The sequence below is a fragment of the Toxotes jaculatrix genome, chromosome 2 (genome assembly GCF_017976425.1).
Source record: "Toxotes jaculatrix isolate fToxJac2 chromosome 2, fToxJac2.pri, whole genome shotgun sequence".
NCBI classification, from domain to species: Eukaryota; Metazoa; Chordata; class Actinopteri; family Toxotidae; genus Toxotes; species Toxotes jaculatrix.
The window spans coordinates 18,888,461-18,960,249 of record NC_054395.1 but is presented as its reverse complement, the minus strand read 5'-3'; the positions used below and the strand labels follow the sequence as shown (position 1 = coordinate 18,960,249).

The 71,789-nt window shown below is 41.0% G+C and overlaps 4 protein-coding genes across 4 annotated transcripts; 2 read left to right on the top strand and 2 right to left on the bottom strand.

The window, feature by feature from the left end:
- Positions 1 to 9,392: 9,392 nt before the first annotated feature.
- LOC121191300 (thyrotropin subunit beta) lies at positions 9,393 to 10,252 on the top strand. Its single transcript, XM_041052498.1, has 2 exons — positions 9,393 to 9,554; positions 9,983 to 10,252. The coding sequence occupies exons 1-2, from the start codon at positions 9,393 to 9,395 to the stop codon at positions 10,250 to 10,252; spliced, it is 432 nt and encodes a 143-aa protein (XP_040908432.1).
- A 1,841-nt stretch (positions 10,253 to 12,093) lies between these two features.
- On the top strand, positions 12,094 to 14,691 carry LOC121189828 (mitochondrial glutamate carrier 1-like). The gene is made up of 9 exons (XM_041050300.1): positions 12,094 to 12,247; positions 12,703 to 12,828; positions 13,148 to 13,203; positions 13,298 to 13,388; positions 13,470 to 13,588; positions 13,693 to 13,888; positions 13,989 to 14,146; positions 14,257 to 14,332; positions 14,474 to 14,691. The coding sequence occupies exons 1-9, from the start codon at positions 12,225 to 12,227 to the stop codon at positions 14,631 to 14,633; spliced, it is 1,005 nt and encodes a 334-aa protein (XP_040906234.1). The 5' UTR covers positions 12,094 to 12,224; the 3' UTR covers positions 14,634 to 14,691.
- A 2,699-nt stretch (positions 14,692 to 17,390) lies between these two features.
- LOC121189914 (CD9 antigen-like) lies at positions 17,391 to 30,821 on the bottom strand. The gene is made up of 8 exons (XM_041050396.1): positions 30,618 to 30,821; positions 23,671 to 23,773; positions 21,045 to 21,142; positions 20,861 to 20,935; positions 20,664 to 20,747; positions 20,489 to 20,545; positions 20,260 to 20,343; positions 17,391 to 20,165 (listed from the first exon to the last, which is right to left on the bottom strand). The coding sequence occupies exons 1-8, from the start codon at positions 30,684 to 30,686 to the stop codon at positions 20,100 to 20,102; spliced, it is 636 nt and encodes a 211-aa protein (XP_040906330.1). The 5' UTR covers positions 30,687 to 30,821; the 3' UTR covers positions 17,391 to 20,099.
- Positions 30,822 to 35,502: 4,681 nt separating this feature from the next.
- On the bottom strand, positions 35,503 to 55,289 carry ngfa (nerve growth factor a (beta polypeptide)). Its single transcript, XM_041050311.1, has 3 exons — positions 55,168 to 55,289; positions 38,119 to 38,226; positions 35,503 to 36,761 (listed from the first exon to the last, which is right to left on the bottom strand). The coding sequence occupies exon 3, from the start codon at positions 36,748 to 36,750 to the stop codon at positions 35,860 to 35,862; it is 891 nt and encodes a 296-aa protein (XP_040906245.1). The 5' UTR covers positions 36,751 to 36,761; positions 38,119 to 38,226; positions 55,168 to 55,289; the 3' UTR covers positions 35,503 to 35,859.
- Positions 55,290 to 71,789: the final 16,500 nt, after the last annotated feature.

Genomic DNA, 71,789 nt, shown 5'->3' with positions numbered 1-71,789 from the left:
CATCTAGAAGGAGAGCTCAGAGCTCTGGCTCTCCTTCACTCACTTTGTCACATTCTGCTTCCCCTTTCTCTCTCGACTCTCACTGTTTTATCTCTATTCCTTTGCTTTCTCTGCTCTCCCTTTCTGCCACACTTGGCCTTAGTTCAGTGAATGTGTGTGTGTGTGTGCTTGTATGTGTGTGCACGTGTGTGATTTTTAGATTCATAACAGCTATAATAAACCTCACAGGCTTGAACAGTGGTCCAAAAACAATTGACGTAAGTTAATAATTATCATTGTGACTCGAGCGTGCGTCTTTGTGTCTGAATGTATACTCATCTTTATGAGCTCTCCTGGCACCCACTCACTTGTCCTAACTCTCTGATTTCAATGCTTGTAATTGTTGTGCATACACAGAGTAATGGTTTGGTACATGGATTTACATGCAAATTTTCTCCTTGCGGGCTTAATTTAGAATTAAATCCCTAACAGCCTGCAATCTAGCCTTCTAGTGTATATTTCAAATTTGGCATCAAGTAATATAATGCTATTATGGCTGTGACCATCTACTGCTTACACTCCCTTGTTTCTCATGTGTGAGAATGCACATACATACATACACACACACACACACACACACACACACACACACACACACACACACACACACACACACACACACACAGATGCACTCACTCACCATGTGTTTTGTTGGATTGTCTCCCACTTCCTTTTGTCGGAAGCTTGCACTCCCTTTCTCCCTCTGCCATTCTGCTCACCCCCTAGCCTTTCATCTGGCCTGCCCTCTTCTCCCTCATTCTGTCATTCATCAGCACCCCTCACATGGTCACTCTTCATTCTATTTTTTCTTCCCCTCTGCTATCTCTTCTTCATCCTTTCCTCCATTTTTTCTTCAGTCTGTCTCTCAATAAATCTCTCTTTTTCCCTTCTTCTATTTTTGTGGTCCTCCACTGGCCCTCCTTTTTGGGCTGCAGGCCAGTGTGGGTCAGAGGCAGGTTGTAATTACTTCACTCCTCCTCTGACAGCTACAGTGAAAGAAGGTAGGGAGGGAAAGGGAGAGAAAAACAGAGAAAAAGACTAAACACAAAAAGAAAAACCCACTGATTATTTATTCTTGTAATCATGGATAAAATAAACCCCCGGATCCATTTCTTTTTTGCTCACTAAAGGTCAAAAATTAATGTGAATCAGATGTGTATCTGTTATCTGTACAATCATGTTCACATTCATGCAGAATCCAATCAAGTGCGTTGTACCTCAGCAGAGTTCCAGCTAATTTCATCCACTGACAAGGTTCATGTGTGTACAGTCCGACATTGAGAGATAAATAATACAGTAATATAGAATGATTTCTCCCACATGCTTAATGTAGCATAAGAGAGTTGGCCTTAATTGGTGCAGCTATATTTGAGTTGTAATGTAGGGCGGGCAATGCCTCCTTGACTTCAGCACTGGGTTGGGACAAATTTGCATACCTTTAAAAATCAATAGCAGTCTGAAAAAATGTTCGCCTGCCATGAAGGAATTAGCATGAAAAGAAAAACGAACACAAAGGAAAGAACCACGACTTCAGTGGGCTGTTTCTCACTGAACATGTCTTTTGGATCAGACCTGGGTCACACCACAGTTTCCAATTTTTTTTTTCCTGACAGCGGCAGCTTAAATGGCAGGAGAACTCATTAGTTAAAGGTTGTGCAGACAGGAGTAAGGACTGTTTGAAGATCTTCAGCTAGATGCATCTCTGTGAACGCCGTTGTTAATTACCCAAACCAGTGAGGAGGAGACGTTGGCCGTCGGCCAGCTTCCAGATGCTATTCTTATCCTGGGTATCGATGATATTTCTTCAACTGTCTGGGGGTTACAACTTACTGAGAAAAGGGTCACCAATTATGGAGCGCCAATAACCTTTATTTCCTTCCCCTTTCCAGTAAATAGACAGTTTTGCATGCACATGCACTACAGGTGAGTCATCTTGCACTCGCACACACTCCTGATTTATGTGTGAATGACTTAGGTGAATCCAGACACATACATCAGTCCAGTAGATTTGTTTGTTTATTTTTTTTTAACGAAATGCTTGTTTGTTTGTTTGGATTGTGAGCAGAATGTATGAGTAGGCAAATGTGGGAACAGATGTGTGAATATGAGCTGTGCAACAAATTAAAATCACACAAGACAAAAAAAAGAACAGGAAAAAATAAAACAGTCTAATTTGAAATCAAATCAAAACAGAAAAATTCCTGGCCAAGCTAAGAGTAAAATCAGAAAAGTGGGGGGATATGCATGTCAGCACACACACATATGAAATAATAATTAAATCAAGCGAAATAACATAAAGTCCTCACACTCAGGAAGGAAGGGGATGGAGTGAGGCAGTGAGGTACTGTATGTGTTACTGGTAAGCCCTCTTCCTCAACTAGGTTAATTATTTTAAGCACTGTCAGATTGATTTTAAGGCCTTGTGGGGGTCTTGTGGGCCTGTGTGAGTGAAAGCTAAGGTTTGAACAGACCAAAAAAGGAGGTAGAATAAAAGTTAGGACAGGGAAGATCACAACGGAGAGGAGGGGTAGGAGGCAGGAGGGAGTGGAGAGGAGTAGAGGTGGTCCCCAGATTCCAGAGGTTATTAATAAGAGTGTGTCTTCAAGGACACCAATGATGATTTGGGTCAAACTATTTCCTCCTCCTCCTGAGGTGTACCAAGGTCAGTCGAAAAAATGGCCCCAGAAATATCTCCCGCTCCCATCTTGAAATAGGCTCTCTTTGTTGTTAGGGAGCTATAACCCTGGAAGACAGAACATTGTAAATTGTTTGATATCCTCATGAAACACTGACATGTGTATAATCACCTTTCTTTGCCATACTGGTAAGTGAAACAAATGTGTTAGCAACTGGTGTGAGAAGAATCCAATAAGAGACAAGACAGAACAAAAAAAAATTGCTATCTTATACTGTCCTTGGAGACGTTTAATTGTCTTGGAAAGCTCGGCAGTCTACCAGTCCAAAAGTGTTTTACAACAATCTTTTTTTCTTTCTCTGTCACATAAGTTGTACATCTGCTCTTTCTTTGCTATTTGTTGCTCTATGTGAAGAAGACCTTGCCTTGACCAGTTATAATATGACCAAAGAAGCAGGATATTCACTGCCGCCCACGGAGCTGTCTGCGTGTATGCTTTCACAAAGCTATGCAGTTTAATGGCGACTCAGCCTGAATTCCTTCATATGAATAAATACCTTGCCTGCGGGTTGAAGACCAAATTTCTTTCTACGCCAGCTGTGATCTGGCCGTGTTCATTTTACACCTGTCCTGCTGAGCCTTAGCTGCCAGTTAATGACATCTCCCAGGGCTCTAGGAGTGTAACAGAACATTTCTGCTCAAGTGATGAGTTATACTGTTTGCTTTATAGCTGCCTGTGGATGCATCCACACATCATCCACTTCACGTTTGAGAGCAAAACATGAGATTGTGTTTGTCTGCCATCTAGTGGTCGAAAGAAGTCACAGCAAGGAGCATGTGGGTGAATGATCCACTCATCTTATGAACTACTGACTATTAAAATTCAGCAGATTATGAGTGGAGTATATATAGAATATACATTTCTTTAAAAATTCAAGCGATATCATGTGATATTATTGTATATATTTGTTGTTCAATAATAATAATAATAATAATAATAATAATAATAATAATAATAATAATACAAATGATCCGTTTTTAACCATTGTTATTGAGAGAAAGGCTGACACTAGCAAAAAGAAGCACCTTCTTTGTAATCAATGTAGTCCCCATATTTAAAACAAACAAACAAACCAAAACCAAATGTATTATGCTTGTTTTATATTTTATATTTATTTTTCAATTGTATTTACATGCAAACTGCTCCCGCTGTAAAAGGAAGATTAGAAAGACACAATAAAAAAAAGGGATCCGTTTCCCAGCATGCCACGGGGGTCCACGACGCCGTTACGTTAAAAAGAATCAAAACACGAAGACAGAAAAGCGAGAAATTGTATCATGTACCACATTCACTCAGTTTTTGTGTCTCGGGGAACGCTTTTATATCTCACTGTCAAAATAGTATATTCGATATGTTCTTCCGCACCACTACAAAGACTGTGTGTGCTTAGATGCCGGTATTAATAAATCGTAGCCACCCCGTTTCCTTTCGTGGGCGGAAGCTCATTGTAGAGGTCACACGCTGAGTGCTCGTCACTCCACCAATCACCTCGGGGAAGGTCTGAGACAAGAGCCAATAGTTACCCTTGCAGGGTATCACCTGATTCGGGTGAGCGAGTGAACAGAAAGTATGGGCCCATGTGAGCAGTTGTCGCAGGAGAAGCTGGGTGGCGCAGTTTCTCAGCGCCACCGGCGGATGTGACGCTCACCGGCTTGGAATCGCTCGCGGCTGGCGAATGAGTGCGATGTATGAGGTGGGGCACAGCTCCAGAACCCAATTCAGACTACTCTCCCCCCACTTTTTAATCACAATCAACACTGAACAACAGAACTATTTTGCTTCTCAGACTGTACAAATGATCTCTAAAGCCTAAGTAGCACTGATGGATTGGTTTAAAGTGTGGTGGGGAATCCTCCCTCACTCTAGGTGAAGCTGCTGAGTGCAGCCTTGAGCTAGTCCCTCCCAACTCCTCCTAATCAGGATCAAGTTATATAAGACACTGTGATCTTTTATCTCTCTCTTTGCCTCCTGCTCTGTCCCTGCTGTGGCTGTCCAGGTGCTGCATTGCTTGTGAGGGGTTTTGATACTAGTTTTTAAACATCCTGTGGTTCACCTGCACTATTGCTGTTTTGCCCCTTAGTTTGCCCTTGTTTTGCCCCTGGTCTTTTTAGATGTAGCTTGCTCTTAGTTTGGTTTTGCCCTAGTTTGCCCCTACTTGTTTATATTAATCTTTTACATTTAGTTTTGGCCAGTAGGTTTAGTTGGACCTTTTGTTTTTGACTTCTGCCTTGAGTTTAGGTTTCTGTTCCTTTAGTCATCTTTCTTTGATTTCTTTTGTTTGAATTTGCTTCTGGCCAACTGGGTTACTTAGTGTTTTTGCTTTGCTGATTATTGTTATTGTTTATTGGGTTATATTATATTTTTTGCTTTACTATAATTGTTCATTTGCTTGTGATTTAATTTTGTTTTGAGATTCCTTTCTTTCTAGGCAGAGTGCTACTGTGGAGGGGCTAGGCACCTGTGGTGAGGGCCCTTCACTGAACTGCATGTGAGTTAACATACAGGGACACTGTAGACTGCACCATTTGCTGTGAGGTTGCTGTGAGTTTGATTTGCTGCACCAAGGGTGAGTAGTGGTAGCACTCCTGGCACTCCTTTTGTGTAGTCTGCCTCTCTGCATGCAGCCTCTGCCTAGTGTTTTAACTTGAATTTTAAAATCTTAAATATGTTGTTCTTTTAAATTGAATATCGAGGCCTTCCTCCCGTTTAGTATATAGATTATAGTAAGTACATTTTAACTACTTCATTCAGTTGCCAGTATTCTTTTCACCTTTTTTCTTTCTTTTCCAGCAGTTTTCCATCAGTTCCAGTCCTTGCTTGTTTTGTATCTCTTAACTCATGTCTCAGCCTCAGTAATGTACCTGTGTGTCTTGTACTTTTACTAAGTGTTTATGCTAGGAATTTCCTGGGGTGCAAGTCCCCATGCTGTTGGTGATTTCGATCCTCTAGTGTCCCTCGCCTGTCACGTCTAGCCCCTGAATCGGGTTTTGGCTTTCGTTCCTGCTTGTCATCCTAGTTTGTGTGCCCGTTTTACTTTGTTGTTCTAACCTCTGTCTCGTTTCAGAATTGCTTCCTGCCCTCCTGTGTTTCCCACCTGTTTGATTACCTGGCCCTGCCCTAATGTGTTGCACCTGTTTCCCATTGTCTCTCCACCCCCTCTTGTATTTAGTCGTCTTCCCCTTTGTTCTCTGCCAATTAGTCTTCGTCCTTGTGGCAAGTGTTCCAGCAGTTTTATCCTTGTGTGTTTTCTAGTGATTTTCGACCCAGTTTTTCCCCTTGTGTTTCTCGAGTTTGCCTAACGATTTGGATACCTTTGCCTTATTCTTCTGACCACCGTGTACCGACCCCTGCTTGTGAATAAACCTCCCTTTACTCACCTGAGCCAGCACTGAGTTGTTGCATTTGAGTCCCCGGTCCGAGCCCGGCCTGACATCGCCACAAAAGGAATAGCCTGACCCCTTCTCTGAGCTTTCCCATCAACAAGGTGTTTCAGTCTATCTTGATTTGCGCTCCATTTTGAGTAAAATCTAGAGACTGTTGTGTGTTTTCAGTTTCATAAACATTAAAACCAGCCTGTCTCACACCAAAAAGCATACCACATTCAAAGACACTGACATCACATTTTTTTTCACAGCTCTGATATTTAATTTTTGGTGTTTGAACATTAATTAAAGCTCTTATCCTGTATCTGGATGATTTTATGCACTGCTGTCCTGCCATGTTTGGCTGACGGGATACTTGTATGAATAAGCAAGTGTTCCTTATGAAGTGCTTGCAGTGAGCGTACGCACACTTCAACTGAAAACTGTTTTAAATAATAAACAGTCTGAAAAATGACTTGCTGACGCATTGTGACCTGTTGAACTGGTGGCATGACCGGGGCATGGCCCCCATAAAACAAAAGGTGTTTGTATTTCTGTCTGACCCAGTTCCAAGTCCTTATCGGAGCGTGTCGAGTTACCCGTATGGTCTGATCTGAAACATAGAGCCACAGAATTATAACATCACCTGCAGACATCACATATGATAAGACAGACAAGCGTTGAACAAAAGGGCCATCAAATGACCTGTCCTTCCAATTGGCCGATTACTAAAATTCTGGAACTTTACATTCGCATTGCTGGGGACCAGAGTTGACCACAGCACAACAGCCGTGTCAACATTCACTCTCATGTCCCATTATTCAAAACCAAAAACTCTTTCAAATCCTCTGCCATCTCTCAACCAAACCTTAGGATCTAAATTTTAAATATTTTATGATTTTTCTGTGTTTTTATAGTTTCACAGAATTGCTTTAACCTGTATGGTCTATATTTTTCACCCATCTTAACATTACTACTGTATTTAAATGTGTGCTTCTTGTTAAAGCCTGTGTCTCTGTTTCTGCTTCACAACCAGTTTTCCTTTGGGAACAAATTCAGTGAATTTTCATTTAAAGAATTTTTTCTTTAATTTTTCTTTGAATGTCCCATAAAGCATTATTACCTGGATACCTGCTCTACACAATGTTCTTCAGTGTGCCACTGAATGTGAAGATCCATTTTATAAAAAGCTATCTTGCCACATGGACCTCAAATGAATAATAATCCACCAGTCAGCTGGATCTGTGTCAGGACAGATAATTGGTGAACTGTCCGTGACCCACTTTGTTGTAATTATCTGATGGATTTGTTATACAACTGTGACCTGCCATGATAAATGTAGAGCAAAAACAGAATGACAGAAACAGGGGCCAGGTCATAATCAGAAAATAGTGGCAACATCTCAAACTAATCAGGTTATATAGACTAATTAAACTGTCCCCGTTCAGCCTAGTCTATATTTTAGTTAACAGCTATGTGACAGATGATTGCAGAGTTCGACTTCTACATGAAAAAAAAGTTTTTTGGTCATTTAAGAAGTTGCCTTCTTAAATGATTAGAATAATTCCAGTGTTTGCAAACAGTAAAGATGTAAACAAATCAACATCCAGCATCTGCAACTAGAGTGTAGACTCAGCATATGGAACACATTAACAAGTACTAGTACAACTATTACCACTGCCAATGACTTCACTTTAAAACTGTCAAACACACAACTCCTACGTGTCTTGTCAAAAGGAGCACAGCTAAAAATTATGGGCCATGTGCCTTTAACTTTAGTAGTGGTAGTAAAACTACTATAAACTGTTACAAATTCGATAAATAAAGATATTAAGTCTCTGGTCAAAGGAAGCTGTGTTAGTGAATCTGTGCTTAAGCATGTTTATTGACTATTTGTGACAGAAAAATCTGAGGGCACATTGTCACTCCCATTAGGAACAGATGGGACCAATGGGAGTATTACTGGCTTAGATAAGGAGGCCATAATCTTTTTACTCAGGTAGGACAGAAACATGTGAGTTCTGACCTAGCATCAGCCTGATGAGATCCCTAATGGCTGTTTAATTTAATGCTGAAACATTTATTATTAATTCAACTGAATTGAACTTTAATCTCATTTAGTTTTTGTGTCATTTCTTTAACTGTTTTTAATTATGATACTTTTAAACTTTTAGAACACCTCAATTCTTTTCAGCTGTTGTTTAAATTTACATAATTCAATGTCTTAGTGAAATTAAAGCACAGAGCAACTAAAATATTGGAAGTTTTATAAGCAAGGAATTGTTGAATCTTCTTGATGAACCAAATTTAATCTAAATTTTTGACTCATTCAGCAGCCGAACACACTCGTGGTGTACAATGGAAGTCAAATACTGTACAGACAGTTTTTTTTTTTTTTTTTTTACCTCCAACCTATGTACCAGTTGAGGTTGTTCACTGGACTTGAACAGCAGAAAGGCAAGTGTTTTAAAGGTTCTGACTCATAGAGTATATTTCACATTTATCTTTAGGTCCTCATGCTACTAAGTAAATGTTTTACAGTCTACATTTACCAAATTTGCCATCACTTATTTGACTTCAAGATGAAAGTTTTAAAAACAGAATCATTTCTGAGGAATTTTGGTGCACTTTGCAACTGAAATCAAAACGTGGCATGGTAGGCGGACTTCTCATGAATCATCAAGTGGAATCAATCACATGGACCACTTCTGTCCAGCCAAACACGTGTAAGGGTCGGGGCTGGTGTTGTATAACTTGTTGTTTGCAGTTTTTACACATATTGTCCGGCAGCATCCTCCACCTGCAGTGACATTATGTAACGCTAGTATGACCGACCCACATACTTGCTCTATCCCCGTGCATATGTGTGTTTTGAGACCATTTTTAACTCTAAACAATGTAGACAGCTGACATGTGATTTTTGGAATGATGTTGTAGACTGAAAACTACTGGGGCAGTCAGGGTGGATTAGGGTCTCCATAAAAGAGGATGGACACTGTTGATTGTTTCAGATATTTAAAAAGGGGAGAAACAGGGCAGAGTTGGGGAACTGTGAAGACACAGTGAGAGGAATTCACATTTGGATTATTGGATAATTCATATTTTTAAACTGAACCCTTTGCACTCAAATGTGTTTTGTCATTATTTGACACGACTGTAATTTCATGAACTACAGGGAGGTCGGTGTGCTTAGGTCTTCAGTTGTTGTCATCCATCTTTTTTAATATATATATTTTTTTAAATTGAAAGTGGCTGTCTCACTGGCTGAACATTTTTGTGTGTCTGCACTTTCAGCATGTCTTTGTTTGTGTTAAAATGCATGCTGCTGTGTGCACTGGTGGGTGGGACGGCGTGTGCCTGTATGTTGAAGAATCATACCTTGTGGATTGAGAGGCACGATTGTGCCCAGTGTGTGGCTATCAACACTACCATCTGCAGTGGCTACTGTTACACACAGGTGACAAACGCCACACACTCTCACGCATGCATTTTGTACATGATGCAAAAAATTAGACACACTTTGAAAAAGGTGTATGAATAAGTGGTATTGGTGAGGTGATGCACATTGTATGAATATTTTATGCAAGACCCGTATTGCTTGCACTCTATGTTGAAGGGAGGTGATGGCATGGATTTGTTTTGTTTCAGTATCTTAAATCTTGTGAAGCATGACCTTTAATGAGTTGTCGTTTCACTCTGAATTGTTTAATCTAGACATGAAAGATACATGGAGGTGAATAAACATTATTCTCACAGACATCCTTATGCTGTGAGTTAGATAAATGTGGTGGATGTAACCACCATGTAACCTACACTATTGTAACCCATCTCCTGTCACACACACCCACTTCACAACCTCTAACAGCCCTATTTCCCCTTTTTCAGGACACCAATGTGAAGGGACGGTTTGGGAGGACTTTTCTGGTCCAGCGTAGCTGTGTGCCTCTCTCCCTGGTGTACCGAGCTGCCTGCGTTCCTGGCTGTCCTCGGGATGTCAACCCAAAGCTGTATTATCCTGTGGCCCGCCGTTGCAGCTGTAGGCACTGTGACACACGCATACACCACTGTGTTGGCACCAGCCGAACCTCTTATGACCAGTGCTCCAAGACACTTGGTAGTGTGAAGAACCAGAGCCAGTCTGCTTTGGAAACCTGACAACATGTCCATACAAGCAATGCACATGCATAGAAAATTATACAGCTGTTAACCTGACAGACCAGCATTGTTTCTGCTTATGTTATTGTAGTGCATGTCAGCTCCTCAACTGTTCTTGTTCTATTTCTAATTTGTTATGCAAAATATTGCAATAAAACGCAGTGTTGAGCATGAACTGTAGCTTTATTGAATATGAATTGTTTTGCCTATGTAAATGACAATGAGTACATGGCATAAGTGAATGTATAATGTGTGCATTTCCATATCAAATAAAGTCACATTTCTGCAGTGGCTAACATCTTTAGTTTGGGAGGAAAATGATCTTGTTCATTTGTATGGATTCATAAGGGTTTCTGAACATATACTGTGCTGCACTTTTATGTGGTTGCTTGTGAACACATTGAGCACATATGCACATTCTATCCTAACAGGTGTAACTGCATTTAATGATTGCATTTAAGGTTTGAGTGACAGTCAGCTATAAGGATACCACTGGAACCTACTGAAACTGAATGCAGCCATTGCTTAATGTGGCCTGATTGATTACACCTGTGTTTGAGCAATTTATTAATTGAACTCCCGAGTTCATATAACCGGAAGGGCACACACACATACACATAAATTACTATCTACAATGAAGAGTTTACACGTGTTTGACAAGTCTGCAAGAAAAGGTTCCCTGCAATTTAACAATCTCGGGGTAAAGTTGCATCATGCTCCCCCAGGTTCATAGACTTGCTGAGACGAGTTGGTCCATCCCACTTTACTAAGAAAGTATTTCCATTGGCCAGGATGGCAGGTCTGAAACGCCAACGCTTCCTCGCTCCCTCCATTCATTGATTCAGTCCTGCAGCTGTACAGAGGAAGAGTCGGCGGATAAACTTTGCCGCACCAGCGTTAAATCTTTGTCTTCATTTCGAGGTGGGTGGTTCATGCTCGCATGTTTGGTTAGAATACCGCAGTGATATCAAGCTTGGTAGTTATTCTGGTCAGTGTACTGTAGCCAAGAAGTAGCCTGTTACAGAGCAGGACAAGTGTTCAAAATGCGCAAAGTTTGGATTAGAGCAGGGCTTATTCATTATTCACGTCAGGATATTTTCAGTTAACTTTCAAAATTAGCCAGAGACCCTGTATCCTGATTAGTTTCAGCTATACTGTCTAAAGGTTTTACCTGGTGTTACCTGAAGTGATAACTCCACAGTATTTAGGTAGGTGGCAGATAACAGGTAATGGTCCTCAATGCTCGGCCAAAGCATCCGTCTTTTTTTTTTTTTTTATCTAGACTCCCAAGAAGACCACAATTACACAGTCGCGTTATTAAACCCAATGGCCACTTGGGGCGCTGTTGAGCTGAATCTGACATTCTATTGGTAGAAACCAAAAGATGAAAGAAGTCACAAGTTGAGTTTTTTTTTTGTTATTCTATTGACGTGTTTTGGTTATAAATGTTTGTATGAATGACTCTGGATGTACAAAATATAATTAAATCCATATAGTTATATCTATATATGATGTGTAAAGCAGACATTGTACTACAGTACCTTCTGCACAGCCAGTATTGGCCCTGTCATCTAGATTGTCAGATTCTCTTCAACCAAATCATCCAACTGCTACAAATTTAATAAGATAGTAGATACATCATGAATTTGGTCGGAGATCCTGTTTGCAAATTAAACTAATTCCCTGACACAGTAGGCAGGTGTATCCAGGGAAGCTATTTGCATTGTGGTTAGATTTTTGGTAAGGTGATGACTGACCCTGGCTCCGTTTCTTGGCTGGCAGTGCAGGGGGTGGGGAGTAATGTTGAATTTATCCTTGTATCTGCAGGGCTGGACGTGCCTCTATATATATAACCCTGAGCTTCTTTTTACTCTTGCCTTGCTCAGTGTCTCTCAGGGACTCTCGGCCTGCTCTCCCTCTGCGGCCTCCTCCTTTGTGCTGACCAACTTTTGCTCTTAAACAACTAAGAACCATGGCCCAGCAACAGCAGATTAGGTATGAACCTGACTAAACACACCAGCACCATATATAGGCTGCTCTAATCGAAAAATAGAAATTAAGCATGCTATTATTGTTTCATTCCATTAATTTTATAAACAGTTCTAGTTTGCAGTTTGTCGTTTCTCTAAAGCTAACCATAGTGTAATGCCTCATACACTTAGGTGTATGTTGTCTGATTTACTGTTGCAAGTTATTTTTGGAGGACCAGATTCCCAGAGGCAGTCACTCTGTGCCCATTTCTGTTGCTATGCTCCTCAAATAGGGAACACACACACACACCCTTTTAAAAAGTATAATGAATTACCTTCCCACCGATGATCATGCTTCAGTTCAGTTTCAGCAGGTTTTGTCACTTCGCCTGAGAGTGCCCCACCTTACTCTACTTGCAAATGTAGTGAGAACAGGAATGATTGTTATGCGCATGTCTCTTTTGACTTTTCCTTCAACAGCCTCCCAGCCAAACTGATCAATGGAGGGATTGCAGGAATGGTAGGAGTCACCTGTGTGTTTCCAATTGACCTGGCCAAGACCCGCTTGCAAAACCAGCGCAGCGGGCAGCAACTCTACAAGAACATGTAAGGCCCACCGTCGGCAAAAGAAATATCAGTGATGTTTATGCGGTCCTCTGCCATTTCATGTGTAAAAACCTGATATTGTACATACCTTTAGAGCAAGCTGTTTCTCTGTGAACAGTGATAGATTTATTTAAGTATCAAGCTTGAGAAACTCTGCTGTTGTCCCCATGTTGGGAACAAGTTAGACTGTAGTTTCAGTATTTTGTTTTTTGTGAATACAAATAAAACATGTTTTCTGATATCAAAACACAATTTGACATTAAGGGATAAAATGTAACAACCTTCTCTGCATAGCTAATTCATTTCTTTTTTTCTTCAGGATGGATTGTCTAATAAAGACAGTTAAATCAGAAGGCTACTTTGGCATGTATAGAGGTGAGACTTGAATAATGATAAAGGAAAAAGACTACTTTTCTAGAGTTTGCATGAATTAAATTGGCAAAGATGATTATTAAGATGGTTATTGCAGGTGCTGCAGTAAATCTCACCCTGGTAACCCCAGAGAAGGCCATCAAACTGGCTGCTAATGACTTTTTCCGCCACCAGTTGAGCAGAGATGGGTGAGTTGTAGCACTGACAGAGACAAGAGTCTGGTGTTGTAGTGTCATTCTTGGTTTTTAACTTGGTGTCTGTGTCTTCAGTGGCAGGTTGACGGTGGTCAAGGAGATGTTGGCAGGATGCTGTGCAGGAATGTGTCAGGTCATTGTCACCACACCCATGGAGATGCTCAAGATCCAGCTGCAGGATGCTGGCAGGCTAGGTAATTACCAGAAAAGCATGGGAATAGATTACCAGCATCAAGTAATGCTTTGGGATGTTACGTTTTACACCCTGGTGAAACGCTGTGTCCTATAATTCCTGTAGCTGCCCAGCAGAGGGTGATGCCTAGTGTGGTAACGACTCTGAAGATGGGGGTGACCAGTGCTGTTCTGAGCCGTTCTTACAACACCAGCCCTGCACCTCAAGTCATACGAGTGTCCGCCACAGAGATCACCAGAGAGCTGCTGAGGACAAAAGGAGTCACAGGACTGTACAGGGGACTTGGGGCCACACTGATGAGGTGAGATGGGATTTAATCCTTGATCTTATTTGACCTGGTTTTCCATCTTTGGTTAGCTGTCTCTTAATGCAGTGAACATGCTTGTTTGTTGCCTTTCCAGGGACATCCCGTTCTCTGTTGTGTACTTCCCTCTTTTCGCGCATCTGCACCAACTCGGCCAGCATTCATCCGAAGACCCATCTGTGCCCTTCTATTGGTCCTTCATGTCCGGCTGCTTGGCTGGATCCATTGCTGCAGTGACCGTCAGTCCTTGTGATGGTGAGGGACTCAGACTCGGAACTGAACATCACCTTAATTTTAACTTAAATTTTAAGTTTAATTTTTATAAATTTTCAACTAAAATGAGCTTTGTTTATGTTTTTTTGCAGTGGTCAAGACAAGACTACAATCACTCAAAAAAGGAGCTAATGAGGAAACCTACAATGGAGTGATGGACTGTGTCAGGTAATCCTTTTATCATTGGATTCCCAGCAACTGTAACTGGGATGAACCCCAATGCTACAAGACACTGTGCCTTTCTCTCACCAGGGTTGGAATGAATGGCATATGTTTTATTTTAACCAAAAGTTCTTTCCTCCCTTGCAGGAAGATCCTGAGAAAGGAGGGGCCCGGAGCGTTCCTCAAAGGAGCCAGTTGCCGGGCCCTGGTTATTGCTCCACTCTTCGGCATTGCACAGGTTGTGTACTTTGTAGGAGTTGGAGAGTTCCTGCTGGGATACACCCCCTCCAACATCTACTCTGCATAAATAAGCTGTTTCCTAGTCTTTCTGCCGCCTCATTAAATTACAGGCAGCTATGGACCCAGCTCTCTGTTACTGTGTACCTCTTTATTGTTGGCGGTTTTCAGAGTAAAACGCTAAAGGGACCAGAAAGATGCCATTTTATTTCAAAATGGTTTCAAATTATGCCTTTAGCTTGACCATCTTTTATTTAAGAGATGGAGATTGAAATGTACCTGTCCAAATGGGGCCTCAGGGGAGCTTTCTGTGAGAAAGGAATTGCTTCGCTCAGTGAGGGACTTGATAGTCCAACGTTAATCACCATTTCACCCATATCAGACCTGACTCTACTCCTGTGGCACCAAACCTTTCCCCTTGTTTCCTTAGGTTTAGACCCTACCCCTAATTGCACCCCGTATCATTTACCCTTCACAGTAACCCTAACCTGCATATCCCTCCAACTGCTGCATCTTGACATTCACTGGGTGATTGCTGTTGCTTGGTGTTGCAAAAGAGACCGAAGTGTGCCAAGGAGCACCAGATCACATCGGCAGAATATTGAAACTTTACTTGAATAGCTTGAATCCTGTTTTAAAGGGTTACATGTGAAACTGGGCCATGGATGTCCATCCTGGTCCATGTACTGTACAGAGTGTATTTGTTTTTAAACATATATATATATATATATATATATATATATATGGTAAACGACTTCTTTCACAAAACGATTGCCACATGCTGTCATCTAAACAACCTGGTCTGAAGAAGACCTTACAGCTTATAACGAAACATTTGGACTGCCTCCTATCCTTTACTTTCTGTTACAAGGAGTGGTTGTCTGTGTTTCTAAATAGCTTACCCACTGCTCTTTCAATAGTTGGTCACAACACAATAGCTTAGCATAGAAGCTTTCTGGTGTTTGTTCTGGAAAAAAAAATTGTGGTTGAGGTGTCTGTGAATCTTTCTGTGGCAGTCTACACAACTCTTGATTATGTAAATTGCAACTCAAAATGGGGTTGTGCAGTTGACTGTGGAGAGCAGCTTTTTGTGTTGGAGGCAGTGTTGTTTGATGCTGGTAAACTAGAGTGATGATGGACAAAACTTTATTGTTGGGATCTGCAGTGCCTTTGGGACCAAGTTCTCTAGGGAGGAAAAAAAAAAAGCAAAAAACGTGCAACCTGACCTACATGTATCCACTTTCTCTTAGTTGACGGTGGTTGTTTGTCACTGGTCAGGTTTTCTTGTCAGTTAGAGACAGAGGAGCTCACACAAATGCATAGTTAGGCATTTAGAAGCAGAACAGGGTGCAGTGTTGGACTGCTCTCTCTCCTGGAAAATTTTGAGTCAACATACCTTTAAACAATTTTACCAATGTAAATATATGTCTTGTGTTTTTTTTTTTTTTTCCAATTTTCTCAAACTGTGTAAGCTGAATTCGAATTGAGAGTGATCTTAACATTTCAACACATTTAAAGAGTTTCAGTCAGTTGAGAAGATTTATTTTTAAGTTCATTTTAGAATTATGCTTGTAAATAAAGATTTCTAAAAGCTGAATAAATATTTATAAAAGCAGTGTTCGTTCATGTTATTTGTGGATTGTGTGTAGCCTGAGGTCTTACATATTATAGTCTGCAATCACAGAGGTGCAACTCAATCATTTATATGGGGCTGTTGGAAACAAGCAGTGGGTTGACTCAATGTGTTATAGTACTTTTTCTGATGCAAGCTTGAAAGGTGTTACCCCACTCCTCTACACATGCATCACTGACATGATTAAGTTTGTGCCAGTAAAAATGCTCATGCTGCAGTGCTGGGGTAACTCTACACTGGGTATTCCTTGAGCCTCTGCCGGCATCGCACAAATAACTATCCCCTCAGCTGAATATTCAGCTGTCCTTTACGCTCAAATGCAGAAAGGTGAAACTCTGACATGACACTCATGTGACTAAACCTGGAAACCTACTCAATCCCCAGGGAGATCAGATACAATCAGCTGGGAGGAGATATAAAAGAAATCACTTTACCTTGTGATAAGTCATGTGTTTCTAAAACAAAATGACCTTAAATGTTACATTTTTCATTTTGATTCATCACAAACTGCATTAAAACTGAAATCTGCTTAAACATATAAAGTCTCACCACCTCAGCACCATATTCTCCATACTGTAAATTTATGTACTACAGCCATTTAGTAACCTCTTGGCCTTCCTGGGGACCACTTGATTCCTAAATGTATACCTACAACTACAGTATACTCTGACTATGTTTTCTTCCAAAGAATTAAAAAAGTAGTGTTTCGAATGTTAGAACTGCACATTCTGCGATAACTCTCACCAGTTTTCTCGAAAGATCAGATCAAAGTATCAGCCTGTGCGCATCACATTTGGCCAGGAGTGGAGGTTATATTTCAGTACTGGAAAGGACTAGTAATGGACTTCCTGGTATATTTTCAGGGCTTGAAACCATGCAGCAAGCAGAGTATGTGACTGAGACTGTGTGTGTAATGGTGGACTCTGATGCTGACTGATATCATGATCTAGAGATGTCTTGCTTGCTAAGAGAATTATCTAGAATATAAATAATATATAAACCTGCTGCTTGGCAGAGGTCCCTGAAAGAAGACATCTGAGACACTGTCACATTATTTTAATAATGGACCAGTCTTTTCCTCTTGGGGTAGTTCCTACAAAAGCTTACCAGATTTCAATATGACATATAATAACTAAAACTGACAATGTCAGAACATTTAAACCTCTGTATTGAAAGAAGGAAACTGACACAGGAAACTGTAAAACTTTAAAAGCTTTATTAAACTTCAATCACCTATCTTCCTGAGAAGCCTGGAATGGTATTAAAATAAATTAACACACAATCAACTATGAAAGGCTCGACCGTGTACAAAGGTGTTTGTTAGGTGCACAGTACATTACGTCTCCAGATTTTCTCAAACAAATATAACAGAGGAGCAGGAACGGTAACAGCATTTTGGATTGAGTAGCACTGAACTGTTCCTTAAATGGATTTTAATTTCATGGAGCCTCTGAAGTGGCAGTCCAGTGACTCTGTTGTGTCATCTCAGTCCTCAGAGTAAACACTGCCTACTAGCAACCCAACAGCATGAAGTGGTAAGGGAGCCTTTGTTGTCTCCTCACATGTGTAACGTCACACTGAAATGTAAAAAAAAAATAAAACAAAGAAAAAAACAAACAAACAGCAAAAGTAATATGAACAAGTGCTTGTGTCCCATGTAGTTTGATCATCTGGACTTCAACAATATTATTGTTTTGAGTCCTCAGAATGGATTTTTATTAGTACCAAGAGGCTTTTGAAATAGTTGGAAGACAAACTGTTTTCACCACTTCAGCTCTCTTGGCTGAGAAGACACCGTCGAGTGTGACACTTTTAAACACACTAAAAACAATAATGGCAAGTCGAGCCATTTGTGCTACTCGTCCAATGTTTACAACAATTATTTGCAGTCCAATTCTACAAACATATGTACACTTTTGCTACGTTCAGACAGCCTGTTGTTCAAAAATAGCTCGTTATCAAAGAAAGGCACGTTAAGAAACTGTTTTGGCCGTGTGGATCTGCTTTGACTACGCTGTCATCACTACAACAACTGTACAACTACTGCAAGCCTCTATCTAGACACACAGCATGTTAAATAGTAACTATCACATCAGCCACATAATAATGTACAACTACAAAAAAAAAAAAAAAAAAAAACCAAAAACAAAAGATATTTACATAAAGGAAGTGTGACACTTGGAATAAACCATTCAAATTCAGACAGTGGCCTCATTTAACCCCGATAAATGGAACTGATTTCAAGTTGGGTATCTCTATGCAACTCTCCTATCTGCTGAGGTTAAGTAAGTGAGAAGAATACAGAAGTGTTTTTTGTAATTTTAAGGCACAGAGGAGGAACAAGATGGAAGTGGAAAGAGCTAGTATAACTTAATTTCACAGTCACAGTGCCTATTTTCAGTTGAACAGCTAGTTTATGTTTAGCCTGAAAACATGTCCACATGATCTGGGCCTTCTTGACATATAGTCTACAGAGACTGAAGAGTGCTCTCTTATGTAAGAGAGCATATATGTCATTAAGGGTGGGAAGAAGTATTTATGTCACCGGGTCTCACTACGCCAAGGGGATGAGGAGATTTTCCTTTGGGATGAAAAGGGAGTTTGGTTTGTAATTCAGCTGGAGGACCAGACCAGTGTGTCTGTAAGTTTCAGCTCCTTAATTGCAAACCGTGTATTTCATTTTTCTACCACTGCATGCAGCTTTTCCTCTTTCTCTATTTTTGGTCAACAGAGGACTCTTGAAGCTTGTATGTGAGCCATTTCTTACATGATTTGAAATAAATGGAGTAAAACAATGGGCAAATCCACTGCAACAGTCCTTTAAAGGAATAGTTCAGCATTTTGTTTGTATGTTAAATATAAGACTACAGTTTGGGCTGGCTTTGAATAAAAACTGGACACAAGGGGAAACAGCTAGTTTGGCTCTGTGCAAAGGTAACAAACTCTGCCTAAGAAGATTCACACAGAGCCAGCCAGCTATTTTCCTCTGTTTCCAGTATTTGTGTTAAGCTAAGCTGACCAGTTGTTGGCTGTAGCTTCATATTTACTGTACAGACATGAAAGTGCTATCAATCTTCTCATCTATCTCTCTGCACGAAAGGGAAGGAAAGAATTCCCCGAAATATTGAACTATTCCTTTTGGATAACTGTGGATTTCCAGTGTAAAGAGCAATGGGTGTTGATTGCACAGTTCACAGTGTGTGTGTGTATGTTGTACTGGGGCTGCATGAGGGATGCATTCTCGAAACATTCACTGACCATCCCCTCTCTTGACACTCCACTCTGATTCCACCAATCAGGACTCCCTACGAGACGCCAGACAACCTTTTTTAAGGCTGTGGTCTCATGTAACACAACATTGCTGTGTTTATATGTGTGCTGTGTGTGCGTCCGTGTGTGTCTTGATTTGTGTGTGCACAGATAAGCAAACTCAGCTGCTTTCACCTCAGATTGGTCTCCCGGGCTTAAGTTTCCCACAGCCACGGGGTCAGTGTCAAGGCTGTGTGAAAAAGCTTTGACACTTCTGCGACAGTATGTGGGTTAAAATTTGTAGTGGCAGCCAAATGGCCATGAGGAAAAACAATCTGACAGATTGTCAGAGCAACATCTGAAATTATGCTGTTTCCACTGGATATGTGAACCGCCTAAGTCTTACCAGACTGTTATATAGAGAGACGAGGCTGCTACATAGTTAGTGATGGCAAATAAATGAAGAAAATTTCAGAAAGATCAGGCCAGGAGAGTTGGGTTGAGCACCATAGTGGAACGTAATTTTTTAAAACATAGCCAATTTCCTGGGTTCCTGGCTGGATGATGGACAGGGGTTGACATTTGATCTGATGGCTGTACAGTCTCTCAGGGGTGGGTAAAGGAGGGGTGAGGGGTAGAAGTCAAGGATCCAGCTTAGATGACCTCCCTGCTGTTGCGAATGGCACAACAGAGAACCATACTGAAGATCATCCCAATGATCTGTGGAGAGGGAGAGAAATGTTTTAATGTTGTTCTCAGTCACAAACCGTATGTGTTTGAGTGTGTTTTCAACTCATCTCAGATCCTGACTCACCATGACTCCAGCGATGCCAATGCCCACGTACCCGATGATGTAGAGTTTACTGTTGAAGAAGTCCTTGATGCCTGCCTGACAGTCCTGCAGACCAAAGATAAGAAGAGTCAAGCAGCATTAAGTTCAAGTGTACTAGGATGTTTTGTTTTGCAACATGACTCATTCATTCATCAACAAAGGAACAGAATTTAATTTGCATCCTGAGTCTGGAGCTGGTGACAGATCTTACCTTGGTATCTGGCTGGGAATCAGGGCAGGGGTTTGCTGAGGTTCCGCAACAGTTCAGCTGAAAGTGGGGAAAAAAACATAGGGGGGGGAAACATACAAGCACAGGCAAAATTCCTTTTAGTAATGCTATTTTTCTGTCAAAGGTTGCACTAAATCTAATATCACTTTTTACTTACTACTTTCTGGTATGAGATGATCAAAGTGCTGTTATTGTTTTCATTGTAAGTTGTTGTGTAGAAGTTCTGAACATCTTCAATTATCTGTGTGAGAGAGGAAAATTGAATGACATGGTGCAATCTGGATTTATCACTCTTATTGCAGTATGCGAAAACACTTTTTTTTAACTACTTAAGCTATGAAATAATAAACATACCTTGTCTTTGTTTAAGAATCCAAACACTCCAGCTGCCACCTCAGCCCCAAAGATGATCAACAAACAGGCAAAGAACTGAAAAGAAAAATCCACCAATGACTGTAGGAAAACAGGATTTTTAAACAGGATATAGGTGTAAATCATTTCAATTTATACCCATGTTTTCAGATGCATATGTACTCACCGAACCCAGCAGGCACTGAGATTCCCGGACAGCTCCACAGCAGCCAAAGAAACCAACCAACATCACCAAGCTGCCAGCACCAATCAGTATATACACACCTGGAGGAACGGGGAAAAAGAGAGTTGTCAGGCAGTAATGGTAACTGTAAACAAAAAGGCAGGTAAATAAGACCCTTAGTCATGAGGCAAACAATCATCGGATTATCATTTATTTTGATTTTGATTTGATTCTATACATGAACATAATTAAGGTATATCAGCCTAAAAAAGTGAACTCACTTCACTTCTGTGGGCTGATTCACCACTACAGAATTGATAAAATGCTCAGCCTTTCTCCTCTATTTCAGGCAATTTTAGTTTACTAAGTCACCAGCAGGGGGTAGCACAGAGCTATGAATGTAAAATGAAAGTGGACCCACTCATCTTGCCTTGAGATGCCTTGTAAAAAGCCTGGTTAGCATGAGGGGGGAGCTATGAGTGGGGCGCTTCATGTCCTGTAGATGCCCTTATTTCCCATTAAGCCTCTCATTAGGAAAAGTACATCATGGATAGGTCTGCAGGGAGGAACTCAACGACAGATTGGTTCCACAAGTGTGCTCTGATACAGGTGGGGTCTGTTGCTAGGTGACAGCTATGCAGAGGACGGGGTGAGAGAGGACGCATGAGCCCCGAGGTGATATGGGATCAGGTGGGAATGAGTAAGGAAGATGGTTCATAGGATACCAGTGTGCCAACAAAAAGACTTGATGTGATACAATAACCGAGTAGGGAGTGCCATTTCATTTGTTGTTAGGAAGGAGAGTTCGGTTGCCAGCTTGAGGTGTCAAATGATGAGTTAACTCAGATGGTGACGAGGGAAGGTGCTGCATCTACCCAACTTAGCAAGATGCTGTGTCTACTTTTGAAGAAGACCGCACTGGTTTTCTCTTTAGATAGCTCTTAGTCTGAGGTTGTTCTCAGTTTCTTATCCTACACCATTACAAAGTACGAAGGTTATGTCCGGGCTTGATACCATGGGAACGAGGCATAGCAACTGTTGAGCCCTCTCAGCTGCCAAGGCCATGTGTAGTACTATACTCTCAGAGGACCTGACAAAAGCCACTCGTCCTCAGTCAAACCACATGCCCATCTGAGTCTTAGTTCACACACAGACACAGACAGACAGACAGACAGACACACACACACATACACAGAAAGAAGTGATGAAATACTTTTACGGTATTATAGGATTGTGTAAGAAAAAAACATTAATTAGAGAACTCCTGTCTACCATTACACAACGTTATCAGAGTAAACAGTAAAGTTGGATTTGGAAAATAAAGTACCATTCAGGAACAGGATAGTTTATTGTGGAGACGGTTAAAATGACTGAAATTAAGTATCACACAAACTCTGTGTTGGGAGTGGATTCCCACACTGAAGGGCTAAACATCCCTCTCTCCTCTTCTTGCCCAGTCTGCACTGCCATTTCATTTGGCATCCCATCTTGTTTTTAATACAAAACTTTGCCATGGATCACCATCTGTTTCTATGATTGTCCTGTTCCATATGCCTTTTTAACTGTCCCCACTCTGTCTCTCTTTTTCCATCTGGGCAAGGTGACTGATTGAAAGGTGGTTAGTTGCCACGGGGCTTCCCTTATTCATTTATGCTCTATGTAAATCACTCATTTCCTGTTGTTCACACTTATCTGCAGCATGGGTTTTGAATAACAGAAAATGTGTGGGGGCATGTTGAACTCTGACATTCATTTGTGTACGGCAAAACTTGGTACTGGGACACCCCTCAAACTAGGACAAACACATAAAGTACATACACACATAAAAAGACAGATTTGTGTAGAGGCAGTGGATATTTGTCCTTTACACCCAGTGTCTATGTGTGTGTGTGTGTGTGTGTGGGGGGGGGGGGGGGGGGTTATATGTGGTAATGCAGTGTGTATTTGTGTGTATGTGCGTAGAGGGAAGCCTGTGGTAGGAATAACCCCTCTGACACAAAGACAGACATTTATTCACAGGCCAAGGGAGTTGCACGAAAACATGTCAATAAACAATTTTAAAGCCCTTCCTCAGACCGAGAATGACAGAGATGAGAGCAGCATGGTGTTGGCTGGGTTTCTGATTTGTATTGTAAAATACTTAAAAATTATGCAGCAATACAGAGCTTTAATTTTCAGGGTTTTTTTTTTAATAATAAAGTCAGAATCCAATGTCAATCTTTAATAAATGTCACATTATCTTCAAAACAGCCAAAATTAGGAGAATGGGCCTTACATTTCCATTTTCCATTGATGATATCAGTCAGCATTAAAGTGTAATTTCCGTTACTTCATAGTAAAACAACTGTACTTTTCCCACTCCTCTCTGAGTGGTTTCCTAGCAGCATATATTTACAACACAAACATAAGCAATGCTTTGCAAGAAAAACAACCCATTTCTGTGACAAAAAAAACATAATTTATCATTTCAAGTTGACAACAAAAGCCCTTCCACAGAATCTCAACAAAACCTTTGGTGAATTATTCAACACATGCATTGAATCAATGGCCATGTGCTGAATGTAACTCTTAATCACCTACACTGTGTTTATGTTGACGGACATTAGCTGAGGTGTGTTGTGGTACTCACCAATGAAGAAAGTGTCTGGAGCCTTATCACCATTGAGCAGAGACACAGTTTCTGGGTCAAATCGCAGCCACAGCCCCACTGCCAGAACAAAGGATCCCATCAACTGAAGGGAGATAGGACAGAAAGCCATATAATAAGTTATATATTTATTACAGAACAAAATGCATACAAAAAAAAAAAAACACAACAAATGTATAACAGGTGGTCTGCAATCATGCACTGTGGGGACTCTTGTGCATGCAGGCTTTAATTGCAACCAAACCCTAATAAATACCACCTGTGTTCCCTGACAAGTCTTCCCTCATGCTCCTTTCCTCCCAGCCAGGTTAAAGATTTCATAATCATTAAATAGGCACATGGCTGCAGAAATACACAGGGTTAAAAAAAAAAAGCAGACAATCAGTTTTCTGTTATGTATTTCACAGTGAATAATTTTAATTTGTCATTTTATCTCACTTTAGATCTGACACCGGAAACCGGTTTCTGCCTTCATCACAAATGCAATGCTCTTTTCATCTAAAGCACAACAGTGGAAGTGAATGTTTTTCAGGCCTTCAGATGGCTTGTTCTTTTGCACTCCGTAAATGTGATTTTCCACATAACTGCAGCAACTGGTGCTGTGGAGTTTCCACTCCAGCCCTCCACCCTTTTGCTCTTAGGCAGCAGAAGTATAATTTCATTAAGAGATAGTAAAGCTAAAATTTTGCTTTTTGTGTAAAACAATAGGTCTGGCTATGTGTCTACAATGTGGGCAGATCATTTAAGTGTTCTAGAGCAATAGATCCCAGCAAAATGGAACTTATGTAACTTTGAAACACCCCTTATCGAGCTCTGGCTTACCAGTAGGGAGAACATGACCCGCTTGGCTGTGGGCAGCAGTGTGGCACCTTGAGCTTAGACAGGCTCTCCTGTTTGTTTGGAAATGTGGTTGCATGTTACTCACATTTTCCTTTATCTAAACCACCATCAATATACATCGAACAAAATCAAACTCTCTGCAATGCTCTTGCTTTTTAGGCCTAACTGGGTACGCAAAAAAAACAAACAAAAAAAAAAGCTATTGTTCTCAAAAGTGGTCAGAAGACCTTGAAGTAAATGCTTTTTCTGTGATCTGAGACGCTCTCAAAGGCAGAGACTGTGGTGGGTGCTCCACGGACAGATCGATACTGAGAGGTTTAAATGATCTCTGAGCTCGTGCCCCCTGAGGATAATCCAGTGTAAAAACCTTTTTGAGCTGAGCTTCAAAACAGATCGTGTCTATGTGTGTGTATGTGTGCAGAGAAATAAAATGATTTGTCTAAATGGAGAGTATTTAGGAGTGCTCATCACATGGTCTCTCTCTGTGTCCTAGATCTCTGAATTTAGGTAGACTGCTGTTCGTGTGACTGTTGGTTTCCATGCCCTTGGGCTCTGTTAAGTAAATTTATTTAGAGAAACAAACCTTGTTGCCAAGTTCAGACAAAAACAAACTGTTCCATGTCTGTATCTTAATTTTACTTTAGGACCAATTGTTTACCAAATCCATCCTTTTGTGATTCTGAGGTTTGTCTTATTTTAATCTTTATCTTCTGTATCTCATCCTCATTCTCACTATCCACACTCCTCTCTTCCTCCACCCCAGGTCCACAGGTCATATATTATAGTGTTGCTCTGAAGTAAAACCAGTAGCTCAGTTGTAAAGCATCGGAATGGGACAGGTATTGGGAAGCCGGCTTCCTCCCAGACTGAGGATTTAGTGCTATGCATGGTGATGTATGGGACAGCTGAGCTCTTGGGGTTTCAGGATTAGCAGGTCCAAAGTGATAAAGCACAGTGAAGTGAAGGCTACGGATCTGTAGACTTACTGAACCAGTCTGGGTTGGTCCAGAGAGGGGCTCTGGATCTATTTAACACTGGTATTTGCTGGAACATCTGATGGTGCGATGGTGTTGGTGGAAGTGTGAAGTGAGGACTGCTGCCCACTGAACTATGTACAAATACACACAGTGCTAGAAGAGCTGGGTCATTTAAAGCTACTGTAGATTGTGTGAGGAGCAGGTGGTTGCTTCACAGTTGAAAAGATGAAAAGAGCTTAGAGCTCAGCCAAACCTCATTACTATTATGGGTACATTTAAAAGCCTTTTCAAAACCAGATGCATGGATTGGTCTCAGGGTCTCATTCTAAAACGAGGCGGGGGGGGGGGGGGGGGGGGGGGGGGGGGGGTGCATCCAACACTGCCATCAGTAGCAGACATGCTAAATAGATTCACAAGGCACTCCCGAGCCTGACTATCCCGAAGGTCCCATTAACCCCGTCACTGCTTACATACCCCCCCACCCCCGGCTTTACCACCCACCAATGCATCTGCCATCATTACCCAGGCCGACCCCAGACACACCCCTCCCTCCACCCTGCTTCTCTACCCCCCACCCCTCTGACTTATCTCAGTGTATCCCCCTCCTCTACCCCACATCATCTCACTCCCTCCCTCCCAGCCTCACCCAAAGGACAAAGACCCACTGTCTCTCTGTGACTATATTCTTTGGCACACAATAGGAGGGAAACAGACAGACACAATGAAAGAGGGAAGGGAGAGAGGAAAAAAGAGAGTAAGTTGTTAGAGGACCCATCATCCGTTTTCTTTCCCTATGGACACAGACTACAGCATGTTGTCCAGAGACAAAGACAAAACTCTAGCTTGTGTTCTATACTTACTGTATAGACTATACGTCCTCTCTTTCTGTCCTAACACCTGTGAAGATAGATTGTATGTCTGGATATTCCTTGACGAAGATGGAAATCTCGGTGTCAAGGCTTTATTGAGGTTCTTTTATGGTGTAAGGCCTACTTTTTTAACAGTGCAGTTAAATAGTTTCTTTTGTGAGGGGAATTTCCATGAGAGCAGGGGCTGAGCTGACACAGGGCTGTGGTCGTGGTCAGAGACAGTCTGTGGCTTTATCCACTTTCTAGGTTAGACCTTATTTTCAGACAAAAACAATAGAATCTCTCTGTAAATTAAAGTAAAAGCAGTATATGAAAGCAAAACTGTTGTAAAAAACATCTCAGCAAGTAATTGGTGAGGGATTCAAGATTGACAAAAATAGTCCTCTGTCTGGTAAATGTTTGTGAAAACAGATGCAAGCACACATTAAAAATGATGGGCAGAAGCAAAGTGTAAATAGGAGTGAGATAATTATGGGTGGAGTAAATCCCATTGTACTCCTGCGCAGGGTGAGGGTGAGGGAGCGTAGTGGCACACATCAACCTCCACAACACAGACAAATGTGGTTGTAGGGCTGAACATTGGAACAATATTTTGTTTCAGTGCTAATGCTGATTTTAAAGTCAGCACCAGAAGTCTTCAAAATGTTGGGCAAGTCCTTTAAATTACACTTAATGGCTGAAAAACAAACTATTTTTTTTAGAAAAGAGATGAAAAAAATCTTAATCTTAAAAATGTTACTTTTTTGCCTTCAAGGTATTTTAAATTTTATTTATTAGTTTAGTCAAAGTCAAAGTCAGCTTTATTGTCAATACTGCCATATGGTCTGGACAAACAGAGGATTGAAATTACATTTCTCTCAGTCCCACAAGATAGAAATAAGATAAGATTAAAAAAAAATGCAAAGAATAAATAAAGGCATAAAAATATATATACCACAGTAAGGCACACTCAATAGTGCAAAGGGCACATAGGACTCAGTGTGAGTGCAAAAGACGATAACAGCTTACTTAACAACAAAAAAGATTATATCTTAGCTGTTTGTTGTAAACATTAAAGTCAATTCCATCGATTGTGCTCTTTAAATATTAACATCAACTATAATACAGGGAAACAAACAAAAACAAACTCCACTTTTCAACATGACACATAAACTTCTGCCAATTAAAATCCAACAGTAAGATCAGTTACACTCGACCCAACAATTTGCCAAGTATAGTGGAGCCTGTAATTTACTATGCATGTCTTTGATAAGTCATCCATTCAGGAAAAACAAGTATAATCAGATTGGCCAAGCACCATATTTGATGCCGCAAGCTTTAAACAATCCCTATGCATAAACTGAGACTGTTTGGCAAGAAATGCAGTCTTTGTGTTTGTGAATAAAAGGTTTGGACGATGTATATTCAGATCAACTATCAGTCCACATGGGCCAACACTGGCCATGCTGCACCTGTGTGAAATGTCAGTAGTTGTAACATCTGAACACAAGCAGAAGTCCTCTGTATCACTAAATTTGAGTTTTGTGTATTATTTGATTTTCATAATTTATATAAATGATGACATTTGTTTCTAAATGTACATTTTTAGTTTTGTGGAATTTGTGGTTCTCATTGGTTTTGAATGATATGACTTTATTTAACATTTAGGATTACGACAGTCAACTTTTAGTAGGTTAAAAAGCAGTTATTTTATTAAACATAGCTAAGATTAAGCCTGCTGTGCCCACTGTCATAAAACTTGTGAAACTTGTGCTCTTTGGAGAAAGGAGTGCAGTGGAAGCAATGCAGAAAAAAATCATTAACAGTGGTGTTGCCTTTTCAAGATGAAGATTTTTTCAGATACACAGCAACATTTTTTGTTGGACAGGTAACTATTAAACTAATTATTTGTCATGAACTAACTAAATTAATCATTAAGCCAATGGCATTCACAACACTCCCAAAAACCGTGTCATATCAGTTGTTTTTGATGAAGAGGAAGAACACTAGGGGGGAAATCTGTGGGAAAGGTGCTCCTTGCTGCACCTTTCACACATACTGCCATGAGACAATATTTGCCCCACTCTGTTTACCCCATGGGCTTAACTTTTGACCAAATAGGGCAGTCAGAGAACTATAGCTCACCAAGAGAAGCCAGGCAAGCCAGCAAGGTATTGATGTTCTGTTGTAAGCTGTTGTATATTCAGCTATCGGTGTAATATATACAAAAGTTTGGCCTGCGTTGCTTTGATGGCAGTTTAGTTAATGGAGCCCTGCAGGACTCTCACTACATCATGACGCTGTGACATAGAGCCGGAGAGGTTTTTAAACAAAGAGCCACTCTGTATGTATTGATTGATGAACATGTCTTTGTGTGTGTGTGTGTGTGTGTGTGTGTGAAATCAGTGTGGTTAAGTGCATGGCACTCTTCACCAGTCAGGTAAAAACATTTTTTTATTTTTTTATTTATTTAATTTTTTTTAATTTTTATTTAAAATGTGTGTGTGTCAGTATGTCTAAGGAAGCACCAGCGGCCTGTCTCTGATCTACTGTCCACTCAGGGGATTTGAAGGGAAACATATCTGCCCCTCCTCCACCCACTTTCATCACACACACTCTGCTCATCATCCCTCACTCCACTATCAACAGAGAGGGCTGAAGCCCGGGGGGGGATTGGGATGCTGTGATTATGAGCAGAGGGTGATCGCTGTTCAGGTTTCGTTGAAAGAATACAGGGAATGTGCAGAACACCAAAATATCGAGGAGCACCAGTTTAGTTTATTTTTGCGGTCCTGTATGACATGTAATGCACACAGACATGTAACGCACAGAGTCCACATGCACAGAATATCCCACTATCCTCAATCTGAATATCCCCTATCTTTATCTGGGTCAAGTTCATGCCAACTGTCCCTCTTTTTGCCTTGTGAGCGCGCACACGCACATGAATATCCCTCTCAATCTCCCTATGACCCTTTTCTTTCCTATCACATTTGTTGTTTTCCCTTCTCTATTTTTCTTCTCTCCCTAAGCATCCACTCTTGTCCTCCTTCTCCACCTGTTTGTCATCTCTCTCATCTTTACCTGTCTGTCTCTGCATGCGTCCATACACAGATGTATAAAAAAGGAGATTCCTGCTGCAGCCACACCCATCCTGGAAGCAGTGTGAAGGGGCTAATGTGAGGTGGAGATTGATCATCTCAGTGGTGTGACCATTTGGGCTGCTGCGCTTAGGTCTCCAGCAGGCTCTGCTGCTTAGCCAGGCAGGAGCAGCAGACTGAAGTTATGCTATTGTCCCGCTGTCACAATGGATCCATTCACGCTGCACTCAGCGCCTGATCCACTCCACAGATGCTTGTTGGAAAATCTCTCTCTCTCTCTCTCTCTCTCTCTCTCTCTCTCACACACACAAACACACACACAAAGGAACTTCCCTTCTAAGGAGTGTGAACTGTGGCACACATAAGCCAAAGTGTGTGTTTACACACGCACACACAATCCATCGGGAGACCAACCTCTTGGAGATTTGAAATTAATCTGTGCTTGTATATAGCATGAAGTATGAATGGACTTTAACAAGGATGTCAGGGTTTATCAAGGCACATGTGCAAAGCATGTGCGAAGGACACACACACACACATACACACACCTTTCACATCCACCTGACAGTTTGTCTTGAGTAAAGTGACTCTCTTGAGCCTCCCTCTGAGTGCCCAAGTGCTTCTTAAAAAAAAAAAAAAAAAAAAACAGAGGAGGAAGTAGTTGGAGGATCTGATGCCCCAGGGTGTAACTTCAGTTTATCAATCAGCTCTGCACTGGTTGTTAATGAAGCAATGTGGCGCAGGGAGCCAACTGCTGAGTTTGTTTTCCATGCTGTCTCTCAGTCTCTCTCGCTCTCTCTGTCTTTTCATTCAGTCTTCTTTTCAAAAACACGCTTCCCCGGGAAAAAAGGGGCGGGTTTTTCCTCTGTGGAAAATCTGATTTGAGCCCGGTGAGCCAAAACTAAAAACCTCTGGCTGTCACCCTTTCCGCGCCACGCAGGGTAAACCCACGCGACCAAATAAAGCACTCAAGACTTAGACAAGAGGATGAACGCAAAGAAACTATAAACAAACTCAGCATCGTTAACAAAATAACACGTGGGTGTGAAAGTCAGCTGTGGAGACTGAGAAGCTTCCACCGCTGCACTTGCTCCGTCTTTCATTTAGGACCCATACCCACAACTTGCATCTCATCACCACGCAGCCGCTCAACGTGCACTTACCCAGAATATAAAGTTGAACACGAACAAAAGGTACTTCACACATTTCATTCCACCTTCCACCTTCCCCATGTCGGCTTGATGTTGCAGTGTTTTGCCTTTATCCCCGTAAAATGCTCTGACGGTTGTATTGGCTCCGCACAATGTGACAATAACGGTCCACCCCGGTCACAACACTTGTGCATCAAGAAGTACTGTCACGGTAGCCTCTCTCTTTCTCTCTCTCTCTCCCTCTCTCTCTCTCTCTCTCACTTACGCGCGCATACACGCGCGCGTGCACGCGTACCAAACACCGCAGGATCCGCTTAGACTCTTTCCAGACCGCCCCTTTCAATAATACAGAGGGGGGCCTAAAGGGGGGACCGAGACTACACGATGGGAACTTGGCAAGTGTTTGGCAGAAGTGTCGTTCACCCTGTAACGAAAAGTCGTATTTACTTACAGATATAGAATAATATTCATCATATGTCCAGTCTGCCCTTTTTATATTTGACTGCAAGTTTGTAACCTCATGCCACACTGTGGCATTTAAATATTAAATTCTCTTGTAGCAGTGCTGTGATATCCTTTACGTGTTCTAATATTCTTAAAATGTGAACGTAACCTACTAAATAGCGAGTTTTGTGGTAAATACTTATCTATTTGATAACAGGATATTTGGAAAGTTGGAACTCACACACTGTTCAAAGCAAGTAATATAATACAGGGAGTAAACAAGAGAAAGCCTAGGCTCTATTGGAATTTTAAGAGATCCGTTTCGTTTTGTAATCACATTAGTAGATAACAGCCCGGATTTACTCAATTTCCTTTTAAGAAAAACATGATGGTAAGGTGCTGAGGCGTTTCCTAATTGCAATATGCAATATCACAACCTTTCGCAAACCTTTCCCCATACCCTCAAACCAGATGTCAGAGCAGGAATATAAGCCTCTCATGACAAAAAAGTGTCAAAAATAATAATAATGATTAAAAATAAATAAACAAACATGAAGTTTTCATATCGTCATGAAGACTGTCTTACTAACTTCTTACTTCCTTATCTTGCTGTCTTACTTACTTCAGCACTAAATTTAGTCCTGGAGTGATGAGTTAAGGAGCTCCATTTACACACACATTTATCATCCACTGTCCTCCTCATTCAACTTAATCTTTTAAAATGTAATCTGTTTAAGTAAGTAAGTGCCCTGGAAAAAGTAAAGCTTTTTAACAAAACAAGGCATAGTTTTATTTATGGGAACTGCCATAAAAATAACATTTTAATGGAAATGTCAGAGTAAAAATCACTGGCTTAAAAACTGGCCCAGTTTGGGTTGTTAGTGTTATTTTCTTTCATGCTACTGTTGAGTCAAAACAACCGCTAGTCTCGGGTGGTTTTTGTTCTGGGTAAAGTTAAACCATTACTGCGATGCATCATCCAATCTTGAACAAAGCACCAGCCACTGAAACAATATACAGACTAAATCTACTTTTAATGAAATGGAAAGAGTAGCCCCTATGCTGGATTTCTTCCCTCAGTGTCATCAGTGACTGGGCGCATGCAACTCAGCAGCAACATCATGTTCAACATAAATATTTTCCTCACAACCATGGAGAGCAGAGGGAACATCCAGAGAGAAGTTCATTTTATCACTGGGAAATTAGGCACTGGTTTGAAAATGTCCTTATAGAGGAACAAAGTGGTCTGCCAAGCTGAACACAAGAGGGAAGGAGGAGTCAGACAAGAATGACTTGATTAAGAGAGACAGAGACCTAAAGGCCTAGAACAAATACTTAGATGATGTATTAATATGAATAATCTCTTACATGTACCTCTTTTCAGCTATTCACACACGCGCCTCTCTTTGAGCTGAAACGAAAACTCTCAAAGCGGCACCGATTGTGCTGTGAGACTCATTAGGGGAATGGAGGTTTAATTTGGACGCCAACCAGAGCGAAGCCAAAAGAGGAAAGGCTGATAAGACTAGGACAAGACCGCCGTGTCCCTGCTGGTTGGTTGTTGTTGGCTGTTGGTGGCTCAGTTGCTATGTGGTTCCAAACATGTGAACAAGAAAAATGCATGCAGGTCACAACCTCCATGAAAATAGATTACCAATGGCTGAACATGATACTTTAATGGGTCCATCATTGGGTCGGCAGGATCTTCAGTGGCTCTGTTTTTTTTGTTGTTTTTTTTTTTGTTTTTTAAATATTATTTTGACAGATAGGCCAGTTAATCTTGCGTGTTAGTCATGTTTACAGAGAGTCTGCTGAAAATTTGTGGTCATCATTGCTGCACTAGCAATTGTTTTCTCAAGAATTTTAATAAAGTCCATCCTGTTCTCCTTTGCTCCCAAATGAGTGAGGTCAGTAATAGCTGTTGTTATTTGCCTGGCTGTTTCAGCCATGTTTGGGTCACTGCCTGGACCTTTTTCCTCAGCTCTGAGATCATTATTAATGACAGACTGTGATTTCTGCTGGCTGCTAGGGTCAGCGATAGCATTATTTTGTAAGGAGGTGAATTAATCTGTAACGAAACTGAAGATTAGTGTAATTTTTTTCTTTTTGAAAATAATATTAATTAAACTGTGATTGTAACACTTTGATTCATTATTGTGACAATAAACTTGCAGGAGACTTCATCGATGAATGAGACTTATATTTGTGGCAGTGTAACGCCATCTACTGGTCAAACTGCAAACATCGACCATGCTCTCATTTATTTTCGGGGGAAGTCACCTGAGCAACTGTGCTCTTTGTGCATGCACTGGGAGTTGCACAGCAACAAATGCTCGCTTTTACAAATCGTCACAGAGAACTTAGTGACTTGTTTGAAAGCTCTTTGAGAGCGGCTGTTTATGGAAGGGCTTGCTATTTATTCTCCATATTCGTCTGTTTGCATACTTGACCTGAAAAAACGTTGAAAAAGGCAGAGAATAACACACAAGTCATCCTTTTTTCTCTTATCAGAAGACTGTCAAGGTTCAGAGTTAGCAGCCTGAATTCACCTTCATCTTTCTCTTGTCTTCCATGCAGGTTAACTTCTAATATGAGTTCACAGTTACTGAAGCAAAATTGAGAGAAAACAGGGAGTGCTTAATAAACCACACTGTCTGTTTACAGCTCTTGCCAAAGCGAGAGGTTATCTGAGGTCATGTCTGGAAAAACCTTTGATCAGGCAGACTTGCTGTGATGAGGTTCCCTGGCAACACATCCAGAGCTGCCAAGCGTCGGGGATGATCTGAGAAGCAGCAGCATTAGAGAGGGTGAGAGCACAGCCAGAAACCTGGAGAGGGCGAGGAGGTGAGGAGAGGTGCAGAAAGAGAAAGAAAGAGAGAGAGAGAGAGAGAGAGAGAGAGAGAGAGAGAGAGAGAGAGAGAGGACTCTTTGACAGTCTTCTCCTATTAATTTTGGACTGATATCTATTAGCTATAGTTTTCTACTTGACCACAAGAGGGAAGCATATGCTTGCAAAAAGAGATGCTTCATGCGAACCCAGAAAATTGGTGTGCTGTCAAAGATGAAAGAGGAAAAATTGTCTTTATCAACTCAAATGATAAGAGCCTTATGGCAGATCATGAATTATTAGTTGTCTTGTGTACATGTCTTATAGGCCTTTGTCAAAATATGTTGTATACTCCAGAATACTGTTGTGTTCAACCAAATTATCACAACAATGGGGTCAAGGGAGAGCCACAGTTTATTTTATGCGTCCTCTCCATGGTGTTATTGTTACCAAATGCTTTCTCATGTTTCTTTCTCATGTTACTGTCAACCTGTGTACAAGTTTTTGGATGGTGTTGAATACTTTTCTCTTGGTTGCCCTGTGCTGCCCTTATTTTGACCCTTCAGCTTGAGGTGACAGATTGCAGCAATAACCGGCATAACCGAGAGGAGAAACATGACATATGAAGCCGCGTCCAACTGAGGTCGCTGAATGGTTTGATGAGCATGACGATGATGTGGATCATTTCACTGTCACCAGGTCTCAGCCCAACTGAAAGCATATGGGAGATTTTGGAGTGACGTCTTAAACAGGATCTTCCACCACCATCATCAAAGCACCAAATGAGGAAATAATATAATTAAGAAATATAGCATTCACCATTTTTTGTGACCTATCTGTATGTACACTCTCCGTCCTGCTCCTCCTCTTCACACAAGCCTGCAGGCCTGTCCCATAGCTCTGTTTAAAACACTTTTCTAAGGTGACAGGAATTCTGCTGCACTGCTTGGAACACCACAGTCAATCCATCTTCTTCTGTGTGTATAAAATGCAGAGCTGGACTCTCAGGCTTGCAGGGTGTGAACGACATTTCTTCACCCCGGGAAGAACCTGGACCGGCTATGGATGTACAAATATGAGAAGGATGTTCAGACTGTCTGCGGTCCTCTGAAGTCAACCCTGCTCTGCTTTTGGCTATTGTCCCATCCTGGAATAATACTACAGCACTGACTGGGACATGAGTTGTCTGAAATTTAGAATAGTAAGTGGTAGTAATGATTTGAGGAAGTAATGAGGTGGAAACAGTGTCTGGCCTTGTCATTTTTAAGCTGTCTCAAAATTCTTTGAGCTTAGGTAGTCTTAGATTTTGGAGTGTTATAATTTTCCCCCAGGCTATTTCATTTGAATATTTTTAGGAGCATGCAGAAGTAAAACTTTTTTTTTTTTTTTCAAAAGAAAAAAAGCAAAGATTACATAAGAGTTAAAAAATGGATCCATACTGTGATCCTGTCCTTTGCACAGGATAAACAACAAACAAAGTTGCAGGTGATAAAGCCAAAGCAATGAACTGAAAGATGCTAAAAAGCGGACTAAAATTGGTCGAAGCAGCTTTAAAGCCAAAATGGGAACTTCAGCACTATCTCACACTGACACAACAAACCAGGCAAGTACTGAGGTGTTTAATAAATAACAGCATGAACAACACAACAATAACAACAACATTAAAAGCTTGAATTCATTTTGTATATATACACATACCGTATATATTTTCATATTTGACTGTATAAACCATAAATATGACATGCAGTCCTTATAACTTAAAACAACCAGGACTTTTTGGACTGAGGTAGGGTCAGGGGCCAAGAGGTTGGATAGATGAAGCTGTTTGTGTGTGTGTGTGTGTATTAGTGTGTGTATTGGTGTGTGTATGTTTGGAGGTGGGGAAGAGGATTACAGTATTGGCAATAAAGCTGCAGTGGCTGTTTAGGAGAAATGTGTGTGTGCTTGGTTCATAGTTCAGTGGTCAGGAGTCGTCCTCCCCAGTCAGTGTCCCAGTCGTCCCCCCCAAGACTTCCGACTGAGAACACACACACATGCGGCGTTGATGCGGATGAAACGCCAAGCTGTCCGTTCCTTGAAGATGGTCAGGGCGCTTACGAAAATGTGTGTGTTGGTGCAGTAGGAGTTCCAGTGGCGACTATCGATGCCGAGGCAGCCCGAGTTGCCTGATTTGTTGCCCTGTTTGCCACCCCTTCCTGCCGGCCTTCCCCCGTTTGCATTCCCAGAACCTCTGTGTGTGGGGTATCGGCAGGTGGTCTCATAGAAGAACTGTTTCTTCACCACATTGTTGATTGTGACGTTGGGCAGCACTGTCACCTCATTCCCAGCTATGTCTGTGGCTCGTGTGAGGTTGCCCACCCAGGTATTTATGCTGTCACATACCGAGTACTCTCCTCGGTGCATGGTGTGCGATCCTGCTCTACGCCTTACCCTCACCCCCTTAGCCCCTTCAATGTCATAGCCCTCACCTTCCAGGGCATCATGTGATGGGGGCACCTCACTGAAGACAACACGGGGTGAGGAGCGGTAACGTCTCTTGGAGAAGAGCTTGGGGTCCACCACTGGGATGGAGGGGTCTGGAGGGGAGTCCGACGAAGAGCGCATGACGACTGTGCTCCTATCTTGGGTGTGTGAAGCTGCCCGATGGTGCTTCTTGGTCCTGTGGTGGCTGGTCCTATGATGCTCCTGTGAAGAATGGTGTTCAGAAAGGTGGTCCCCTGCTGTGGTCTGCTGGTGTCCTGCTCTGTGATTGGCTGCCGTCTGCTGTCCTGCTTTGTGGTTGGCTGCCCCGGCACTCCGGGCCAATCCACCTCCCATGTTCAGTACAGCCTGGACGCCGATCAGGAGGAGCAGGACCAGTGGTGACGACCTCATGGGCACACGTCCTGGGGTGAACACAGGAAAAAAAAAGTTAATACTTCTTCTATTATGTTGAAACTGTTGACAACCTGAAAAAAAACACTTATCAAGTAAAATTACCAATCATTTTCTAGATGATCCAGATACTCAAGTGTAAGAATTTTCAGCTTAATTGAGGTTTTCTGACTCCTGGTCAGACAAAATGAGCAAATTGACAGCTCTGAAAACCTGAGAAAGGTATTTATGATTACTAAATGAAGCACAGCCTTGGTTCAGGCAGAGCACTGAAGTGCCGCTCATATTGGCTGATTGGCATCAGCTGTTTGCTATATGCTTTACAATGACTGGCTCATTCACTGCTGTGTGGCAGGTAATATCCATGCAGGTGCACAGTGAATGAACTGAATCCTTTGGTCTGTTTTTCAAACTCTTTATGGACATTTGCAGCTTCTAGATCTTGTTTAGTTTTTTTAGTTCTGTTAGTGGTTCCAGTTGTTTCCTTTAATCAAGTCCTCTCTTGTTTTGGTTGTGTATTTCCTGTTTTATTTTGAAGTGGTAGCCCTTGTTTATCTTGTCTTAGTCTACTTCCTGTCTTTGTCTGGTTTCCCTCCTTTTGTGATTGTCTGCCCCGCCCTTATTGGTTTCACCTGTTACCTATTGCCTTGTGTATATAGGTCTCGTTGTTTCCCTCTGTTCTTGTCAGTTTGTCTGTACCTGTGTCTGTTCCTAAGTCTGAATCTGTATTGCCTTTGTTCATTCCTGTTTCCCTGCCCATGTTCTCTCCCTGGTTTTGTCCCCTTAGTGTATCCCAGTGTTTCCCTATGATTTTCCTCTGCACCCAGCTTGCTTCAGTAAGGACATTTGTGTTTTCATTTAGTTTTGTGAGCCTTTTCCTCCGCGTGTGGATGATTTTTAGTTGTTTCTGTTTTGTTCTCTGGTCCTGGACTCTTCCAGTGATTTTGAGTTTAGTTAAAAGACTTTTAGTTACTCATCCATTTGTCCTGGGGTTTTTGCATTTGGGTCCTCCCTCACGTTCCTGGCTGCCCAACCCTGACACTGATTGCGTTTATCCCATGCCTTTCTGCAGCTCTCTCCCCCATTCCAACTTGCTCCAGTGTGGGAGGGGGCTTTTATACCAAATCTAACTGGAAAACCATTTTCTACATATGGTCTGTTCCTTACTGAAAGTGTCCCTGGTTGAAATGACTTAAAAGCTAAATGACTGATTAATCTTCTTTCGCAGTAGTAGCCCTAGCATAAATACATTATAAAACTGTAACTCCAGCAGAATCAGTGTTGTCCATTTTTAGTTATGTAGTGTTTTCTGTCCGTTGATTTCTCCTAGAACGGAAATGTGTGTTTTGTGTTGCTATTCATGCGTACCGGTGGAATGTGTCCAGTTGAAGTGGGAGCCCTTGTGGACTCTAGAGCCAGACTCCAGTGCAGGCCGGGCCCCTCATGCCTGCCATCTGGACCCCCTGAACCACAGCTCTGCAACACATACATACAGAACAAATACAGAACTTAAACATAAGATTTCACAATTCAGCTTTTGATATAAATATACTGTCAATACTTTGTCAAACATCAAAAATACTACACAATGTCTTTTGGGAAAAAAATGTATGGACAACAAGGAAAACAATCAACAATAGCGTCATATAAATCTACAACATTTCAGGTATTTTTGAAATTCAGATAAAGAGCCTTTATCTCCAAGACTTTCCAATTAACTGGCTTTCTTAAATTTGCAGTTTACAGTGAAAAGGACAGCAGAAAACAAAACTGAAACTCATTTTCTGTATGATTTTGATGGTATGCTAGACATCCATTTTTCATCTTGCAGACTGACACAGTTGCAACATTTCTGGTAAGGTAAATGTGTTTCACGGTGTAGATGAGATTATTTTCAGTGCACTGCAAAACTCGGTGACCTCCATCTCTCTTCTCCTGACCGCCACTGCTCTCACAGACATACATGATTTACCATTATTTGACCTTCTCTCATGCAAAGTCCACACACACACTCAGCATGTTTAACTCTCAGAGCTCAGTCTCGCCGTACATTGGAATGTGGGGCATTTCGCACCTCATTAGGTGTAACATACATACTGAACATAAAGCAATTAATTAGGGATGTGAACACATACATGCACACACAATATCTGTCACACATGCAGACGTATGTTTTTCTAGACAAACATGCCATACATACGCATGACGGAATGCATCTAAGGTTGTTTTTATGAATAGTTTGCATGCTTAGATAAGGTGATGTGTATGAATACACACACCCCCTCCCACACAAACACTCAGAAGGTGACTGAGGTCAGTTGAAACTGGCGTGTTAGTATTTTTGACTTATCTGCAGTGTTCTGTAAAATCCGTCTCGCTGCTATGGCTTTGGAATACCACAAAGTTATGTTGTAAATGTTTGCCTCAACTTGTTTAATTTTACTACCTTGCTGTGAGAGGTGTAGCCTTCTGCCTAGCAATTAGTGATTCATGGTAATCTTGCCAAAAATGAAACATTATTTGCTTTTTATTTTATCTTTTGTGGCACCCAAGTTGCTCAGATGAAATTGTCTGCTTTGAAATCCTCACATGTAGCACATGATAACCAGAAGAGGCCAGTATTGCCTGCTCAGACCAGAATACAAGGACAGTAACAAGCAGCTGAGACATATCACCCCCCCCCCCCCCCCCCCCTCCCCCCGACCTTTTCTATTAGAATTAGTAACTCAGCAGAGAAATTTAGAATCTTAAATCACTTTTCAGGTATTTTCCCACAGGCTAAGAATGTTCATGTCCTTGGGTTTTTTATTTCTTGAACCATGTTTTCTATACTTGGTTTTCTACAAGACAGTAGTGGACAGTAAGTGTGCATGTACTGTATTTACTCTCCCACATTTGTATGTATTACAAATGTTTACCAATGTTTTCAGAATTGTTCAAATCATGTGACAAGCTTTTAAATAAGATGCGCATTAAAGTACACCACAGTACCACATGCTGCGGACATGTCAATATATCAGTAACAAAAAAATCCAATAATATAATGGTCTGGGACTGTACATAACGAGTACAAGCTTAGGAACTTTTACTTAAAATGTAGAATTTTAACATGTAATGAAATACTTATAATACTTATTATATTGTGGTATTGTAATGTTTTCTTGAAAGTACTTCTGGAAACTTCTTTAACCACTGCCACAGGATCAGTATGCATCACATCTGCAAAACAATCAAGTAATCTTGGGCAATGGAGAGAGCTATCGTTTGAGACTTTTCGAGAAACTGACCAGTGATATCTTTTGGCCTCAATAAACACAATCCCACACACACACCAACACACTCACACGCATATGGAACTGGTCCAAACAGGCAGTGAGCTGATTGATCCAGGCTGACGGGCAGCTCACTATTTACATGGCCCAGGGTGAGCCGGGAGGATCCTAATGTTAAAAATATGTGGCTTGTGTTTAATGCCAGTGGAGCCAGCGTAAACACTGCAGCGCAGGAGCACAGGGGTCAGAGCGGTTTAGAGAACACCTCTGACTTATAGGATTACTTCAGCACTGGATCAGAATCTGTCTGGCTGTCCCTATGCCCCTCTCACACGAATACTGTATGCAGAATACCAAACACAAATACCACCATACAGACACGGGCTCGTAAGATGGTCCTGCGGTTGAACACGGTTTGGATGTGCTCCCGACACTGTTTGTTTGGTTTATGGTTTTGAAACAAAACCGCACTCTGCTCCAGAAATTGTTTACTAGTTGCACTGGGACATTAGATACTTCAGCCACATTTGCAGGGTGTTGACTGGGCCTGGAATAAAATGCTCGCTGAAATGGTCCAATGGATTTTACATGCATCCTGTATCAGACTGGGGGGGGGGGGGGGGGGGGGGGGGCACTTCGACATGCACATGACAGTGAGCTGCTTTCCTCTTTAGTATCCAGACACATAAAAATCTGTGTACACAAACACACATGGGAGATGCCATGAAGAATAAGAGAGCCAGTAGGACACAGTCCTGCTCACATGTGCCTGCCAAATAATGACGAAGGTATTCCAAATCCATTTAAGCAAATACAACAGAAATGACAGAAACTGTATGGTTTATATTTCCACACACTCAACATACTGTATTAATACAAACTGCTTTAAACAACAAAGTTATTATTATTCAGTATCTGTTTATGATTCATGCCTTGTATAGTTTGCACCAAGGAGGATGTTTATGAGAACAGACTTTGTAAACAGCCTCATGTGGCATACTGTAACATTGCCTGCTTTAAGGAGGTTCCCTTCCTCACAATGGACTGACTCCCCAGTTTTGCCAAACTTTATATCAAGAACATTTCTGTGGAGTCATGCATCACTTTCAAATGCTACAATTGCATGAGCGTTCAAGGCACCGCATAGCACTACCTGGTTAAACAAGATTGCCAGAGTTGATGAAAGTGTGTGAGAGAAGACATACTTCATGCAGCTGCAAGGCTGTGACCTGGAAAACCAATCATAAAGCAGAATGAGAGGAAAACACTTTAGACAGAGAGTAATTGCTTAGCCCAAGGCAGTGGAGGACAGCCACACAGTTACTGGTACTGACTACGTAGTGTTAGCCAGTAACACATTTTCATTTAGTCTGCCAGCGCACAAGATGTGCCATAGATCACACTCTGGTACCTACAAGCTGCCAAATTGCAGCATGTGGTTACAGTACAGTACCGTGTGTTGACTGTGATACAATGACAATGAGGCAGGTGTGCCAAATCATGAGCCGTTTAGGAGAGTATTGCCTGCCATCAGTCCAAGGTTAGTTTACAGTTAGCAAGGGGTTCTTCCTATCTGTGTGATGCATTAGTCATAAGTTACAAGTCCTTGTTAAAAGCTGTCCAGGAGGGGCATGTCAGCAGTTCTCTCAAACAAACACACACCTCTCTCTCAGAGCGATGACAACCGCATCAGATTATGAGGGGGTGAGAAAGAGAGACTGACAGCTGAAGAGATAGAGAGAGGGAGGGAGAAAAGAGAATGACAGAGGGGGATGCAGAGAAAAACAGAGAAAAGTAAACAGTTTTTCTGTGTCTCTCATCAACTTGGTGTAGTGCAGTTCCTCCTGCTGTCATCCACTGGAAATAATTATCAAGAGGGATGACCGCCAGGTCAACTTGCTCTCTTTCACTTTTACACACATCCAAATGTTTGAAGACATTTATTTCCTCTAAAGAAATAGTATCTAATTCTCATTAATCAGTGTTTGAAAAATGCAAGAATGTAAAAGGATTGGACTTTGTGGACCTAATAAATTTTGCTTTTAAGGAACATTTCATTTGAAATGAAACTCAGTTAAAATAGAGGGTTGTCTTTTCTTATGATGCCTTTTTTTTTTTTACTTTACAGAGCCATACTCATAATTGTCATGCCTCCATTTCTCATCTAGTCACTGTTTCATTGACAGTTGTAATCAAAGCTTGTCATCCATGGAAAGACAATCTGCTTGTCACAGTTTAGACAAGCTGCCATGTGAAACTGATGCAACATCCAAAGCACTGCCATGAGTTTTTGTCACGCAAAATGATGTCATGCGCTGTCTGTTAAAAGCGCAATTAAATTACACTCTCCAAACATTCTTGAGAGGCTGTCGGTGAGCCGGCTATTCTTGGAAATGCTTTAAAAATCTTGTGTGTGGGATTCACAGCACAGTTCAGACAGTCAGAAAAAATCAACATTGTAAATATGCTTGGAAAATGTATATTTTCCATAAGTCAGAAAATGAGTACAAACTTTTAAATACTGCAATGTTTTTAATTCTGGTTAATTTGATGTTACACAGAGCCCTGGTCCATTTAGAGAAACATCTTTTATGTATCAGTTAAGTTTATTAATTGTATGTTTATAGCTATTATACTGTATATAACAGTTAATTAACTGTTGATGATTGCACAGAAACTCGTAGTTTTATCAAATTGTTGTGGCTTCTCATTGTAGACGAATTGTTCTATATTACGTTAAAACATGACAGGCAATACAGTCTTTAGACAATGAGGAGCCTATTTGTGGTATTGCTCTGTACCTTTGTTTCTCCATCTGCCATAGTTTTAATTCCAGAATGGCTGCAATAAATAAATAAATAAAAAAGTGAATGCAATTGGTTTGTGCACATCTGACGGTTGTAATGTGAGTAGCAGAGATGAAAGAGCTTCAGCTTCAGTCCTGTCCTTTCCCCCCTCGTCTTCATATTTTAAAGACATTTGCTGTGAGAACCAAGGCACCTTTTGTACATCAGGGATACTTCAAACAGTAAACTCTGCTGCTCCGGCCTCAGGACACAGGAAGAGAGAGACAGGCAGCGTCAAACTGACAGGCACACACAACCTGTTAAAGCACTTGGCTCCTCTGTGCGACGACAAATGATGCAAGACATGCAGAACAAAAGAACATTTACTGTACAACGTGTCACCGTATGGACTGATGAACTGCTGCAACATGGAGAAAATAACATATGCGCCGTTCTTTACATCAGCTTGTATTAGCATGAAGGGTTTACTGGGTGCAGCAATAAAATATGCTTGGCGTGCACAACACACAAATAAATGTATGTCCAACTTTCAGATGCGTTTCTCTAAAAACAAGTAGCTTTCAAAAGACTGACCGTTTATTCAACTTAGCCTTCTGGTATTGGCAGCCAACACAGAGGGAGGTACTTCACACAACCTCTGAATCTCTCCCAGCTCAGTAACATGCTGCCAACAAGATCTCTGAAATATCTTAGAGTCTCAGGTTTTATGAGCAACCATTTTAAACAAATTTACCTCTAATAGGTCTATAAATGGTCATGGTGCCATGCAGTGAAAGGGGAGATATCATTTTTACCATTTTTTGTTTTGATTAGCAAGTGTACATTATATGCATGGTTGGCGCCTGTAGGATTTTATATATATATATATATATATATATATATATATCACAGGTGTTTCTCTTCATCAGCTGTGGTGAAATAAAAGCTTTTGTATCTGCCCAGGGTATCTTGAGAATATCAGGGAAACAGGGAGGCAAGGTGTGGAAACTAAAAGGAAGGGACTTTGGCAATGAGCCCGTGTCTTTATCCAGCTGTTTCGTGCCTTTCTCTGTCTCTGTTTCTGTCTCTCTGTCAATCTGTCTTTCATTTATCCAGGTTCTCCCTCTCTGCTGCTGGAGTCTGATTTAATGTTCTTCTTTTCTCTCACGGTTAAAAGCCAGAGGTAACTTCCTGGATACATGACTGTTCCTGTGTCTAACATCGATAACAGATTCCAACACTGTGCGAGCACATGTGTGCAGGTGCAGAGAGCCGCTTTTTCATTTCCTTGTTTTTGGGAAAAATTTCGCAACCCTTTATTGATCAAATCCATATACCCTCTCACTGGGCATTTGATCACTCCCATCTCTTATTCAGCTTGGCTGCCTCAAGCCAAAACTGTGCATGTGTGTTTGTCTTTGGTGTTGTGGCCTACAAATAATTGGCTACTGCTTCAGAAGCTGTAAAGGGATCTCTCTAAAGATATGCCAAACACACGGGCAATAGGATTTCAATTAGCATCCTCAGTGGAAGGAATTTGTCTTGGAACTGGGATAATTAAAGCAGTTGGTCTTGTGTCTGCATATGGCTCCACTTTCTAACCAATACAAAGTTTCCAAGAAAAGTAGAAATCAAAGTATTGAGTCAAGAGGGCGAAGCACCTACATGTCAGACAGTATGTATCTGTGAATTTTAAGTCGCCCTGCAGTTTTAATGTCTTCCTTTCTCTTTGATGTAGCAAGTCTCAAAAGCACATCAACACTGACAAGGCTCCTATTCCGATCCAAGATACTGAAACCCAGTTCCATGAACCACAGGCCTTGAGTTTGGCATACACTGTATCTCTCTGGCCTGAAGATGATCTTTTTTATCTGCGCTTCAGCTGACATCTCACACATCTTCGGCGACGCATACTGCTACATGTGGTTAAACTTTAAACTTGTGGTTAAAGTCAGTTCTTGGCCCAATATTTGTTCCAGGGCTGTCTCTTATTTGCAAGAGGAACCATGAGACAAAGCAGAGGCATGACTACAATGTAACCTCAGCCTTGTCTCTACTGTCACACAGTGTCCTACAGTAAGTCTAACAATGATTCATAATAACAGAAAGATTGAATCCTTGCGGTGCTTGTGAAGGGAATCCAAAATAAACAACATTTTAGCTGACATTCAGTTCAGCAGTAATTGCATTTGGAAGAAAGGGATGAGTAGCAAATAGAAACTATAAACTGAAACAATGCAGCTCTTTGTACACCAGTGTCTTTTTTCTTTTTTTAACGTGGTTTCCAGCACTTTCCCAGAAAAGAAAACTGCCTACTTTGTTGAATTATGTTATGTAACACAGTGTTTCTGTTTGTGAACAGGTGGACTATAAGTTATAGTTGCATTTAGAAAAGCATTGTTATTTTTTATTATTAAAAAGGCACTGTGACAACCTCACAAACAAGTGAGCCCATTCCTTTGGCATTACAAACGTAATTGGACTGAAGTAATTTGGATTTATATCACAAACTGAGAATTATCTTGCATAATGAAACTAAAGGCATATTCACGTTGCAGGGTAAAAACAAGGGTTTCTGTGTTGCAAGCAGTAGATTGCTACATTTCAGAGTTTCAAACTGTGCTCTTACAAACCCGGAGGCTGCATCTGCATGCTGATATCACGCCAAGCAAATATCTTTTTTTGTGTTGTCTTGATATGAGGCCAAGTTCTTATTGAACAGACCTGGAAAAACACGAGTAATTAGTCTGTTGTCTTTCTTTCAGTTTGAACTGTGGTTGACATTTCTGACACAATTAACTTCACACTTTAATTCTACTTCCATTGCATTAAAAGGTTCTCACATGAATTTCAGTGGTGCGGTGTTGTTTGTCCTAACCTTGAACTCTCGGCTGCTGTCTTGGACCCCAGCAAAACTCCAGGCATGAGGTTTCTTTGGCAGTGAGGCAAAACCGCAGCCAGAGCATCATAGCTGTGTCAGTGAAAGGCTTTCTCCCCTTCTGTCTCTCTCTCTCCCCAACCAGGCCCATCCCCAGTAGTCAACCCACCCTCTCCCTGCACTGGACCAGCAGATGTGGGAGGCCAGTCCTCCAGGCCTTGAAGGCAGGATGGACACAATGATTAACATGTTTTCCAGACCCCTAGTTTTTATGACCTTGACATTCAACAATCTTCTCATGACAAGTGGTTAATCTTTTGGCATGGCTGTGGTAATAACTCCCCCTTCCTGGTGAGAATCTAAGATCCCACAGTGGAGCAGTGAGAGGAGGAGGGCCAAAGTCCAGAATGCCTGTCTGGCCACAGAGTGAGATGAAGACAGAGGGATGGAGAGGAAGGAATCAGGGATATCAAGGGACAGGGAGAGGCAACAAGCAATGGAGGGTGGGGCACAGATGGGCAATGAGATTTCTTGGGAGTTTGACAAATAAAGGAAGGAAGAAGCAAAGCAAGGAAGGGCAAAGTTGTAGGGGGTCAGAAATGGAGACAAAGAAGAGTTCAAGGACAGGGGAGGAATAAAGGGAGTTGCAAAGAGTTGACGACTGTGGGACCAAAGGAGTCTTCCCTCCCAGTGGCTTTAACAGAAAAAAACATCTTACTGATGGTTGCTCCAGCAGACAGAAAATAAATTGTTTCAGAGCTGTTGCAGCTCATATAGCTTATTTACTCTCAGGGCATCCACTGGAGCAGCGCTTGAAAATCATCTATATTGTCCAAGCAGAGGCTCATTCATGTTGACACTAATCCTCCCAGCGAGAACAACTATATCGCCGTGTAATAGTACGCCTCATACCGCTCACACACTGATTTGGTGAAATAAATTTCAGTTGCGTTTCTGATAAAGATCACTGACTAATGTGAGCGTGAGTCACCCAGCTCATTAGCCTGAGTTTGATTTGACTCATCTTTTGTCAATCTGTTATCTGTGCTTTGAATGTGTCTTTCACAGCTTGTACCCTCTACGAAATCGAGCATATAGATTTGCATGTGACAAAACAGCGTGCCGTCGTAAGCAAAACAGCGGAGGAGTCATCGTGAATGAATCACCCAGGTGAATTTGCATTCAGAGGCGTAAACAGACATTTATGCTTACTCAGTCACCCAAGTTTTCCATGACACCTTTCTTGTTCTGCGCTCTTCTCTGATGTCTTGAGTGTGGATGTGTACCCATAGATGTAAACCGGGTGAACAGCCATTAGGATATACATATATGGTATTCTTTCAATGCTCCTGCTTGGATTCTGTAATTAAATGCATCACACAATAAGCATAATGTGCCTTCTTGAGACTGAGACTTAATTCAATTAAACCAAATACCAGCAAAAATAATGACATTCCCATCAGCCTCAGCTGTACTACTTTTTTTTTGTGCTAATTGGCTCTAAAATGCCATGATGATGAACATTGCAGGTGCATGAATATTATACACGGTTAACATAAACAGGTTTGTCATGCTATAATGAGCATGTTAGCATGCTTGTTAGCATGCATTACCACTTTCCAAGCATGCAGGAGAACCCACAGAGGCCTTCAGGTAACGCAAAAACATGGAAGGCCCTCACTGGAGCCGGTGTTCGGTTTGTTCGTTCTGGGTTACTGTAGAAACATGGTGGTGCAACATGGCAGGTCCTGTGGAAGAGGACCTCATATGTAGATACGATGGTCTCCTTCTGAGCTAACAAAAACACAACAATTCTTAGTTTCAGGTGATGAAACACCAATGAAAACATTATGTTATATATTCCATTTCTTCTTTTAGATCCCCCTAAATCCTACACACTGGTCCTTCAAGTATTCAGCTTTGTTATCGATTTAATCATACAAATAAAACTTGTACAGTCCACTTTGTTGGATGATTGCAGATGGCCTTGTCAGGACTGTACTGAGACCTTTGAGAGTGAAAAAATTTTTATGTTGTCGTCACTCCCAGTGCTTGTTTGATTACAGTCCCACTCCTCTCACCAAAGACTTGACCCGGCCATTTTCTGTTCTGTGTGGTCTCCACATCATTCTGTCATCTCTTTCACTCTCTGCTTCTGTGTCTCTCTGCCTCCCTATCTCCCTCCGCTCCCTCCCTCTCTCCCTCTAGCTGATGTCAACCACCTGTCTGCGTGGGACCTCCCAGGCCCATCCTCTGTCTGTTAGCAGCATGCCATGTTCAGTGTGTGAGTAGAGCTATGGTGAAAGAGATAAAGTGGCTACTTTCCAGACGGTCTGCATGTGTGTTCATGTGTGTATGTGACCTGCAGCGGGGGTTTAGATAAATTAATATTTACTGTGGAGCTTGATACTTAGGCTTAACAGAAGATCCAGCTGAGAGAAATGGCTTCCTACAGCGTCATCCTCCCCAAAACTCCTCATGACACACTATTAATCCTCCACACCTCCTTTTAACTAAGAAAAAACCTGACGACAGAATAAAAAAAAAGACACTTTGAAGGCAGAGGTGGAGAAAACTGCTTGTAAAGTCTTTCACACCTCAATAGTTTCTGGGATCCTGTCAGGCTAAACCAACTATAAGAAGAATAACGCCTTAATAATGTCTGCTCATTGTGTAGGAGACCAATCTGTTAAGATTAGCCAGTCGCTCATCCTTATACTGCATACAGTGTATTTCCAAATTAAATACTCCAAATAAGTGCATAATAAGCTTCTCTTGTATCCTTGGGGCTAAGGCGTGTGTGTGTGTGTGTGTATGTTTGATCCGTATCCAACACAAACACACATATACAGTATGTCCACATGTACACACATGCGCATTGCTCATACACATGTACAGACCACATTCCTCCAGTGTTGGTGTGGTTTATGTATCTATTTCTTCTGTGTAGCCTACTTTATTTGTTTGAGTAAACTTGATCTCTCTAAATACATTAGAATTTGTAAGAGCAGATTATTGTTGGACTAAAAAACATATTTATAACAAAATGTGACAAAGCAAATGCTAATTTTGAATTTCAATATTTGAATAGATCGACTATTCTTGTTCTGCTGATGGGAACAAGGGAGGGTTTCGTGTCCAGGCAAGCTATAGGCAATGTACCAGTCAGGATAAAGGGGAAGAAAAGTGAGAGTGAGACAGTGTCATCACGTCAGTCAAAATATACACACACAGACACACACAAAAAGAGGCTGCGGTGAAACAATTCAAAATACCAGACGTGCACTAAGTCAACAGATTAAGACCACAACACTGTTATTCTAGCAATAAGAAGAGCCCCGGTAATTTGGTGATTTATCTGCTACTGTGTGTTTGGGCTGAGTGCACATCCATGAAAAGAGAGCAAGCCATAGCTGAAAGTCATAGATGCATTTAATGAGGAATGAGCGGGCATGTCTGCACATTTAGTTGTCATTTTCTGAAGCATATACACTGCACACACGCACATGTGCGCAGACACAGAAACACGCAGACACAGGCAAACATAACCCTTTGATGGAGCACCTGTCGAAATCAGATCTTCAACTGCCAAACACAAAGACTGACTTAACAGCCCTGGATTCAGTTTTCAATGTATAGAAAAGTCCAAACACAGGACTGTTTTATTCTTGATTTTATACAGTGTAAAGGAGCTGAAAAGCAGGTCCATATGGGAAGAATGTGCTAGGACAAAAGGATCCTGTTCATGTCTGACAGCTATTCTGTCCAAATCCAGCAAGTTCCAAATGTCAAACAATGTTAGCCATGATTTCTGCTGAATAAATTTTCTCCTAAACATTGTGAGAAGTTGTTTGTAAAGGAAACGTCAACAAGAACGACCTCCAGATACCCATTTTCCTCCACAAACACAGACGTAACCCCAGGCCCGAACTTTGACCTTTTACCTCTCCCACTGAGTCCAGGCAGAACATTTAAGCTGGTTCACTTTACACCAGATGTTCTCACCCCATTCTGTGCAATGACCTGTGCCAGACTGCAGCCCTAGTGACCCAAAATATAACCAAAGCGGGGCCTTGGTTTATGTTTTGACCCTTGAATTATTATCTCCTTGTTTTTCCCTGAAGCCCTGAAACACTGAAGCTTTGCTCTAGATGTTCAAACTTCATCTAGAGCATATTGAGAGAACAATGTGTCTCTGGGAGACACATTGTTCTCTCACGGTAACTTTTATGTAATCTAGGGTTAGTCTGAAACTGTTTTAGAGACACATGCACTGCCAACTTTCTTCTGAAGTGCATACATTTAAAGTGTACAATTACAGAAGATAACACAATAACAATTAGCCTTCAAATTTGAGAAGATGCTCTATGTTAAGCAGGCTCACTTACACACGGCTTTTCACATAGTGTTATATTTTGACAAAGATGTGACTAAAAATTCTTTATTGACATGTCACTCTGTTGTAGCATGCAGCAGGATCAAAAGACACAGTTACTCTACAATATCCAAAAGATAATCATTGTTCAAGAAGTCAGCTTTCCTGGGGCCTGGGGTCAAAAATAAATGAGATACTGTTTTGGTAGCTGCTGTCTACATTGCAGTTAGTGTAGCTAAAATTGCTGGTGTCAACAAGGCAAGAAGAGACAGGGCAAAGAGGACGCTGTTTAACTCATTATTTCTTAAAAAAAAAATTCCAGATAAGCAGATGAGAGGATAATCAGGTCTGCGTGGTCATCAGTTAAGAACAGTTAAATGTTGGTATAAACAGTATCTTTCACTAGTGAACCACTGTGTCTAAGTGGAAGATCTTGCCAGTTCATTAGTCTGCCTCAAGCATCTGTGGTCTTATAGGAAACTTGTATTGTGGGGAAATCAGATACTATCATTCTGTGTGAACAAACCCTTTAAGTTTTTTTTTTTTTTCTAGCTGGCACTATCCCAGATTTTCTAATACTGTTAGTAGTACACGTGTCAGACTGCATGTGGTGGTTTAGTATCTTTATCAAAGTAGCAAAGATTGTTCTTTGTTTGGCCTGGAACAAACATGTGGATCACTGTAGTATTTTCTGACACTTTCTCCCCCAGACAACATTAGCAACGAGTATTGACTCACGTCACATAGTTCCAGTTATTACTTATCTAACTCACTGTTCTAAATTAATGCTCAGCCTATATTAGGTTGCAAATGACCAGTGCTTTACACTATGGTTGACTGATGGTCAAACCATAGGTTTCAGGACTAACTGGACAACCTTAAACACAGTAGTGTAGAACCATTAAAATAATTTTTCTAGAACCTTTTTTATTTTATGATTCAATTTTTGTATGACTTTAAGCAACCCTGAGTCTTAGAACTTACATTTGTATACAACTAATTTTCCAATGGCAAATACGTTTTGAAGGTAATGTATTTATATATTTATTACCTTTTTAATGGTTATGTTTAGGCACTCTCAGCACTTGGTTAAGGTTAGGGAAAGATCATGGTCTGGTTTAATACAGAAAAAGTTCACAGTGAAGTCAGACAAACCTTGTTTATTTGCTTATGACTAAAACCACAATCTTTTCCAAACCTCATCCAAAGTGCTTTTATTGCCTAAACCACAGACGAAACTCTGGATGTGAACTCCACTCTCTGGTGTGACAGTGACTTTGTGCACCCGCCATCCACCCCGGCTTCCTCCTGGCAACTCAGCTGTTAATAACTGTTGCAATTGATTCATACATTCCAAGAAGAAAAAAAATTGCCTCTTAACATAATCCAGCCAGTGGTTACGTTGCCGCAGCAACATAACCGGGAAAGCTATTTAGTAGTATAGGAGCATAATTTCTAGGAGACAGGATTGCTTTCTTCTTTAAGGGTTAGTGCGGTTAGGCCCTCAGGTTAAAGAGTCACAGTTAAATTGACAGTCCAGGTGTGCTGTCACTGCCTGTCCCTGCCCAGGTGTCCTATACAGCTTTCTACAGTCTAGACAGCTCATATCATTCCATCCTTTATGTGTTTAAAGGGTGGAACTTCTTCCTGTCATAATCTGAGTACAATTTCACAGACATGCGTGAGATGGTGGCCTTATGTCACATCGCCACACAGCAGAGCAGCAAACAAAACAGCAGTTCCAAATAAATCATGAAATTTGAGAGTAATGTGTTGACTGATTAGCTGTTTTTGGACAAGCACAACTTCTGTTTATCACCTATTTTCAACGGTATGGCAAAGACAATTTATCAGATACAGGTAGGATTATAGTCACCAATGCATTAATGCACCGGTGAAAATGCATATGCCATGTCATTAACTCACACTCAAACAAAACTTTATAATGAAGTACACAGAATCCTGAGATACCAAGGAATGAGTAGAGAACAAATATATCAACCCCTGTTTTGTTTAACTAACAAGCATCTAACGAATATCTAACCATATCTAAAAACATCACTGTAAATGTGTTCTAAATACAATAAGTGTATGCTATCTGGCTTCATGAATGAATGGAGCATTTCAGTGTTGTAATAGTTGTTGTTTTTTTTTTTTTTTTTTTTAGTTATCATTGGGTTATTTACCCAAATTAAAATCAGATTATTTTGTCCCAGTCTTACACACACACAAAAAAACCCAATTTTATCTTAATACTGTCACAAATTTACTGTGCACATGATGTTCAAAATTGCAAAGGATGAGTGTAACGTCAGATTAAAAAGAGCTACAGTATATTCTAATAATCTAATAATAATTATTCTATATTTTTGTTTGGGTAAATATCCTGGAAAACATGAAAAAAAAAAACCCAACCTGTTTTCTTTGGTGGCTTTCAACCCAAGGATACTGAGATAAGTTGACCCAGTATTGTGTTGTTGCTTTAAACTTATGCATTCTTAGTAAACATTCTTTTATTGCAATATTTGTTTCATGGTAGCTACTCAAGATATGTCTACCTTATTGTAAAGTATTACCCTTTATCTCTCGCCATTCTCTCTCTCTCTCTCTCTCTCTCTCTCTCTCTCTCTCTCTCTCTCTCTTCTCCTCCTTCTCTCTCTCTCTCACACACACAAGCACACACAAACACACTGGTGCTAACATAGGGAAAGCTGTAATTCAGCTTCAAAGGGAAACCTGAGAGGGTCATGAATAATCACAGACATCTTTGTCTGCAGGGGAAAACAGCACTGTCCATCTGCCCTCTATACACACACACATAGTAGTTTATATGGCTTAAGCTGTTTTTAGCAATGCCACGGCACTTCTAGGTCTTAAGAATACAAGTATGGCCACTGCAAATTTAAACTCAAACCAAAGTTACACATAACATATGTTGAAAAAAATCAGCTGAAAAAATCTTGTAAAAATGTGTAAAAAAATGAATTGTTGATATTAAAATTGAAAAAAAAAATGCAACATTAGTTGGCAAACTTCAGGATCATTCTGTATGGTGACAGACAGGTGAGCCAGGAAGGGAGTCATGATGCGTTGCAAACAGACAGATTCAAATGTAGATTGTAAGGCAAGGGGTAGCAGTTCAGCGTTAATAGTGGCAGTAGCTCAGAAAAGGATCTTGCTGCTCCATATCCATATCGAAAATAATCACATTTGACTTGTGAAAATGTTTAAACTGTTAAAAAACTGACAAGCTGGCTACTCCTGTTGCCCACAACTGTTGTTAATAAGTGCAGTTGTTAAAAAGCTTCTTGAAAAAGTCAAATTGTGAGACAATATATGTGGTAGATCTACTATATCTTCTGGCCAAGACAGAATATTTTGTGTGGTTTACTATTCATGGATCTTGTGTTGTTTTGGTGTTGTAGGCTGCTGTCTGGTTGCCAGTCAGTGTCATCATCACAACAATTCGATGACAATGAAATATTTTGATTGGCTACATGCTAGAATGTTCTCCAACTTCTTAGTTGGCTTTGTTGTATCTGCAAAACCAGTGGGTCATTTCATGAGACAAACTAATAGAAAATGTGATTTTCTCTCTCTTTGGGTGATGATTTCCCCATAAACAAAACCTAAAGCTGATAAACACGTAGCAACAAAACTATGTGCATTTTAATTTCAGTTGACCTTTAAGAGAATGTGCTTTGCGTTATCCTGTGTTAACCACTTGGAGAAAGTACTGTATCTTTTGAGATGCCATATAAGATATATAGCCAGACTGCTGCAGCTTTCTCTGTCCACTTCCTCTGTGGACCAACGGAGAGGTGATGAAAACACAGTCAGCTCCCCCTCCGGCACACACTGGCAGCAAAACTGAAGCTCGTAAAAACTTAAAAAAAAAAAAAAACTTTTTTTTTTTTTTTACAGACTGGAGCACCTTTCTCTTGAGAGGGCTTTACTTGCTGGTCTATGCTCAGTTTTGGTATGTTTTTTATCCAGATGTGCACACATATAGCACAATGCTGTAGAAACAGATGATGTAAAGATATGCTTATGTGAAAAAAATATCAGCAGACTTGCCTTTACAATTTGGGAATTTTATAAAACGTAACCCAACAACACCTACTTACTTCTTTTTTTTCTCCATCCTCTACAGATTCAAATTTGATCAAAATAACGCAACAGGTCTAACAAAATAACTGCACCCATGGGACACTGTTGAAACCTTCGGTGTGTAACGTTTGTTTGTGTGCGTAAATGTTGGTCCATGGTGACATTCCTCCCCTGTCAAAGCCCGAAAGGAATTCCCTGGTAGGAGTGGCAGGCATGAGGTCTGTGTTTTGCACACACGCTTGCATACACACGCACAATTACACACAAATTTAAATATAGGAATATTAAAAGTGATCAGCTGCACACCCACACAAGCACCGGGCCCCACCCAGACATGAGGATAACCTCAGCAACATACTTCATGTTGGACATTGGAGATCATCTGAATCTACAAGTCCTTTGAGGGTTGTGTAACATGATCGGAGAGAAAGACAGATAGAAAAAGAGGAAGAGAGAGAGAGAGACTGATAGAAACAAGGGAGAGAGGGAGAGAGAGAAAGAAGGTAACCTGATGTCCCAGGAGCTCTCTGAACAGTGAACTGAACTGGTTCCTATTGAAGTTTGGAGAACCCCCCTTTTTTTTTTCTAATCCTCACCTCGATTCTCTCTTTCTCTCTACACCCTCTCCTCTTCCATTCCTTCTCTCCATCCACATATACCTGGAAAACCGCTGTATCTGACTGGAAATGTTGACTGAACAGAGCAACACAAACTTGACATTCATCACTCAGCTAAACTTTTCTTAGAACCTGCTGTGCGTTGTAGTCAGCTGGAATTTTCTACCCCCCCAGCAGAGGACTAACAGGCTGCTGCTGAGCTCAATCTCAATTCAGAGGCTCCACTTTCACTTAATGACAGGTATGAAAACAAACTTTCGAGTAAAATTTCTGAGAGACACTCTTCTGTTTCTCTGTTTATCTGTCCTACATGCACACGCACTTCACACATCCACTCCATGTTTAATTAAGAATTTTAAATGAACAAGGTAAGACTCACCACCCTGTTAATGCTCCTTCTCTTCCCTCCCCAGTGAGTGAAAACTTCCAGATAAACTCTGCTATAGTCCACCTCACTCTCTCCAGGCCAGAGGCAGGCTTATCCCAAACTCCAAATCCCGCTGCTGCTTTTAAAGCTGTGAATCCAGGTCTCGGGCCATCCACTTCTGTCTCCCTCCCACACTCTTTGGGAAATGGATTGTTCTAAAAAGTTTAGTAAGAAGAGTCCCAAAGCTGCTCCCTCCCTCCCGTGTGGCTCACAACAGGTCCTAGTGCCTACCCTTTCCACGTGCTTCTGTGGAAAAAAAAAAAAAAAAGCACAGCTGCTCATAATTTACACCTAGTTGCTGTTATTCATTCTGTCCTTCCATTCACCATGTCATTCATGTTTGTCTATTTTTTTTTTGTGCAAACCAGTGGAAATAAACTTTCATTCACAGATGATTCAACTTCTTTTCATGTGAGTCTTGACGTCATGTAATACCGAGGTCACGCTTTGCCCTGTGAGGTGAAAGCTTCCCAAGATTGTCATTGTTATTCTACACCTGAGTCATTGCTGGCTTGGCAGAAGATACCCTTGGATATAGACTTAGTGGTGCAACGTGCCTCAACCATGTGTGTGGTTAAACCACCACCGTCTTTCTTGTAAAGAATGATTATGGGGCTCGCTCAGTTTAACAACTCATTGATCATTTCAGTGCAGCAGCGCAATACTCTGCCATTTTCTTTAAGCTGATATCGTAAATAGGAACACGCTTTTGCTGTTCAAACATGGAGAAAATGTGTCCAGTCCAATGAGATTTGTGGACTTACAAGAATAGAACTTTGATGGTCTGTTGCAACCAGGAATTCATCTCTGCTACTTGTCAGTGGCAAATGGAGAGAAAATGGGAAATAGAGCAACAAGAAGAGTCAAACCGTGCAACTATGATATCCCCTCACCCTGGTAGAGATTAGACACACCCTGCATTCAACAGGGCCTCCAGGCTCCAGTGTCACAACAGTCCCTTTCTGAGATTTCTTTCCCTTTCTTGTTTATGCATCTTTATTTTCTCATCTCTCTCCGTCTTGCCTTCTCACCCTCTTTCTGGCTCTATGCGTTTCTCTCTTTCACGGCTTCTCTCTGACCTGAGCCGTATCGTTGTCAGAGCCCCTGGCGCTGAGCAGATAGACATCCCACCCCTCTGCTCCAACAGACAGAGAGAGAGAGAAAAAAAAAGAAAAAAATGAATGAGAGAAAGGAAGGATTGTGTGTCACTGTCATCCTGTTCTCCTCCTGTTGGGAAAATGAAATTCCTTCACTTTTAGCTTTAAATGCTGACATTGTTTTGGTGTAAATAAGAAAACTTTATTGGACGCTAATGGGGCTGGAATAAATAACACAGGTGAAAACTTGAGAGGGGTCTCTCTCTTCTCAAGGATTTTGACCCTCCACTGATGAGTTCAAACCCAAGTGGGCATTTCCCCAAAGCTGGCGTGGCTCTTTTAGAGGCGCTGTGTGTGACATTTTCTGAAATGTGTGTGTGTGTGTGTGTGTGTGTGTGTGTGTGTACAATCTTATGTCACTGTCAAAACTGCCTTGGTCCTTATTATCAAGACTGAGTTTGAAAGGGGAAACCCCCAGCCAGTGAACTTTCACCCTGCACCCCACGGGGTTGGTTAAGGGTGAGAAATGTTGAGGAGGGGTGAGCACTTTGGGCTGGGAGGGTGGCAAGGAGGTTAAGAGTGCACAGATATCCTCATATTTCAGGCATTTTGATGCTGGGAATGCCTTGGTGGATCTGTGTGCATGAGCTTGGCCTTGTTTTAGGCTTAGACCTAAATAGAGGTGATTTAAAAACTGCATTGTTGATAAGGTTTCTTTGGCAATCTGTCTGAGTTTAGGTTTAGGGTGAAGGACTGAAAGTTGATGAATGGCGAATCAGTGAGATACAACTGTTGAATAATGATGACAAATTTGTTGTGTGCTTGCGTTTATTTAAATTCATAATAAATGTACCTCACCCCTCCACTGACATGAAAACAAGGCTGTTTGTGGTTGCGCGTCAGGGTATGGTGCAGTAAAATGTGCTGTTGGATTACAGTGCACGTGAGTGTGTGTCCGTGTGTGTGTTATAATAACTGGGATGAGTCATAATCCAGCCCTAATGTGTGGTCTTTAATTTACAGCCCTATAAATTCCAGTAAATGCCTGCAAAGACTTGAAGTCTTGTTCTGACTACCACACAGTGCATAATTATCGCATTCTGTACAATGCAACATCATCATTGTTTTCATGGTCCTGAACTACATGTGAATTAATTTCTTTCTGATATGCAAATCCACATACCTCCACCTCCACAGCAGGCTAATCCCTAGCCATGCTCAACATGTATCTCAATGACATCTGAGGGAAGCGGTTGGACAGGTTTCTTCCTGGCAGAAAGATGCTGTTCAGGGACACACAAGCCTACTGAAACAGACGCACACGCTCGTGTTGAAGCGCACATCTCCGTTCATCTCAGTCATTCCAAGAATGATGTCATGCTTCAATGAACTTGAGCGTCATGTGTCTGTGTTTATTTAGATCCTCCATCATCCAGGTGACAGGACATACCTGTACCAAGTGAAAGAAAACCTTAAGAGTAAGTTCACTCTTCAGAATCCTTGTACCTAGTGGTCAGGGTTTTGACACACATGACAAACCTATCTCTGTTATTTAAGGTTAGGAAGTTGCGCAAAAAGATCCTGAAAATGTACATTTAAAAAAATGTAATGCCAACACTTCCATTCTTTCCAGTTCGTCTGGATAATTCATAGGCCACCTGGTGAATGGTTTACACTGGAACTTTATTCTACTGAAAACGTAGTACCTAAGTACCTGTTGACAGTATGTTTTGTGGCTTATCCAGAGCTATAGTGACTCTGTTATTATAATTATTATTTCGTGAATCGGGTCATTTAATATTTACCTGTCTTTTAACCCAGTGGGAATGAAGTCAAGCCGATGTTTTTCTCTTGCATCCCTACTTCTCTAATAACAATAGCAAACCCTTTTTTTTTCCAAGAAAAGAAAAAAAATTTAAAAAATTAATTAAAGATGATGATGATGATGATTATTATTCAAAGAAGAAATATTCATTACTTTCTAAATGATCACATACGTGACACACTGAAAGAAGTAAAGTGTTCAAAGGAGAAAGTACTCATAAAGGAGAGGCAAAATGTCCCTGCAGAATCATGCATACATTATATAACCATTATGACACTCCTCCATTAATCTAATAACTCAGACCTCTGATGTGACGTTTTAGCCCTCTTTTCTCAATTCTTAATGGGCATTATAAGATCATTCATGAAGAACCCTGAATTATGTACCTTTTCTGTTTTACATAAACACTGGTCAGACCCTTCACAATAACTGATGACACATCGCTCCTCATTTTCCCATAGCATTCATTCTTTCTTTTCCTTACAGCCAGTTACAACCTACGCCAAAAAAATCAGTCATTGATTGAGGCTTTCTGGCCCAGTTATCCATATGTCACGGGGAAGGTGGATGAATGGCTTAATTTCACCTGCACCTTTGTTGACTGTGTGTACCTATGGTTGTATGCTTGAGTGCGTGTTGTCCTGTGAGGCGACTGAATAGCTGTTTCTCCGCGCATTGTTGAGTTAGAGGGCTCGTCCTCCTACACCCTCATCATCGCCTTGCGCTGACGCATCCCAGAAGCCTCTTCACTCATTGAGTCTTCTGTCCCCTTCCTCCCACTGCCATGCTAGGCAGAATCCCGCTATTGTCCCACCAAGGACGGACAGCGGTGTACACAGGCTAGCAAACAGCCTCGCTCACACTCTTGCGTACTATGCACCATGCACAGTATGTACAGATGGATTCAGAGCAACAGCACTGCATACCTGAACCTATAGAAAAAAAACATACTGTACATCATTTGCAGCATGATATCAAAACATTTTTTACAAGCTGAATAGTTTTCCAGTTGTTCCCACAGTTTACCCTCCAACCCTAATCTCCTCTCAGAGGAAACTGAGCAGATCCTTAAACCCAAAGTCCCTGTGTGTGTTTATGCAAGGCTGTGTCTGTTACTGTGGTTCTGTGCACTGGGTAAGTAAGTGTATTAACCTTTAGCCTCTCTCACCATTGTTTCATTGACATGCCCCACTGCTACTGAAACCCGTTCCCAGAGATTTTGGCAAAATGTTGAATCTACCAACATCTTGTGTTAATTTCACATCTGGGTCTTTGCCAAAGTCAAGGGATAAAAGACAGTCTTAAGATCATATGCTTTTGTGTATCCCACTGTAGAGAAGGAATCTGATATGGGCTCTTCATTATTGTCAGATGACAGTCACTAATATTTAAATTGAAAATGTTTGTCTTTTTAATGGGTATTATGAACTTCCCCCAGATTGTCAACATTTTCATATACACATCTTCTCATCCTTTTTAAGTCCAGCCTTTTTTGAAGTTAGCTTTTTTTTTTTTCTCAGGATTTAAAATGGGCATGGAGAGAATTTTGTCTTTTTAATGTTCTTGAAGTATCATTTTAATTTGGAAATATAGATAAAATATATGTGACTGAAAATTTAGTGACTGAAAATGAATGAATATATGCGTCGTTTTGTCACCATTATTGTCATTCTGTGACTATAGATTCATGGTTACCAGTGTCCGAATAAGCCAACTCCATGGTAAAGTTCTTTAGTGGCTGGTTGTTTCTCACACACAGGCGGCATTGTGTAATGTAATGGAGCTCTGGCCTCAGGGTCTTTTGCTTCACAACTCACAACTCATTGACATATAGGCTTAGATCTCTGCCTCAAAACACAATGTTGCAGTTGGATATCCTTCCAAAATGCATAAAGTATATTTCCCATACAGCGTACAAACTATCTTAGACAGGAGTTAGTGATGAATAAAGTAATATAAAGCATACTCAGGATGCATGGAGCTACATACAGTACATCTCCCATGTGGATTAAATAAAAAAAAAAAAAACAAGAAACCAGCTAAAAGCAGGAAATCACTTGGCTCGCATCCTCACCCAAATATCAAAATCTATTTTGTGGTCATCTCTCCAGCAGCGATCACACAGTCAGGCCCAAAATAGTGCAAAGACTTTGAACCTCACTCATAGTTTTTGACAAAATGAAAGTTCCATCAGGTTTTCCCACAAATTCCCCAGATTTCCTTTTTTTCCCTCCACAAATAATATACCCCCTTTTACACAAATTCCACAGATGTGAGCCACAAAGTCTTGAAAACCACTAACTTTCTCCCAAATGTGAAACCTCTGTGACTCACTTCCTACTTTAGCTGACGTCAGAACGTGTCTGATGTCTGCACATTATTCCACCCTGGCAATTACTTCCTCTCAATTTGTCAAGGAATTTTCCCATTCTCTTTCACCTCATGTTTGTGGCCATTAATGCAGTGTAACGTGTGAGTGAGCAAGCACAAGCAGGTACCTTTTTCTTTGTGCTGTTGCCAACAAACAGTTGGTATCATCCAAAATAAAGACATGTGACAACCATTTAAAATTACACACTACTCATATCCTTTTTCATGTGACAACATATTCCCTTGTATTTTTCCATACTGATCAGTGAAGGGTTTAAAGAAGCGTGTGTATTAGAGCTATATTCAACAGGTGGACACAAGCACGACTCCAAGTGAATGCTAATTTTGCTCCACATCAGTGCAAGTAGGCAAATGTTTGCTAACACTTCAACCATTCAAGTAGAGGTAGAGAAACCATCTCTCAACAGACGAGGAGGTGTACAATGCCCACCTACGATACTGTCCTTGCTTCCTTTCCCAGGAGATTTAGCAGTTTCTGTTGCCACAAAAATGAAATAAACTATTAAAGAAAAATGTTGTCATAACTTAAATTTATCAAGGGCACATAGAATATCATTGACATGGCATGACAGGTCCTAAAAAATAAGTATACAGTACATTGTGAAATCCAATATGTTGTAAAATTTCCTATAGATATAATAATGTGTTATTACACTGTCAAATATAATAACAATGTCATGTTTTCAGCAATTGGTAACAATAAAACATGACAGCTTTGTTTGAAACTTTAATTTATGTTAAAGTTTTATGAGATAGTTATGACAGTATTGTGCTTGCCTAGCACACACCCATTCAAAATGAAAACAACGTCTGTGTTGGCACCACTATTCAAATCATCATACTATCTTGATGCAGTTATGATAGGCCACATCTGTCATGTGATCGGGGGATACTGAAACTGAAAAATCACATGGAATTGCTCATTAGACATCTGTGGTTTTCCTGTCCACAATGCAAGAGCGCTATTTGAAAATGGCAGCTTTGTGGTGAGACAAGGCCAGAATGAAAAAAAAAAAGATTCATTTTAAAGTGTATGTACTAAAGCAAATAAGGCATCTGAGGGGAAGACAGAATCAAGCCCCTCTCACAATGGATAAAAAACCCACTAACACCCACTTACATCTGTCTTTAGTGGAAAAAGGTACAGTCAGCATTCATGCCCGGTCTAATGACTCTGCAGTAGTCACGGGTGTTCATTGGCTCCAGCTCCGTGTTTTCCAGCACATTCGTGATGTCAAACTTGACCTACCAGAAAAACAAAAACTGAGAGGCAAACTTGTCTACTGGACCTTTTTGACAGGCTTAAAAAAACACATATATATGCTAATTTTGGTGTAAAAAGGGTATGACAGAACTTGAATGTGAGGGTTGATCATAGAAGTGACGAGTTGGGGTGAGTTGTAGAGCCCAAAGGCTAGATACGGGAGGCTGGAGGGGGGTTGGGTGAATTGTCGGGTGGGTGAGGAGGGGACGAGAGACGAGCAAGGTGGGGAGACTAGAGTGAATTGTGAGGGGTGAGTTAAAAGAGACACCTGGGACAGGAACAAAGCAGCAGCTGGCTTGGCTTTACTCTGTGGAAACCCCACAAAGTGTATTTTAAAGGGTTAAACCAGGTCAGTATGTACACTCTTGCACATACACTCACATATACAAACAGCCTGGCATTCATACACACACACATACACACATTCACAGGTTCAAACACAATCTGCATAGTGAGAACTTGTGTTTCCTTATACTGGAATAAAATAGGTTTAATCTATCTGTCTCCAGCATGTTGACACTGAGATGCTCCATTACCAGTGTGAAGCTTTTGAGTCTGACACATATTACTGAGCTTGTTTTCACAGACTGCCTTTGTCGTAGGGGCTCATGGCATTACAGCTAATAATTGGCCATCATGATAGGATTGTACCCCCAACATGTTGCAGTGATCACAGATTGCTTAAAGACAGGCCTCCCTAAAAGGGTGGGAAACAGCCGGAATTGGGAAACTGGGAATCTATTTGTACCCACCAGATATAAAGTTGTTTTAAGACAACCTTATGACACCATTGAATCCCCAGGGTGTTTCCATCTCTGACTAACTTCAATAAGTTTCCAAACATGTGAAAAGTGAAAGGTGAGTGAGAACCCAGAGGGTGATTACTACATATAGCTGGAATGCACAGGAAAGAAAATGACTGTGGTATTGTTATGGATCAAACTCCTGAGGAAAAGCTTCATTACCACCCCAACAAAGCTCTAGGCATGACCTTCCACACCAACAGTCCAAACACTCCCAGCCTGTGAAGACATGTGACATGACACACCCTCTCCTGTCTCAATGGAACCACATCCAACATGCTCCACCTTTTAAGGAGCACTAAGTAATCAGTAACTCTTGCCCATATTTGTAGACAGTAGCATTACATGTTCTGCCGCAGAGCTTCCAGGGGTCTATACTTATATACTGAAGCAATATTGCTTCATCATTTATGTTTTTGGATTGAAATCACAATGACCTGCAATGCAGGCTGATAACTCCTATTGTGAATTGTGAATAGATGCAGTGTCAGTCACGTGTGGCCAATTACCCTTGGTGTATTTAATTCTCATTGATCCCCTGTCTCTTTGTCAGTTCGTATGTGTTGTTCACAGTGTGCGCTCCTGTGTTGCTTCCCCAAGTCAGCCCTGTGTTTGTCCCCAAGATTGCTCTGGTTTTCTCTGCCCTTTGTTCAGTTCCTTGTTTGTCCTTGGAATTACTTCTGTGGCTGGGATGGTCGGAGTTCTGAACTGCCTCCAAGTTTATGTTTGTTGGGTTTTCTCCTCATCTTCTCATGAGTTTCTGTTTCCTGGCTAGCGGGACTTTATGCCAGTGTTTTTTGTTTCATGAAAACACATTATCACTATCCGTCTGTCTGGTGTGTCTACACTTGGGTCCTCTCCCTCTTGTTCCTGGCTTAACACATCACATTTTCTTTTTATTAACAAATCCCATGAAAAGACTCCAATGAATTGATCCTCCTAACAAGTATTTTATGTGCAGCTCAAGTGTGTTATAGGTTATTCTTCTGTGCCATAACTCCAATGTTCAAAAACTATTAAAAACATATCACTGAGTCACTCTGTGGTATTAGGTGATATGTTTCTTCGTTACAATGTACATGTGTGCTGTAGTTTTATTTTGCATCAATCCTTCATACATTCTCTGGCTGCCATAGAAGTGCACCAAAACGGAGGCTAAAAATAGCCCCCCCAAAAAACTAACAGCTTATTCCAATTTCAGTGACATTTGCTGCAAATTACTGTGGCCAGCTATTTTAGGAAAATAATTTGCAGTTTTTTTTTTTTTTTTTTTTTAATGAAACTACATTTGTGACCAATTTTTGATTTACGTCTTCAGTAGTGACAAACGGTATTGACAAAGAGTACTGAGAGGTAAACTAATGCACTGCTAGTTTTGGTCTTTTTATGAAATGTGTTGACAGTGATAAAAACATCGGTGACCTATTAGTAATGTAGGTTTTCTAGGGTTAAACTCAGCAAACTCCTTGTTGGCATGATGAAGACGAACCAAGTCATGAACCTGGGAAGGAAAGACATTGCACAAGCATTAGACAAAGACCCAAAATGGATCTCATCACTCACACAAACATAATGAAAACGAAGTGTGTTTGATCTGAAGGTTTTATGAGCTTTTAGGCCTGTTCCTTTGTCCTGAGCTGTCCTTTGGTATGCTTAGACAAAAAGAGATCAGTGTCAGACTGAGTCTGCAAAGGGGATTAAATAGGAAATACCAGCATAACACACAGCATGTAATGGAAATCAGCTCACCAGCTTGCTCTGGAGCCACCAAGGGACTGGGATGAATTATGATTTAGAGGACAAATAATTCACATACGCGCCAGTACACTAGGGATACACACCAGATCTACCTTGCCCAAGGTTGTATAAGTCTTCGAGACCATTTTTGTCATTTGTTTAGATCTAACCAAAGCACAGAGTTTACTGGAAAGGCTCTGGACATAGTGAATTACTGATATAAACAGTAGCAACAGTAATATTAAGAATTCCTCTGAACTCCTTGGTCAGATGCACTTCTTGCTGCTGCTTTAGAAACATACACTTCAGATAACTCTTGAATGTTTCCAAACAAACAGAGGAATAAACTCTTCTTATATTGCACAAGTCTTCTCCTGAAATCAGAAAAAAATGCTGTCTTTGTCAACCAGTCATCTTGCAGATTCACGCAAGAATTATAAATTAGGACATATGTCTTTTGTCGGCACAATAAACATTTCTCATACAATCTTTACAATCTTAATTTTTTGTTCTCTTAGTATATCAGATGGAATCAGTCAGGGCTTGCAGTGTTTCTACAAGAATGAAATGACCAAACCAGTGGCTTTGCATGTTTAAGCCCAAAAGCTACTATGTACTTCTACTACTTTCAGTTCGTTCCACTCATTTCCCAAAGCTTGCAGCCATGTTTTGGCTTTTGTAGATTTTGCTGAATTGTTTCAAGTTTCAAAATGAAACATTCCACTGATGCACTCACTTTGAAATTCAGTGCTTTGCCCACCGAACCACAGGTCTGCATTTATAACTCCAGGAAATTATAATTTTGCTTGCATTAAATGTTATAAAGAATGGTGAAGGATGGATTGGACTAATTTCCATGGCAGTGATGTACAATTATTCTATGGGGTTTCATATAAACAGTTCAGTATTCTACAGAGAAGAATACATGTCCCATCTACGAGTAGTTCTGACTAGACAGAAGCACACCTAATATCTGACCAAAACTTTCTGTCTAGGAGGGAAGCACAACTTTGCCAACTTTACCGTGTGCTTGCAAGAGTGCACTGAAATCTGGATGGCTTGTCACACTTTTAAGTTCATCCTCTGCTTTGCTGCCTTGCTATAACACCACGAGTGTCCAAAATGTCCCATTAGTGAGAACATAAACACTTTGCAGCTACAATCTGTTGGCTTTTGAAGCTGGCAATTTGGTTAATCTAGTGATGTGTCGAAGCACCCCCCCCCCCCCATCTTGCGCTTTCTCTGTTTCACTCAGCTTGCCTCAGCATTTTCTTCTCAGTGTACTCTGGCTCAAATTTACATGGTGCAGCAATCATTTTTCTTGTGAAAGCATTGCTACTTAATAGAGTTACTTCATTTACTAATTAGCCAGCTGCTTTTGTTTACAAACAAGGATGCAGGTCTTCCAGCCCTGATCATCCAACGATAGCATGTGGAATGGTGCATTTATGTGCTGTAGCATTGTTAAAAGTGTCCAGCACTCTTAAATCAGCAAAATAATTTCCACAGACCATTCAGCAGGAATAACTAATAATATCTAATTTATGAATCTGAGGGCTGTTTTTCTGAAATCCTTTGGTTCGTTATTTGAACTCATTGACTGTTTGAGGACTCTTGTTTAGTTTCTTAAGTTTTGTTAGTAGTTTCCTGTTTTATCGTGAAGACTTTTTCTACTTTCTGTCTTTGTCTAGTTTCCCTCCATTTGTGATTGTCTGCCCCACCCTAATTGGTGTCACCTGTTGCCCATTACCTTGTGTATATAGGTCTTGTTGTTTGCCTGTGTTCTTGCTCTTTCATTTTTGTCCGTACCTGAGTCTGCCTGTGTCTTTACCTGTCTTGGTTCCCCATGTTGGTTCCCGGTGTTCCTTTGTATATCTGTGCCTTGTGTTTTTCCTCCTTCATGAATGATTTTTAGTTGTTTAAGTTTTGTTCTCTGACCCTGGACTTCCAGTGATTTAGAGTTTAATTAAAAGACTTAGTTTTCTCATCGCCTGTCTTGGGGTTTTTGCATTTGGGTATTCCCTTCCTGGTGTTTCTGGCTGCCCAGAAAACTTGCATGTAAATACACCATGAGGAAAGATTCACAGATCACTTTGCAATTTCAATGCTATCAACTCAAAAACTAAATAATTTTGATGCTTTAGTTATGTTGAGCAAGTTTCAAGTCTCTGCATGTTGATTTTGAATGATCTGAAACTAATGAGGCCCTAGAAGTTAGGAAAAATGCATTTGAAAATTACAGTTCGATTTGCATGAATGAATGTCAGTGATAAAAGTTGCAAGCACACAGGATTTACAGGACTGATTTAGCAAAAAATACTGGTATGGTTCTTTGAGCTCCTCGGTTTCTCTGTGTGTGGCAGCTTGCAGTTGATATCTGACAGACAGCAGGGCTGGTACAGGCCTACGGGGCTTAGTTACAGCCATAAACAAAAACCCAGAACACAGGACACATCTGGTGCCACACAGTAGCTACTATCGGCTACTTCAAAACGGCATCTGCTAAAACCATTACAGCTTCATGGTGAAGGATGAATTGAAAGAGAAGGGGTGAAAAGGGAAGAGAAAGAAGGATGGAGTGAGAGGGCAATGCGCAAGAGGATCTTCAGTGACAAGGTCTTTTACAAAGGGATAAAGGGATCTCCAAACCATAAAGTATGAGGAGAGGAAATGCAGTGTGTATTGGAAGGGAGTTAAGGCAGATGACATTTGTTTAGCACTGTGGAGCATCATGGAAAAAGCTGCAGTAAGAGCACAGATCTTCATAATATGTCTGGTAAAACAGGTTAGAGACCAGATAAAATGGCTGTGACAAAAGGAAGAGCATATGGACACTGAACCCAACTCATGAAACATAAAGCTGAGGCTAATCCTGCTAAATTGATTGGACAAATAGGAGTCTGGAAACCACTTAAAGTCCCAGACATGAAATATATATATATATATCCCATGCAGCTAGTCTGTCATCATACAGGTGGAAAAGAGTAAACTCATGAATTCTAGGGATGCCATTGTCAGTTGAACCACCACTTTGCTCCAGATTAAAATATATCAACTATTGAATCTAGCCGCCCGGTTAGCTCAGATGGTAGGTTCAGTTTGAACCCCACTCCGGGTGGTACCACCTCCCATGGGCTCACCAACCATCGGAGGTGCCATAGGACTTCAGTGCATTGTGGACTGGGAGGCAGTTGCCCCCGTGACCTGGGCCTGAGCGGCAGATGATGACAACTATTGAATGTATTGCCATGAAATTTTAGACAGACATTCATGGTTCCCTGGGGATAAAGCCTAATGACTTTGGTGATACCCTGAATTTTCTTCTAGTGTCACTGTGAATCTGACAACTACTGGATAGATTGCTATGACATTTGGTACAAACATTCATTTTTGGGATGAATGTTTGTAAGGATGAATTGTAATACCTTTGGTGATCCCTTGACTTTTCACCTAGCTCCATCAACAAGTCAAATTTTCCATTACTTTGCTTTTTGACCAAGTACTTCCAAAATGAACATTTACTTCAGCCTAAACTGTACTACGTTTAGTGCTAAGTACATGCTACTCTAAAATGCTAAACACGGTAAACATTATTTCTGCTGAAGATCCATATGTTAGCATTGTCATTTAGAGCATGTTAGCATTTAGCTCTATGCACTGCTGTGCCTAAGTACATCCTCAAAGAGCAGCTGCTGCTGTAGACTCTTTTTAGACTGTGGACTCCCCATTTTAATTCTCCCGCATTACTCACCAAACTGTTCTTTGGAATCACGGACCTCAATTTTTATGCTGTTGTTAATGTTAAGTGGTTTAATACAACACAGCTCTTATTTTCATTGCCTTTGACATGATTTATTGGGTAATAATAACAGCGTACTGAGGTTAGAGATCCAGGATGTCTGACAGGGCAACAAGAATGGGCAGGCTCACAATCAGACAATTTTTAGGTAAACCAAGTTAGGTAAACTCATTTAGAAGGGAAAACAATGGCAAAAGGTAAAATCTTTACCCACGGTGTCAGTTTCAAACATCAATCACAGTTTAAAGATTGACTTTCTAGCTCAACTTTGACCTACCATACTTGCTCAGAGTTGCATACACACACCCACACACACACACACACAGTTTTCCTGTGTAATGAGGGACCACACATTTTTGATGTGTTTGCTTTCAGTTTAAATAAAGTGGTTCAGATAATCTGATGTAACTGTTATTGGGTTTTACATAATGTCTGATCATCGGACCACTCATGTTTATTTGACCTGTCAGACTTCATTGTAGCAGTCTCACCGTGTTTCCAGATCTCATCAATTAATTTTGTGGTTATCATAATCAATAGAAATGATGGTAGGGTACAAAGATGTAATGACCCGGGATCATCCTTTAAAAGCCAGCTGCGTTTAAGCGGAATGGAGCGGGATGAGACGTTTTCTGTCAGAACCTAATTTCTAAATGCTAACCTTTGAATAAAATGTTGAAACGTTGTCCCTTGAGCCATCATTCATGTCCAAGTCCAAAGTGCTGTTCAAAGTCATACTGAATACCTCATTTCTTTCATTTCCAAAAATCTCTCACCTCCTGACCTTGAGATGGCTGGAGACTTTTTTTGCACCCCCAGCCAAAAAAATTCTTACATAGCATCCAAAGCGACTCTGGCTGTCAGTTATCTGGAGCCAAAGTGCAGGAAATTCAGCCTTTTGAGAGGAAATTAGTGTCTAATTGTCTACCGAGAGAGCTCCTCACACACGTAAAGCCAAGTGATAACATGAGAAGGTTTTTTTTCTCTTTTCAGTCCTCTGAGAAAAAAGATTTTTTTGAGTTTCATTGTACTTGGCACGTCATTTGACATGGAGATAGCTCTGGACAGATGTTCCCTTCAAACACACATCTGTCTGGTTTTCTTCTCAGATATTTGATGCACTTCTCTTATGGTGGGAGAGGCACGGTCGAACACCCATGAGGTTTCTACACACTGAACTATGAAGGGTGGGGTGGCAGAAAACACTGCAATGGTGAAACAAAGAATGAAAAGAGTAATGGAAAAGATGCGGGATGATGTGTGTGATATCCATCTGCAGTTATCCCAGCTTTGTGGTTTGGGATAAGCTGATTATAATACATTTTAGATGCAGTTGTCATCTCAGTGATTTGGAGTGATTTGTGAGATTTGTCATACAGCTGTTAAATACAAAAGTCTGCTTTGTGCTGAAGAAAATACTGATCAACCTTTGTGTCTTTATCATTACCAAATTTCACAAGATGCTACTCATCCTATCAAATCCCATGTAGAGCAAAGGACACATCAGCAGAATGGAATGAAGCACCTAATTGATCCTGAATGACTGGAAATGATCCCCAGTCCCCAGACTCCCTCCAATCTGCGGTTGCCATTTTAGGTATGAGTTCCCAAAATTAGGGGAGTAGTTATATTTTCAGGAGGTCTGCTAAAAAAAAGAGAGAGAGAAAAGGTTTTCATTTAATTTGAGTGTGTGTATGATATTGCGTATTTGTGTGTGTGTGGGTGTGTAACACAACTTGGGTGGTTAGAGCTTGGCAGACACACCCTGCCTCCGTGCCAGACACTTCTCTAATCAACGCAGGTCACTGGAGTTAGATGGCTGCTCTCTAAGCCTCTGTAACTGGGAAAAGATGTCGCGGCTTCACCCTCTCTTCGGCACAGAGCTCCATCACTTCACTCAAAGAAGGAGACTGTTTCATAATCATTTCATTATGAACCCCAAAGAGATTTCAATATCCTGTGTCTACGCAATGAAGGCGGAGCTGCTTACCGTCTTACACTGAAAGTTGCAGTAAGCATTTCCAGCCTACGTTTATGGCAAAGCTTAACTTTCACAGTAATTGCTGCTGTGTTTTTCCACTTGCTCTTTTCCATAGAAAACATTCTTAACAGACGAAGACCAAGTCCTATTCTTGATTGTCTGTGATATCAAGTTTAACATTTGCTTTATCACTTTAGCCCTCAGAGCTCATAGAAAGGGACTAGAAACTTTTCAGCAATGACTGCCCTTTCAAAATTTATTCTTCTCAAAGTAGGGGGAACAGCAGATGGAATCTACACTTCATGGAGGAGGCAACATGCAAAATGCGTGCACACATTCGCATTTAACTCCATGCAGATCACGTTCTGGGGCTCCCAGTGGTCTGCAGAAATGAGCTCTCCTGGTGTTTAGTGTTGTCTACCGAGGGAAGGGCCTCAAAGCCATAAAGATGTCTCTTCCACTCCATTCATAAACCTCTGACTAACTCAGTCCTAACTCAGTGGGACCACACAAAACCACTTCTCAGTCACACTGTGACCACACTGTGCCAAAACATTACTACCCTTCACCAATCCTCCACCAGCTGTAAAGTTGTATTTTACAGTCTTAGCACTGGGCCAGACCACATCTCAAATGTGATGAAAAACTGAGACCAAAATAGTAAGAAGCATTCTGTAATGCTTAGCCATTAATCCTACCGTCATAATTTGTATATGTAAATGGACATTTTTGCAATGCTTCAGATGTCAATAGACCAGTTTGTAACTCGACTCTCCAGTCAGCCAGAGTTCACCAAGAGTTAGAGTTTCATGGCTGTAGACAGCTACTGTTTGAGGCTGGGCTGAAGAGCACAGAGTATGAAGAACAATCTGGGTAAGAATGTATCATCATTCATGTAGTTCCAGTGTCAAGCTTTTCTGCCTGTGGACAAGATTTAAAGCTTCTTACCAACTTCCTGTGCTCTCATCTCCACAATCTTGACAAGCAAGCAGCACTGAATATTTGTAAAATGACATCATAATCCAAGCCACATACGCGTATAAGTCATCCTTCTGTGTGCGTGTGCGCGCATGTGCTTGCACCCATGTGCTTCAGTTTGCGTGTCTGCACGTCAAAGAAAGGGATGGGAACAGGAGTGCAGTAATGCATGAGTCATGTATTTATATGACATCATCAGCATCAGTAGCCTGGTGTACAATAGAGACAAACTAGAAATCTTTCTTGACCTACTTTATTAGATGACCCACAAAGCCAATACAATTGGAGCAATTCTCCTCTTTCAGCTTGTGGCCAGTTCTTTTAAGAGGGAACTCCAATGATTTTACACAAAAAACGTCTACAGGTCTATGCATACATGAAAAAAAAAAAGTTGTATACAATCCAAAGTCTGATAAATTGGCTCAAGTGAGGTCACACAAGGTAGCATCTGTTGGAGCTGAAGACTTCAAGTTTTAAAAATAAAAAAAATCTGCAGGTGTGAAGCTGTAAAGAAGTGAGCTTACCAGACCTGTGTAGCCCGCTCCTCATCTGTGCTTGAGGCTGGAGGTTACACTAGCTGCTGACAATGGTTGAGTTGCATTGCGGGAAATGTAGGCAGCAGGTTTTGACAAGAAAGAAGAATGTGTGGACTAAAAAAGATGTCATCTCTGGTTCTGCTGCGTTGATTTTGTCCTTAAA

What these genes read in the sequence shown, in the direction of transcription:
- ngfa (XM_041050311.1), bottom strand. Translation starts at nt 36,750, where the DNA reads ATGAGGTCGTCACCACTGGTCCTGCTCCTCCTGATCGGCGTCCAGGCT.
- LOC121189914 (XM_041050396.1), bottom strand. Translation starts at nt 30,686, where the DNA reads ATGGGGAAGGTGGAAGGTGGAATGAAATGTGTGAAGTACCTTTTGTTC. An exon ending in TGTTCAACTTTATATTCTGG is followed by an intron (nt 23,774 to 30,617) that starts GTAAGTGCACGT and finishes ATCTCCCTTCAG; the next exon opens with TTGATGGGATCCTTTGTTCT. An exon ending in TCCAGACACTTTCTTCATTG is followed by an intron (nt 21,143 to 23,670) that starts GTGAGTACCACA and finishes CCGTTCCTCCAG; the next exon opens with GTGTGTATATACTGATTGGT.
- LOC121189828 (XM_041050300.1), top strand. Translation starts at nt 12,225, where the DNA reads ATGGCCCAGCAACAGCAGATTAG. An exon ending in GACCGTCAGTCCTTGTGATG is followed by an intron (nt 14,147 to 14,256) that starts GTGAGGGACTCA and finishes GTTTTTTTGCAG; the next exon opens with TGGTCAAGACAAGACTACAA. An exon ending in GGAGTGATGGACTGTGTCAG is followed by an intron (nt 14,333 to 14,473) that starts GTAATCCTTTTA and finishes CCTCCCTTGCAG; the next exon opens with GAAGATCCTGAGAAAGGAGG.
- LOC121191300 (XM_041052498.1), top strand. Translation starts at nt 9,393, where the DNA reads ATGTCTTTGTTTGTGTTAAAATGCATGCTGCTGTGTGCACTGGTGGGT. An exon ending in GTGGCTACTGTTACACACAG is followed by an intron (nt 9,555 to 9,982) that starts GTGACAAACGCC and finishes CCCCTTTTTCAG; the next exon opens with GACACCAATGTGAAGGGACG.